Consider the following 60,053-nt stretch of genomic DNA (forward strand, 5'->3'; position numbering starts at 1 on the left):
AGAGGCTCCAATGTCTGTGTCTCAATCTCACGGCCCACGTCACCTCTACATGTGGCCGCATACTGACATGAAGAAATATTTTTAAAAATTACTGTTCAAAAAATGACTTAATAAGAAGGCAACAGGCAGAGTGTTACAGGCATCGCCCTGAAGAATGTAGCCTCGTGGGCAGTGTAGTCCAGCTGTAAGTAAGCTATTAAGACTCGACTGTACGCTGTGTTCCTGTTTCCTCTGAAACAATAAGCTCCGTTGGAGTCTTTCAACGCCTCTCTCTGTCTCTCGCTAGCAAAGTCGACCCAGACAACAAAGTAAAGCTAGTTTTCAGCTACGAGCCCGACACGAACCCGACGTATTAGCCAGAGGTCCCTTTACTACGGTTCAGAGCCGCGGACCTGTTTTATATGGTGAGTGACAGGAGAACGGCGGCTAAGCTGTCATCCCTGTTGGACAACATCTCCCACCCCATGCAGCAGACTGTGACAGCACTGAGCAGCTCCTTCAGTGGGAGACTGCGGCACCCACGGTGTGGGACGGAGAGATTTCGCAGGTCTTTCCTCCCCACTGCTGTCAGACTCCATAATAAAGACTTTAACTGATCAAGCACACACATCCATACATATGCAATAATACTAAGTGCAATAATCCTTTCTGTCATCGTTGTATTTTTACTCAGTTGTATATAGTATTTGTATTTGTATTCTATTTTTTATCTTATTGTATATTTATTTTATTTTATTCTACTGTATATAGTATATTATTTTATTCTATTCTGTACAGTTGTGTACTGTATTTATTCTTATTGTATTCTAATTTTTGCCTCATAACTTTTGCACTGTCCACTTCCTGCTGTGACAAAACAAATTTCCCACGTGTGGGACTAATAAAGGTTATCTTATCTTATCTTATCTTATACGCGCCGAATAGTTTTCTATACGAGATCGCTGCAAAAAGTGCAGCCTTACCTAATGTCCACCTACTGTTACTCATTATATTAAGATTTAAACATCTAGCTGGTATTGGTGTGGAGAGTAACCTTCAGTAATAGTAATAAATCACACAGCAATAGGACATTCATGTAGTTGTAAAAAACAAGGTAATATATTAAGTAATCCAAAGTATTCAGAATACGTTACTCTCATTGAGTAATGCAGGGGCGTTTTTAGCCCATTTTTTATGAATCAAAGTACCCCCAAAGATTTCTTACTTTTTTTGACAATATTTGCTGTTTGTGTGTCACACTACTAAAAGTATAAAAAGCATACAGTACTTGGTTGAGACGTAACACTTTAACAACAAAAGTATAGAGCCTCCCAAAATGGTTTGTTCCAGCTCTGCCCTGCTCTGGCTCTAGCATCCTTTCTGCCAGAGCGATGGCGGCTGAGACGCAGCGGAGCGGATGTGTGAGTGCCTGGCTTAAAACAGGACATGCTAGCTGCATTTAGCCTTCAGTTACTCTTATATCGTTAGGTAGGAGTCAGGCCATGTTTCTTTTTAGCTGAAAAACATTACACCCAGCTAACCTGCAGTATTGAAAACGTGTTTTCTGACAATGTTTGCTGACCTACAATCCGTCCTGCTCTGTAGTAAAATCAGAAACATTTGACCGTCCTGTTGCTCCCATTGAAATTTATACAGCCTTTTTAAAAGCTAAAACTTAACATTGTCAGTAGCCTGCTGTTGTTACTACTGTCCTGTTTGGAATGGAAGGAGAGAAGCTGCTTATTTTGTCCTATTTGCATGTGCCGGTATTAAGCCCAAGGTACTAACTAGCTAACTGACTGGATGCTAATTAGCCTTATAACTCCTGTTGTCTCTCTCTATAATTTATATTAATATTAATATTTTGTACATTTGTATATCATAAGGACTCCTCTATTTTTGGAGTGTATTTTTATGTGTCTGTATTATATTACACATACACATTAAAAGTGAATCCCTGTCCAAAAATGCACTCAGTTTACTTTTTACTCACTATGAGCATCATTCATTATTCTTCCCCACTTATTAAGGTTAGGATATGTATTTTTGTTTTTATTCCAATCCGTTCTTATTTTGCAGCATTTAAATAACCTTTATCAGATTTGATGGTTTTGTTACAAACTTTTCAAAAAGTGTTTTGCTTTTCTTTCACAAATGTGGGATTAAATAGTGTTAAAATGTACAAAACAGTGATGTCGTGTTTTGTGACGAGGACCCAGGCACAGAGAGACTTGATGAATTTAAGAATCTTTTGATTTAATAAAGACGTTTGAAGACTTGTACAGAGATGGTAAAATTATGACTGATAACGGAGACAAAGACAACAGGCGACGAGGACAGGGAGGAACAGGGCTTTAAATGCACCAAGGAGACAGTCAGAGAGAACTCGGGACAACTGGAGACATTTAAGGATGCAGGGACTGACAGAAGGAAGAAGTTTATCTTGACTGGCTGGGCAGCTGTCTGGGTGCTCAGCACCCCCAAAGCTCTGAGTGCATCAATGAAGGACAGGCCCCTGCACCGTATGTACCACCGGCAGATAGAGGAGGTGGCTGATATCCAGAAGTCCTACCAGTGGCTGGACAAAGCTGGACTGAAAGACAGCACAGAGGCACTAATCATGGCAGCACAGGAACAAGCTCTGAGTACAAGCAGTGGCGTGTCTAGAAAATTTTTGTTGGGGGGGCCAGGTAGGGGCACAGATTTGGAGAAGGGTGGCAGATGTAATTGGCAGATAATGTTTAAAAAAAAATTCTACCAACCATTAACCATAATTCAATAACCCTGTAAACCTAATAACCGAATGCGCTTTTAACTCTTATTAGAATGAGATTTTAACCACTACGGTGCAAAGTTTTTAGATACTGCGTTGATAAAGTACAAGAGATACAATCAGTCAGTGTTTACTCAGCATTCAAGGACATCAATATTTGCATAGTATTTTTACTGACATATAGTGCACATATGTTTTGGGCAAAAACATTTTTTAATATTAAAATACGAACATTTCAAATTCAAATTCAAATTTTATTTGTCACACACACACAACCATACACAGTATGACATGGGGGTGAAATGCTTGTAGCTGTACAATGCCCGACCATTAAATGACAGAAAAAAGTTTTACAATATTTACAGTTTACTACAGAATTTACAAATTAACTTAGGAATTTACAGTAAAGAATGTGCAAATAGCAGAAGAGATTATAAAGATAAGGATTATAAATTATAGGAATTATAGGATTATAGGAAATGTGTGGTGGTGCATGTGGTGACGTGTGTGAGAGTCCAGTCTTATAGTGACGTGTGTGGGAGAGTCCAGTCCTACACCTGGTTCAGGCCCGAATAGCCTGGGGGAAGAAGCTCCTCCTCATTCTCTCTGTTTTGGCCTTAAGGGAGCGGAAGCGCTTCCCAGACCTCAACAGTGAGAAGAGTCCATTGTTGGGATGGGAGAGGTCCATCATAATCTTCCTAGCTTTGGACTTGCACCGCTTGGTGTAGATGGACAGCAGGTCAGGGAGCTCTGATTGAATGATGCGTTCTGCCGAGCGCACCACCCTTTGCAGATCTCGTCTGTCCTGCTTGGTGCTGTTCCCAAACCAGGTGCAGATGTTTGACGTCAGGACGCTCTCGATGGTGCAGGAGTAGAAGTTCTTGAGCACCTTCAGTGGCAGATGGAAGTCTCTAAGTCTTCTGAGGAAGAAGAGACGCTGACGGGCTTTCTTAACCAGGGTGTTGATGTGACAGGACCATGACAGGTCCTGAGTGATGTGGACACCCAGGTATCGGAAACTGTCCACTCTCTCCACTGGCGTGCCACTGATGATGAGGGGTTTGTAATTCCTCGCCTGCTTTGTAGTGAAGTCCACGGTCAGCTCCTTAGTCTTGCTGATGTTTAGGAGGAAGTTATTCTCCTGGCACCAGGTCTCCAGGTTCCTAATCTCCTCCAGGTAGGCCGTCTCGATGTTGTCGGAGATCAGGCCCACAACAGCAGTGTCGTCAGCAAACTTGACAATGGAGGTGGTGTCGGATGTGGCTACACAGTCATAAGTGTACAGTGAGTACAGCAGGGGGCTTAAAACACAGCCCTGAGGCACTCCAGTGCTGAGTGAGATGGAGGGGGAGACTTGTTTTCCTACCCTCACTGATTGGGGTCTGTCTGTGAGGAAGTTGAGGATCCACTGACACAGTGATGAGCTGAGTCCTAGATCCGTCAACTTGGTGAAAAGCTTAAAGGGAATTATTGTGTTGAATGCTGAACTGTAGTCCACGAACAGCATCCTAACATAATTCCCTCTGCCAGTGTCCAGGTGACTCAGGGATGTGTGGAGCAGGTGAGATATGGCATCGTCTGTGGAACGATTAGTCCGGTAAGCAAACTGAAGTGAGTCGATGGTGGGAGGAAGTGAAGAAGTGATGTGATCTCTCATCAGTCTTTCAAAACACTTCATCACAATTGAAGTCAGTGCTACTGGACAGTAGTCATTGTGGCAAGCGGGCTGTTGTTTCTTTGGAACAGGGACAATAATGGACCGTTTGAAGCACGTGGGAACCACAGCTTGGGCCAGGGAGAGGTTGAAGATCTCCGTGAACACCGGTGCTAGTTGATCATTTGTAACAAACAATTGACAAATTAGCCAATGACAATGCAAAACTTTATCTGCCTGTTAAAAAAAGAAGATAATCTTCTCACAAACTGGTGTTTGATTTTGAAACAGGAAAAAAGTGGGGAAACAAATGAAAAGACTAACATTTGAATAAAACCTGAAAGCAAGTAAATACTTTCTCTGCTGCCTTATGGTAAACTTTGGTAATATTGATAAAGAACAACACTGGCTGATGATGAAGTACAGACAGCTGGCATGGTGACACTGCCAGTATTAACCTGCAGGGATGGACTGGGACAGAAAATCGGGCATTTTGACTACAGACCGACCCACCAGGTATTAGAGCCATAAAGACTTTGAATGAAAACAAACGCTGTTGTGACAGTGATGTACAGTCTTGTTGGTATATGTATGATTTCTATACATTTTACGTCAGATAAAAACTTTGGTTGTAAGATTTAGATAATTATTTAATAAAAACTAGGTATTTTAAATGAGAATAAGAAAGAAAAGTATTTCTTTGTGCCCCCCTCTCCCTGTTAAAGCCCTACCTGCCCCCCTGGCAACACTTTGCTAGACCCGCCCCTGCACAGTTACCAGCTGTCAGCTGCTTAGAAAAGGATCCTGGTGTTATTTGTCTCTCAGAAACAGTTCATAACTTCCCTTCAACTCATTCATGTCACCTAAAAGGTAAACCTGTTTCTCCATCACCTGTTCAGCTCTGATGGTTCAGTAAGGACATCTCCTGGTTTCATCTTCATGTTTCCCTCTCACCACATATCCAAACCGACATCATGACCAGCAGCTTTACAGCTGTGGCTCCAGCAAACATCAGCTGATACTAGAAATTAATATTAAATAAATTCTGACAACAGCTGATCAAGCTTAAACGTGCTGCTGTTGTTTAGCGCGACATCTGCTGGTTTCCTCTTTCTGGCGCAAAGTGGGCGATAAATAAACAAGAGAGACGATCAGCTGATCATTGATCAGTTTCATGATTGAAGTAGCAACAGGAGAGGGAGGGGGAGAGAACGAGAGAAGAAGAGGCAGCTGTGCAGCGTAACGACAGAATAACTCCAGCTTTGTGTCTTTTTCCATCCTAGCTGAAGTTCGGGACAAACTGCGTCTCAGCTCAATATGAAACGAGTAATATTTTCTCTGAATGAGGGACCATTCCATTTTTTTAAGGAGTCGTTGGCAACTCTACTAACCTTATGAATAAAATAAAGTTCACTATCAGTAACATCATAGCACCACCCAGCTGTATAAAAACTCCGTCAAGCTGGCTAGAACGCAGTACGAGTTATTGTAACTGACTGTAAAAAGTCAGCACAGCTAAAATAAACTCCACCTAAACTTGGTTTGTATCTGACCCAGATAGACTGCAGGTCATAACTTCTTACCTGAAGTTCAGTTCACCTGACACTCGGACTGGTGGCTGCTTCGGGGCTCTCCTCCTGCCTCCCCTTCCCTCATCCACCTGCTGGCCTCTGTGGAAGCCCCGCCATAGCCACCACCAAACAACTGAGTTATTTTTACACATCGACCTGCATCTGGCCAATCCACCACCTCTCATTGTTCATGCCGTTACAAAAATAAATAAAAAATAAGTCACCGGGCAGATGCCCGGTATGCCCGATGGCCAGTCCAGCTATGTTAACCTGCAACCAAATCTGCAGCTCCATACAGCAATGTTACGACTTAGATTATATCTTATAACTCATAACTCTTATGTTAGCTGGCCTCAGTAGCATACTGTCTGAAATATTCCACAGCTGCAATAATTCTTTAAGTGTTATTTTTTCCTTGGTATTCTAATTTCACCGAAGTTTACTAAACTCAACAAACTTAATATTACTTACTGGGACATTTATTCTGTCCTCATTTTCTTTCACTGAAAAATTGTTTCCTGCAGTGCGTCTTTCGTGCTTGGCTCTCCTACCTTTGCTAACGTGATGCACATAGCGCAGAAGCCGGTGCTGCATTCACTTACACTCGGATATCTGAGCTTCACCGTGAAAACATAATCGGACATTTGATATTTGATTGAATTTTATTGTTTTACCTTTGGGGTGGCACCTGGGGTGGCCAGTCTGGTTGGGGGGGGGGTGGCCTGTGCCCCCCCAGGCCACCCCGCTGGACACGCCATTGAGTACAAGATCCATAGAGGCTGGGGCCTATCACAGCAGGCAAGACCCCAGGTGCAGGCTGTGTAAAGAAGAAACAATCCAGCACATAACAGCAGGGTGCAAGATGCTAGCAGGCAAGGCATACATGGAACGCCATAACCAAGTGGCCGGCATAGTGTACAGGAACATCTGTGCCGAGTATAACCTGGAAGTCCCGAGGTCAAAATGGGAGATGCCCCCAAGGGTGGTGGAGAATGACTGAGCTAAGATCCTGTGGGACTTCCAGATACAGACGGACAAAATGGTGGTGGCCAACCAACCGGACATAGTGGTGGTAGACAAACAGAAGAAGACGGCCGTAGTGATCGATGTAGCGGTTCCCAATGACAGCAATATCAGGAAGAAGGAACACGAGAAGCTGGAGAAATACCAAGGGCTCAGAGAAGAGCTCGAGAGGATGTGGAGAGTGAAGGTAACGGTGGTCCCCGTGGTAATCGGAGCACTAGGTGCGGTGACTCCCAAGCTAGGCGAGTGGCTCCAGCAGATCCCGGGAACAACATTGGAAATCTCTGTCCAGAAGAGCGCAGTCCTGGGAACAGCTAAGATACTGCGCAGGACCCTCAAGCTCCCAGGCCTCTGGTAGAGGACCCGAGCTTGAAGGATAAACCGCCCACAGGGGCGAGAGGATAATTTATTCTCTCTCTCTCTCTCTCTCTCTCTCTCTCTCTCTCTCACTATTTTATATATATATATATACACACACACACATTTGATGACTATACTAAACTTTATTTTGCTATGCAATTGAATCTGGTAAAATTTCTTTACTTCTTTCTTCATACTGTACTTGTCCCAGTAGTAATTTTACACCCTGTTAGAATGTGCTTTATTGCCTTAAAAAACTACAGCCCCTGTGGGAGAAAACAGGAAGTGACATCATTTGTTTTTGGAGGGAATTCAACTGTGGAAAATGAGGTAAGATTCAACGGTCACTCTCACTTTCCTTTTTTTATTCAGGATATTTTTGGTTCACTTTTGCAAACAACTTGCTAACTGTGCTAAGCTAATGGTATGGACCTGTTCCTAAATGGTTTGTTCTAGTGATGGGCAGATGAAGCCCCATGAAGCACTGAAGCTTTTCATCCAATTGGTTCACCCCAACGCGAAGCTTCATGAAGCTTCATTTGCTCTAGCAGGACACCTACTGGACGTAAAAATAATAGCTGGCATGAATTTGAAGAGTGTGGCATTTTGCACACAGCCTGTAAATGTCAACAACAAAAGGAGTGTGTAAAACACCTATAGTGTAGTGATGGCAGTATACTGTGTATATTTATGCTGGCAGTATGGAAAATGATTATTTGCGGCAAAGTTCGAACCGCTTCATGAACCAGTCACGTGGTACAGCCGGGCAGCGAGGCTTCGGACGTCATCATTTTCAGCTCCTCCCATAAATGAAGCAAGCCTCGATACGCGCTTCGCGGAAACGCCCCCTCCATTACTCGACACACGCTCCGAAGCCTCGATACAGAACGTCCCATCACTAGTTTGTTCCACTTTTCAACTTGTGCTTTTATGAAAAGGTGGCGTATTCCTTGAATTATGTTACTGGTCCTTGTTCATGTTTGATGTTGTGTGCTCCATTCTGGTATTTTACAGCTGCTTGCATGTTTGTTTGTTTTTTGTTAATGATTTTTTGTTTCTTGTTTCTGACGTACTTTTTAATGAACAAACATATAAGAAGCAAAGATGAACCGTAGATGTTTACTGTCAGTTTTGGCTGGCGGTCATAGGTTCTGTCTGTTAGGATGCCTGGGTCGTTGACCCAGGGTTTTTGAGTTTAATATTTATTATTTCTAGTCTTTGGTTTCTTTGAGTTCTGTCTTATGGTTTATGTCTCTGTCTTCTCTAGTTGCTCTGTCTCCCCTGTCAGCTGTATCCCCTTGTCTAGTTCGCGTCTCTGTGTATCCTTAGTTGCTATATCCCCGTGTCCGGTCAGTGTCTGTCTGCCCTGGTCCCACGTCTCTGTTCCCTCTGTTGTAGTGCCTGCATGTGAGTCTGTGTCTTTTGTTCAGTCTGTGTTATGGGTTTCCTGTTTTACTTTGAAAGTCCATGTCTGATGTTAATGTGTCTTGTTTTGCTTCCTTTGTCTCGTTAGGCCTGATTTGCCCCAGCTGTGTTTCCCTCCTGTTACCCATTCCCTGATTGCTTCCTCTGTGTATTTGAGCCCTGTGTTTCTCTGTGTCGCGATCTACCGTTTACCTAGCTGTGTGTTCTGTCAGTCCTCCGGTGTAAGTTTATTTTGATTTTTTTCCAGTTATGTTATATTTGAGTTTAACATTAAAGCTGTTTTGAGTTCACATCTGGCTCCGGAGTCTGCACCTTGGGTCCTATTCCTGTCTGCACACAGCCTACACATTACACTGTCCAATAATATGATGCAAGACTGGAGTAAAATACATCCATGGATTGGCACTTTATTAAAGAAGGAGCATGATAAGAGCACAAACACTAACTACAACTAAACAAAATGCCTTCCTTTTATACTCTACCTTTTCAGGTGAGCATCCGGAATAGCCCAAGTATGGGGTTAACTAATCAACATGAAAACATAGCCCTCCACACAAACAAACATACAATAACATTAAAGCACATAACAAACATATACATATTTCCAACACGTACTATAAACAAACCAATAACATAAGCTTCATCCGTTACTTTATAAATTAAAACCCTCTTTAACCACACTCCCTAACCTGGCACACTGGTCTGCTCCAGGAGCTCTTAAACAGGTGATTGAGCCTAGTGATGGGCAGATGAAGCCCCATGAAGCACTGAAGCTTTTCATCCAATTGGTTCACCCCAACGCGAAGCTTCATGAAGCTTCATTTGCTCTAGCAGGACACCTACTGGACGTAAAAATAATAGCTGGCATGAATTTGAAGAGTGTGGCATTTTGCACACAGCCTGTAAATGTCAACAACAAAAGGAGTGTGTAAAACACCTATAGTGTAGTGATGGCAGTATACTGTGTATATTTATGCTGGCAGTATGGAAAATGATTATTTGCGGCAAAGTTCGAACCGCTTCATGAACCAGTCACGTGGTACAGCCGGGCAGCGAGGCTTCGGACGTCATCATTTTCAGCTCCTCCCATAAATGAAGCAAGCCTCGATACGCGCTTCGCGGAAACGCCCCCTCCATTACTCGACACACGCTCCGAAGCCTCGATACAGAACGTCCCATCACTAATTGAGCCGCTTTCACTCTTTTGCTCCACATCCTGCAAGAAGCAACCAGGACAGGTGAGTACCTTTACAAGTTCTAATTTCACATATATTTAGGTTATTGACATATGATTAACTGTAAACAGCTCTACCTTTGGCTCTTCTCTGACACAGGTAGGCCAGTCCCCCTGTCTCTTCACCTTCACAAGCTGTCAATTTAATCGTATGTCAAAATAAACCTAATAAAAGACTCCATAAGAACGAATGTGTTTTCTTTATTACCCTATTTTAAATTCCCAATCCACCCATTTATCATTAACAATGCCACCAAGGTAATGGAACCCCTGGTCTCCATTACATTTACTCAGATGTTAAAATTGAAAACACTGATGTTCCATCCTGTTTGGAAAAATGTTTTTTTGAAATGAAATGAAATGAAAAAGATTACTGAACAGTACCAATAAGCGTTGTGAAAATTTTTGTGCCAAGTTGAGAAGACAGGAACATTAAATGCACACATATGTATATGTTTTTAAAACTGCAAGTATTTTCCATGCCGTCAGAAAACATGGGTTAAAATAAACTGGTTTTTGTATAATACAGACCTGTGGTATATGTTATTAAATAACTTGTTACAGTTTCAAGAATAAAACATTATATTACCAAATGGGACATAATTTGTCTAAAGTCACTATTGATCAATATTTACATGTTTAACTATTTATGGTCTATATGTAAACGTCCCTAACAGGGTGGAACACAATCAGAGGCCATGTTTAAGAAAACTACCTGTAATTACTATCTTATCTATCCCTGAGCTTCACCATAATGGATTACATATAGTTAAACGTGTCAGTATTAAAACAAATAATAAAATATAACACAATATAAAACATATTAATGCATGCTCAATCATCCAGGTATGTCTGTGAAGGTTCTCAGTCATCCAGGTCATCGTAGTCTAAGGAGCTTGGAAAGAAAAGCGTCTGGACTTCTTGAGTTGCTTGAAGACGTTTCACCTCTCATCCGAGAAGCTTCTTCAGTTCTAAGGTCAAATGGTGGGGAGTCCCAGATTTAAAACTCCCACTGGGTTTAAATCTGGCTGCAATGGCTGCAATCACAGCATTGTAGATGGTGACAGATGTACCCTTAGGCCCCCTCCTCGATTCAGAGATGGTCTTTCCCTTTTCATGTAAATGAAAGGGAAAGACTCCGCCCTCAAACCAGCGTTCCTCCCTGTCCAGGATGTTACATCCTCATAATTGAAAGAGTGTCCACTGGCCTGTAGGTGTAAACAGACTGCAGAGTCCTGGCCTGATGAGGTGGCTCTTCTGTGTTGTAGCCAGAGGTTGTTTGGTTTCCCTGATTTATAAATCCTGCCAATCCTCCTGCACTTAACAGCGTGCACCATGATCCTTGGGGTCGACCAATTTTTGGTATTAGTTTAGTTTTTTAGTTTCAGTCATTATGCAAATGTACTGTTTATAAGGTTTGGGGAAAACTGCAGTCAGCTGAGACTGAAGAAGTCACCTGGATGATGATGAAATGTTTCTCCCACTGATGAACAGATGAACAGAATCAACCTTTGGGAATATAAAACATAAATATATATTTTTAAAAAAGGTATGAAGCTAAAATGTTGCCACAAAAAGAATCACCATTTATCAATGCTGCAGCTGGGCGAGCGATCAGCGGCTTTGTCAATAAACTTCATCACATTTCTGCATGAAATAGAGAGGACACGTAACGTATTGATCAGCTGATTTCACTCAGTTTGACCTTCAGACGTATGCACCAGTCAGAGCTCCAAGTGCAGTATGGGTGACAATGTTTTTGCAGAGCTTCATCCATACAAATTAAAGAGTCCTTGAACCGCACAGGAGGAGGGGGAGAAGGAGATAAGATAAACCTTTATTATTCAGAGGACGGGGTGGAGAGGACGATGTGGAGAAGACAATGTGGAGAAGACGGGCTGGAGGGAGAGTAGGGTTGAGGCAGCTCTCTTCCTGCAGAGTTCGGCTGTCTCTGATTTGTCAGGTTAAAGTGACCTGTTGTTGATCTCCTAAAATTATAATGTGATGATCGTCTTAGTGTGCAGGGCCTTATGTGATGTCATAAGATTGTGATGTAATATCCTGTACGACAATGTAAAAAAACATGAAGTTCAGTGAAAAACATTTGGTTGCAATCACATCGTCCCAGGTAATGTCATTATGGGACATTGTGCCTGGGGGCGGGGTCAGCAGAAAGTGGCGGTGATCAGACCGAAGGTCAGCAGGTAAAGGTGTGATGCCAGAGAGGAGGCGGAGTCCTCAGCGTTCTCCAGGCAGCCGTTCTTCTTCAGACACACCCTCTGCTCGCAGAATAAACCTGAAGGGGCACGTGGCATCATCAAGTTGTTCTGTGACATCATTGCATCTCCCAACCCACCTACACCACCTGAGCTGTGTTTACCTGTGAAGTTTTCAGGACAGATGCAGCGCAGGAAGTCGACGCAGGTTCCTCCATTCCGACAGACCAAACGCTCACTGTCGCACACGTTTGCTGATGGTGAAAGATCATCGATCACCAATTAGCTCATCGATAACATGAGGCGCATCATATTCAGCCCCTCTGTGTACCTGTGCAGCTGGCCCCGCCTCCTCTCCAGGTGTATCCAGGTAAACAGGAGTCACAGCGCCTCCCCGTGGCTCCATCTTTACACTGACAAAGACCCGAGTCCAAGCATCTAGGAGACACGCTGCCGTCTGCGTGGCACTCGCACTCTGAGGACACAACATCCCAAACACGTCTGTGTTACACCTTACATGTACAGTGTAAACAGGACTTATTCATGCAGTTTGCACAATGTCAGTCTGACTCTTACTGTTTCCGACTTCATTCTTACTTTTGTTTGTGTCGCTGTTGTAAATATAAAAATATATAAATTCCTGTGCTGTGTCATAGTAGAAGGCCCTCACCTGTGGCACTCCAACTGTGTTATTTGTTGTTTATTGTGGAGTGGACCATTTTTCCTCTTTGTCATGCTGCTGTAACACGACAATTTCCCCTGTGGGATCAATAGACTATCTATCTATTCACTAGCTGGGACCACATCCTCAGGTTGGACAGTGTTACGGCCCCGCCCATATTTTGGATCACGGTGTTTGGATTTTGTTCCGAGTGTCCTGTGCCAAGTGCCTGTTTTAAAAAGCCTTCTCCAGCAGCAGACCATCCTTGGCTTCCAAACCATCTTTGATAAACGTCCGTGTGTGACTTTAGAGAATCATTAAGTTTTGTATGTCGGTTGTAGACACTGTACTGAAGCTGCCTTATTATTTTCTGTACTTTTTGCTCTTGTTTATTAAATCAGGGAGTTGGTTTTTGTTTTTCCCAGGGTTTAGGTAGCACCTCCCTTTTTGGAATAGCTTGCTTTGTTTGTTATTTTGGCCTGTGTTCACCCCAGAGTTAAAGTTTTCAGTTTTTCGTAGCAATGAAAGCACCTTAACCTGTAAACTGGCTTCTGGATATGGCTCTGGGGAGCGAGGCGGGGTCACTTTCCTTTTAACCCTCATGTTGCGCACCTGTATTCCTAGACTGGGACGTAACAGATTGTGTTTTTAGTAGATAAGTGGATGACGTGAGCATGAATTGAGCTGTGGTTTGGGAACTGGCAGTGGCTCCTGGGCAGATCCCCACATACTGACAAAAATGCGTATGAATAGCTTGTAGTGCCACAGTGCGGCAGTGGGGTTGGTCATTTATAGACAGAGAACTGGACGGGGCGTGTACAGAGGTGTGGTCCTGCTCCTGAAAGATATATGATCTCCATTCTACCTTTTAGGTCTGGCTCAGATGGGTTACTCACTGTGAGATATTAACATAAACTAATGTGATAAGACAACCTCTGACCTGTGGAACATTGTGCTGCCGTTTGATGAGAATACACTTTGGTATCTTATAAAGTCAGAGCTGTGTGAAGACATCTGAGGAGATTTTTACATGTTCGACCTGGTTGTCATAGAAGAGCTCAAGACCAGAGCTACGGTTCAACCTTTAGATGTTTTACAGGTTTCTAACTTCACATTGAGCTCTATCTCTGCGTTTGTGTGCATGTTACAGACCAACACAGACGTTCTCGTCAGTCAGCGGCAGCGAGGCATTTCGGTAGTATCCAAGGCGACAGTACTGACAATTCTGCCCCCGCGTGTTGTGTTTACAGCTCACACATGTGACCACGTTGATGAAGTCGATGTAGCTGCAGCGGTTGGAGTGACCATTACACTCACAGTCTGAAGGAAACACACACACACACACACACACACACACCTGTGTTCAAAGAAGGACCACCCACAGCCCCACCCACACCCCCCGGACATCAAACATAGATTGATGACACAACATGAACTTTGATGGGGAGACATTGTTTTATTAGTGCTCATCATGGTACGTAGTGAAATAAAGGGGGAGGAGTTAGAGCAATGAGGGGCGGGACCAGTGCTGATAGGAAGGAGTCAGTGTCTACTTAAGTTTGTGAAAAAAAATTTCTGGACACGATCAGTGTATCTGGAGGTGGTTGGGGGGGGGGGGGAGTCTATTTCACTGCGAGGTCTGTTTGGTGGGTGGGGTCAGGTATAGGGTGGGACCAATGACTGTAGAAAACATGGACGACGTGACAGCGCCTCCTCGCATTGTGTGTCACTACCCGATCCGTACCGGAAACCCGATCGGTACCCCGCATGCGCAAATCTTACGTCACTTCCTCTCTTTGCGACATTCAATATATTTGAATGATGCGGTTAGCGCCCAGTTAGCTCCTAGCATTTCTCAACAGCTCTGCCTCCTTTTCGACTGCCCGGGACATTTAAACAATGGATAATCCGTATACAAAGAAATTCATGCTTTTCTCCTCAACAGAGAGCGTCCCCCGATTGAGCAACAGCGCCGTAAAATAAGAAGAATGGCGCCTAATTACAGAGTTAATAATGCAGACTTTGTAATATCTCACGTGTAGATTCATCAGCCAGATTAAGTGTTTACTGACAATTGACAGTGATGGCGCACATCATCATCACTATTCCAACAATCCTCTCCTCACAGACAAGCATAAACACACTCGACTATCGCTAAATCAGATTTAACACACGTTTGTAATGACGATAATTCAGTTTATAATAGGGTTTATTCGCTCGGTCAGCAGGTGGCGGTATCCTCGTACACTGGGGAGTAAACTGCCATTAAACGAACAGAAGAAGAAGAAAACATCTGCACATGCGCGTTACGGATCAGGTAGACCCGATTTGTACGGTCAGACTTTACACATGCGCAGTAAGGATCGGAGAGTCCTGATCCGTAACTTTCTTTTTATTTTTCGTTTTTGTCTACATTGTACTGAAACGCTTCATTATTGCAAACATTTTAAGATATACTTGTTATTCTTAACATCTTAACAGATACTCTGACCCATAACTATCGTAAAACGCTACGACCGGAAGTAGAAACCTTTCGCGCATGCGGGGTACCGATCGGGTTTCCGGTACGGATCGGGTAGTGACAGTGACATTGTAAACAATTTAATAATAAGTTCATCTCTAATACCTTTAAGCAAATAGTATTCTGCAACTACAATGTCAATGTCAGACATGACCTTGATAGCATATTGAAAGACAAGTCATTTTCTTTTTACTTAAAATACCCACTTGCGCCTAAAATGAAAGAAACACACTTCAGAATCATATCAGGCATTTATCCAGTTGGAGAATTCCTGCATAAAAGGTTTAATTTTGAGGCCGACTCTTGTGCTTTCTGTTCTTCCGATCCAGAAACACTAGAGCATCTATTTTTCACTTGTCAGTATGTTAATGCTTTCTGGTTTGAAATACACTGTTGGGTTTCACTCAGAATTTCCAATGTACCTGCCTTCACATCTAAGGATATTCTTTACTTTATGGACAATCTGGATTCTGAAATCTCAGATGTTGTCAATTTTGTAATAGTGCTATGTAAGTTTTTCATTCATTTATGTAAGTGGAAGAATGCCTCTCCTATGTTTACCGTCTTCTTGAATTACTTTTGTCAATACTTTAAGTCACTTAAGCTTATTTCAAATATGAACAAAAAAACTGCTGTACTATACTGTAAAATCAAAAAATACTTGCTCTTCTAATTTTCTTGCCTGTGTCAAAAGGTCTATGTTCCTTATTTCTTTACTCTAGAAACTTTTATTTTCTCCCTGTAAAGTTATGATGACTTGCTTCACCATCTTTATAATGTAAATTGTTACAATTCTGGTCTGTTTCCTTGACTTGTTTTGTATATGGAAATTTGTTTCAAAAAAAAAAAAAAGACTGACATTGTGCAAAAATGAAGCCAAAATATCCCACTTGTGGAGGCTGCCATCTTGCATTTTTGGAGCCAGAGTCTGCGCAGTGGTGACTTGAGGTGGAGCGACTGCGTCACGCTCCCGCCCACACACCCGCTGGACATGGCCGGAAACACGCCCCCTACACTTTTTACGTAGCCCGGCTGCTCCAGTTTTTAGCTGGTTTACCGCGACTGACGACTCGTTAAATTAAGGTAAATACAACCACGTCACTGTTATGAGAAAGAAACACAGCTTATCATCTTATAGTTCTACAACATCTAAAATCACTCTGTTGTTAATTAGTTTGCTAGATTAGCCGCTAGCATACGCACTGTGTTGGAGGCTTGTTGCTAGCTAGCTAGCGATGTTACACACCTGTTACTCTAATAGTCTGTTATTGAATGATTCAGGACTCCTTAGGTTTTGTTTCCATTTTTAGACAGTGATGAGATCAGCTGCACACTCCACAGAGGCCCAGAGTTACTGTTAATATCAAAAATATAACGCTGTCCTTTGAGATTTTAACATAAGACTGTGAGTGTAATGGATCTAAAACTGTTTAAATCTCTATAGCCTGGTAACATGGAAACTTTAAAAACATCAGCAGGAGGTTTCAGTAGTGTAGTCTAATTTGTTCTTTTCATTTAATAATAGAGTCCATATTATATCAACAGCTACATTCACCCTGGAGAGAAACTAGTGAGGCAGACCATCAGGACCAAGCTGGGTTTCTGGGTCCAAAGGTTTGGAGAAACTTCTTGCCTTTCTTTCATCACAGCTGTCCTGTGCCAGCTGTTCTGTTGACCCACTGAAAGAGGTTTCATTTAAGAAACACCAGGGGTCCGTTCTTCGTACCTCGCTTACTACATCCAAGATCGAATGACACATCCAAGATCAAATCATCGCGCTAACTTTGAGCTCGCTATCCCGGTTCTCCGAACAAACCTGTTGTTGACGATCAGTACAGCTGGATGAAGTAATGTGAGATCACTGGGTGGCTTAACAGGGGCTACGCATCGATAGTAGAAACATTGATCGGCAACCCTTTGATTGGTCGGCGAAAATGTCGAAGGAGCGCACTCGGTATTTTTCGGCAGCAGAGCAAGAACTCTTGATTGAGGGATTTCAGGAGTTTCAGAGTTTAATTAAAACGCAAGGGAACACTGCAAAGGCTGCAAAAGCAAGGAGAGAGGGCTGGCAGAAAGTTGCTGACAAATTAAACTCGTAAGTAATTTAATAATAATAATAATAATGGATTGGATTTATATAGCGCTTTTCAAGGCACCCAAAGTGCTTTACAATGCCACTATTCATTCACTCTCACATTCACACACTGGTGGAGGCAGCTACGGTTGTAGCCACAGCTGCCCTGGGGCAGACTGACAGAAGCCAGGCTGCCATATCGCACCATCGGCCCCTCTGGCCAACACCAGTAGGCGGTAGGGTAAATTTATTATATTATATTACATTATATCCTCTTTCACATTAGAGCCACGACAGGACCCACTAGAACATGGGAACAAGTAAAAGTGAAATATAAGAATATTTTACAGAATGGTAATATTTATCACTTATGTTGCTTGTTGTCTCTTGGAAAGAGACCCTGAAATAATCTGTTTGTTTGTTTATAACAGCAACCAAGAAAAGGGCAGAGCAAAAAAAGACAGGTGGTGGTCCTGCACCCCCTCGTCAACAAGTTGGTTAAGTAAATAATATCCTCACGGGAATATCGATATCTCTCTATGAGCACACTGTCGCGCTGAGCTAAAGGATCCTGTCTGTCCCGCAATATACGCTGGATTCTGAGGACTCTCCTTATCAATCTTGCACCTTCTGCAATGGGTGGCTCGCGTATACGGACAGGACATGGCTGCGACAGGCTTCCCAAATCCACCTTCGCTTTTATAGCCGTGGTCTCTCATCTTGATTACATGAAGTAATTTACTATTACTACTCTAAAATATGAATTACATCTGTAATAATCACATACATGTAATAGAATGATTAATAGTACATTTCCCTTTTTTTACGAAATGACCTGTATGTATCTGTGTGACATCAATAAAAGGATCAAGTGCTGCATTATCTTTAGTTACATTGATAATATTTATTTATGGTAAAACAGTGGTAAAATATCGCTGTTGCTTTCGTATAAATGAAGCGGACATACCTGAGTGGCCGCGATCTAATCCTGTTTACATAAAGTAAACCTGCTCCCGAGCAGGTTTACGCTTACGGATCTGTTGCTATGACAGCAAGTCCCGGATGAGCTTCGGAGAACCGAACGATCCAAGATCACGCGAAATCGTCAACAATCAAATCCAGCTAACTTACTTAGCGAGGTACGAAGAACAGGCCCCTGGAAGACTGAAGCTCATCGCATTGATCAAGCAGGACTCATGATCTTCACCAGCAGCTCCCTCACAGGGAAATCTTCAGCACTCCTCCGTAGGCCCGCCCCAGAAGATGGATAAACCCAGCATTTCATGAACACTGTAATGGAGACCTTTGGGTTGTGTAATGTTATAAATACTCGGATACTCCCCAGAGGCTCCAGGCTTTTACATAAAGATATTATATTCAGTCCTGTAGAAACTTGTATATTTAAAAATATATGATCCTCTCTGGTTACTCTGGTATGAATAACTCTGAATCACTTTATGGTAAATAACCCACCATCTGCAAAAAACTGAAAGAATTCCAGATGACAAATTTGTAGTTAAACATACAAGTGACGACCTTTGACCTTCATCAGGTTTTATTTAATTGTGTCAGAGAAACTCAAACGTGCTCTTCATGCAGCTGAGTACATCAAGTGTTTAAAACGGAAGCTGTGCAGGTCTGAGATCAGCAGCTAGGGATGGTTATCGTTTAGGTTTTATCCGATACCGGTGCCAAATCGGTACTTTTGAAACGGTGCCGGTGCTGAAACGGTGCTCGAACCGGTGCTTAAAGAATAATAATAATAATGGATTTATGGATTTAGCGCTTTTCTAGGCACCCAAAGCGCTTTACAATACCACTATTCATTCACTCTCACATTCACACACTGGTGGAGGCAGCTACAGTTGTAGCTACAGCTGCCCTGGGGCAGACTGACAGAAGCCAGGCTGCCATATCGCGCCATCGGCCCCTCTGGCCAACACCAGTAGGCAAGTAGGGTAAAGTGTCTTGCCCAAGGACACAACGACCAGGACAGAGAGCCGAGGGATCGAACCGGCGACCTTCCGGTTACAGATGCGATTCCCAACCCCCTGAGCCACGGTCGCCCTAGGAACAAAAAGAATGGAGAACACAAACTTGGTCCAAAAACCTCTCATGTTTAGCTGTTTTTTGTAAAAAGATAACAATGTTAGCCTTTTCTGCAGCTATGGGGCATATATGGTATCACTCTTGGCTGGAAGCAGTGCTTAAACAATGGAAAAAATAAACTTTGTCCAAAACCTCTCATGTTTAACTGTTTCCCACTTTTTCTTTGGTCATTTTAGCCTTTTTGGCCAGGGTGAAGGGAGCATCTGCCATCAAACAAGAGGACAGCCGCATGTAGCTATGATGATGTTTGCTAGTTCACCTTACATGCATTAATGTAATAACGTGGTTAGCCTACTCAACGTAAATTACACACGAACAACATGAAGCTACTCACGCAGAGAAGAACGGCTGCTGCTGCATCATCATCCTCATCATTTCTGCTACACTGGCAGGGCTAGGGGCCAGGACTCTCCTCTCTGAGTTTTTGGGGGATGTTGCATAACAGGCAACCCACCCGCAGTAGATGCGCTCGGTGTGAGGTCTCGCAGCAAGCTATCAAATACGGCGCATTTCTGGGCTTTTAAAAAAAACGCTATGCGTCGCCAGGTGTTTCATCGGATTCGAGGTGTTACCTCCTTTGACAGCATCACAGTATCAGCTTAAAGCACTAGTTGCAGGCTGCTGAGTTTGCATATTTTGCTGTGAAGTACAGCCCGACTTTGACCGCTTCGCCCTGGGCGTTTTTAATCTGTAGCTCTGCTCTAAAAGAACGTACGTACCTGGCCCCGCCTACTATCCTCGGAAACGTAAAATGATTGGCTAGAAGTTCAGGAAGAAAAAGCACCGAAATAAAGCACCAAAATGTGCGCTGCTTTTCGGTCTGGTTACTACCGTTTATGTCAGAACTGGTGCCATCATGGCACCGGACACCGGTACCCATCCCTATCAGCAGCTTTGTGAAACACCAAACTGAGGTCCTGTTAATGCTGATATACAGTGACACAGTTACATGAGTGATTAATCGTTTTGTTTTTTTGTCTTTAACTTTATCAATAAAACAGCTGCAGCTTTCACTACAGCACATGTGGCACTTTAACCTTTGTACTGTTTTCATCAGTTCATTTTGCAGTTAACATGTGAACATGTTGGATGATCTGTCTGCTGTCACTGGGTGGTGCTGAGGTCTGAATCTGAGGGCAGCTCCTGTAATCACAAACAGAACAGAACCATCACAAACTGAAATATAAAGTTTATCTCTTAAATCTAAAATAAAGCTGATCCTTCTGTCCTCACACACTCAGGATCTGAAGCTCTTCTCTTACATTTTTTCAGTTCTACAGTTTAATCCATAGTTACAGATTAATGAGGAGTTACTGAAGTACAAGCTTAAAAAAATGGTGTTACTGTCTTTACACATGTGGAGACTGAAAACATGCAGCTGTTTTAAGATATTTAATAATCAGCTCTGCACAGGAGCTGAAGCAGGATGCAGCCTGTTGCTTTTACAGTATAACACTTGTAATAAAAGTACAGTAACGGTAATTAGTGACTGAGCAGCGCAGAGCGTTTCTCTTGATTTCTTCAGTCAGGGTAAATTCATTCACCTGCACAGATTAGCTAAACGAACCCTGACAGCCGAGTGCTCATCTTAGCTAGCTAGGTCTCAGGAGCTAGCTAAGGACGGTAGTTACGGATTAGCTTACAAACACGTTTAACTTACCGAAAAAGTGCAGCGGGGCCTCGGGTCCTTCTGTCGGGTAGTCCAGTTTACTGAAGAATACCTCAGGCTGTCAGGTTAAAACACTCGGTCGTGTTTTCGTAACGTAAACGCCGGTCCTCCTCTCAGAGCCTACGCTCTATCTGCTATTCCCGAACAGAGATACGCAAGTTTCTCCGTGACTGCAGCTGCCAGTCAAAGCTGCTATGATGACGTTTCACCCCAATTTAACATCACCGCAGTAGGAATTAGAATCAAACTTATGGGAAAGGAGACCCCTTGGACATAAATCAGCAACTATTGATAACAAAAGAAAGAATCTATGGAAAAAGATTATCTGAGGAGAATTAATTAATTTTAGTCTGACCCCCGTCCCATCCGCTAACAAGGAGGAGGCGGGGTTTATGACCTATACTGCAGCCAGACACCAGGGGGCGATAGAGACGTTTTGGCTTCATTTTTGGGGACCTGACGCGTCGTCCATGTTTTCTACAGTCAATGGGTGGGACACAGAGGTCTTACCCTGGAAGCTCACATAGGCAATTTTGGACAGCTGACTGAACTTTGGTCCTCCTGGAATCAGGATCTTCTGGGTTGCTTTAGACACAAAACCAGGTGCGTAACCAGTAAGCATGGCAATATGAAGTCAGGGTCACCACTGCATGATCTACCAATCAGGGATCAGCACAACGTTTACTGGATCTATTCATCCTGTTAGGATTTTTACCATGAGGGTTACATTACTACTACCTGCCAGTAGGTGGCAGTATGGCAGTACAGTGACTGCATTCTGTACCTTTCTTCTCATAGCCTTTGTCCTCTTTCTCCTTCTCTCCTTCGGCTTTAGATTTTTCTTTAGTTTCCTCTTTGGCTTCAGGCACTGCTTGGTTCAAAAAGGAAATGAAATACTTAATTTGTATGAGGATTTTGATGTTTTCTGTTTACATTTCTTCTAAAAAACACTAAAAACCTGCCATTAATGCTTCAATAGAAAATGGTTTCAAATTTGCATAAACCTACAATCCGCCCAGTGTCAGTAATCTGACCAATCATGCCATGATGGAGAAATCTCCAAAGGTTCCACTTAACACTGAAACTTTCAGCCATGGAAACAGTACCCAACCCTTGGGCAAGATACTAACCCTAAGTTGCTCCATCAGAATATGAATTTGTGTGCATGTACTTAGAAAGCACTAAGTTTAGAGTCAGTGCTTGTGAGAATGGGTGTGATTGGGTGAATGTGACATGTTGTATAGAGCGCTTTGAGTACTCCGGGAAAGTAGAAAAGCGCTATATAAGAATCAGTCCATTTACCATGGATGGATGGGTTGATGGGTGGAGTAATCTATTAACAACAAGGATACTTTCTACACTAATATCTGTTGACTGTGAATCCTAATCTGTTGTTTTTGTACCTTTTTCCTTTGTTGCCTCTCTTGTCATTTCTTGTTTCGAGTCTTTCTTTTCCTCAAACTTCAACCCTCCTGATGGTTCAACAGATTCCTCTCCAGAAGACGTTCTTTCCTTTTTGTTTGCTGTAGAATCTACTGCAGGATTCTCACTGCCTGGATCCACTCCTGGATCCACATTAGGAATGTTTCTGTATGGCACAGAAGAATCTGGACCACTTGATTCAGATTTTTCATTTCCTGTCTCTCCTCTGCCTTGCTTTACTGGAAAAGATTCCTGTCCAGCATTGATAGAATTAGATCCAGGCGTTTCAATATTGTCACTTGAAACATTGCCAGGTTCAACCACAGGCATGGGCTGAGAATCAGATCCTGAATCTTGTCCAGGGCCAACTGACTTTGGGTTTTCTGGAACTGGGAAGGTAAAGTCAACAGGTGCTAAATCACCAGCAGGGTCAGACTGATCTATAGTAGCGGACTTTGTGTCTGATACAGGACCACCTCCATAGGGAGGCAACACGGAGTCCACAGGAATATCTGGAGCTGGAGGGGTAGCATCAGGAGGACGTATTTCTGGAGATGCCCCATCAGGAGAAGGTACATCAGGAGGAGGAAAATCTACTGAAGTATCTGGAGTCTTAATGGATGGCCCATCTGGAAGTACATCTGGAGAAGGCGGATCAGGAAAAGGTAGGTCAGGAGGAGGTGTATCGGGAGGAAATACATTACGAGAAGGCGGGTCGGGAAGAGGTACATCAGGAGCAGGTTTGTCAGGAGGTGGTCCTTCCAGAGGGAGATCAGGACGAGGAAGTTCTTGAGTAGGTACCTCAAGGAAAGATATATCAGTAGGAGCTCCATCAGGAGCTGGAACATTGAGGGAAGATAAAGCAGGAGGAGATGGTGCACCTGGAAACAGTACATTGGGGGTTGGAACAAAAGGAACTATTTCATCAGGAGTGAGTGTATCTGGAGATGATAGATCAAGAGGGGGCATTTCTGGTAGCTGTACATTATTAGTAAGTGTAACTGGAGATGATGCATCAGGAGAAAGTGTATCCGGAGATAGTATATCCAGTAAAACATCAGGAGAAATTACATCAGGAAGGGCTTCATTAAGAGCAGAAGGTATATCCACAGAGGGAGCTTCCAGTGGTAGATCTGGAGGAGGTACAGCCAGAGGAGGTATATCAGGACGAAGAGAAATTCCATCACGTTTTGTTGTAAAGAGAGTATCTCCAGCCTGACTGATACGGACAGATCCAGTGGGGAGAAAGTTTTCAGATTGAGACCCGTCACCTGGGGAAAACGTTTCTGGGATGGTTGTTAGAGGCAGAATTCCAGCTGATGGTGTTGGGACAGTAGGTGACACAGCACTGCTCACCACCTTCGATATATCAGTCCCAAGCACACCAACGTCTGAAGTGGAGTTATAGGGTGGACCCAGTGGGTCAGAGATAGACCCTCCAGTGTCAGTACTGCTGCCTTGGACAGTGGGGGTGGTACTGGTAGGACGGCTGGTGGTACTGTCTAGTACTCTGGGAGGTGGTTTTTCTCCAGTCTTCAGACGTGGATTGTTGGGTGGAGCTGTGTCTGTGGTAGGTCCAGCTGTACTGAATGAGTCTGTAAAGGCAACAGAACCTGTAGTACTAATAGTACCACGGACAGCAGTAAGAACTACTGTACCAGTTGTGAGTGTTGAGGTAGAGTCAATAGCAGTTAAAGGAAGGTCAGCTGAATCATTACTACTAGTAAAGTAAGTCACAGTACTAGAGTCAGTCATGTATGTACTGGTACTTGAATTGCCTCCAGTATTAGTAGAAATATCAGCTGAAACCATAAGAGGACCCTCTGTGCTGTTATCAGACATTAATGTGTACATGAATGTAGTCAAAGGAATGTCTTTAGGAGAAGTTGGGTCATTCAAAGTCTTATCAGTCATGCGGTTAGTAGTACTCAAAGCTGTATTAGTATCAGTTTTAGTAGTACTGTCAGTTACAGTATAAGTGGCTGTAGTACTGTCACTGGTAGTTGTAGTAGTAGTACTGTCAGCTGGGGTACCAAAGTCAGTTTTAGTAGGAACAGTAGCTGTAGTAGTTCTGTCAGTTGTGGCTGTAGTAATGCCAACAGCAGTATTTGTGTCGGTTGGCGTCCTGCTCTCAGGTACAGTAGTAATAGTAGCAGTAGTAGTACTGTCAGTCACTCCATCTGATGTGGCAGGTCTATCAGATGCTTCAGAGTTAGAGTCACCACCTGCTGTCAGAGAAGAAGAGTTACGTCTCTTTAGTAATCTTTTCTCTACAGTCTGCAGAACAGGGTACTGGGGCTTTCCAGTCTAATTCTCTGGCTGTAAAAATAAACTGGTGAGCTGGGTGTGTCCCACCATGAAGCCAGACCAGAAAAAGAATGAAAACAAGATCTTTTTACAGCTAAGAGACTCCAGGGAGGTTTTAATGAAAGGGAGTGCAATAAATGAACATTCTCATAACAGCCACGCAGATGGTCAGGCTGACAGACTCCAGAGTAAACCACCTGCTCTCAAAGGCCTCCCTGGAACCAAAACCTGGTCTTAGTGGAACTGCAATCAACCCCATCCCTCATGCAATCCCTAACCAACAACAGAAACCATTTGAGCCATTAATCTTCTAGTCTTGATGCTTATTTTCTTCAAGTCCTGTCTTTAAATCTGAGACCAAACCTCCTTCTCAGCACCCCAAATATCAACATGTTTATACCTGTCCCCTAACAGTCTGAACAGCAGCGCTATTTTAGAAATTATACAGATGTGTTCACACCATCAACAGGTCAACATTGTACAATGAACCACAGCGCAGAGGCTCCTTTTGCAACTGAACCTGGATCTCAAGGTTCGTACAGTTTGGGTTTCTTTTATGCATCTAGCTCATCCTCAGTCACCTGATCTCTGCCATGGCTCATCAGCCTCTGCTCTGCTTGGGTGGGGTTATTATCTCTGGTCCTTCCTGCATAGGGTGCTGAGGCCATAACATTGGGTTTAGTTTGGAGTCTGTTGCAGCCCATCCAGCCACATCTCATCTCCTGTGATTGTAAGAAACACCCGGTCTGTGTCCTGCAGAGGCTTTATGGACACTAACAATTTCTAATGCAGCTAAATCCACAGACTGCTGGACAAATCCTCTCTTTAGCCGAGACTGTTTCCACCCTGTGCTTTAGTCTCAGAAACTTTGAATCGCGTTTGTCCAGAAATTTGAGAATTCAGCTGCTGACTCCTCAGATCTAAAAAAGTCAGTCACTAGCTGATCTACTGATCTATATAGCTTATCTGTTGATCTCTATTCAGTCAGGGTTGCATCTCTTAGGATGAGTGTGTGTGTGTGACAACTAGCAACTTAAAACAACTTACACAGACTAAGAGCATGAGCGGCTCATCTGTTAACTACATAATTAACATCCAAATTTTCCTTGTAGACTGCTATCGTGTGACTGACGGGGATGATGTAACGTGAAGTGAATTCAGCTGCTAAAAGCTCACCTTAGACAAGCTGCACAGAAACGCACAGTTGCTTACAAGTGTAAAGTGCCATGATGCAACACAGACAGGTGAGCAGACAGACAGTTAAGACAGCTAATCAGCTGAGCTGTACTTACTGGCTGCAGGTTCTGTTGCTTCACCTGAGAAGGACATGAATGGAAACAGGTGTAGAGTTTATATTGCTGTTTGCAGGTGCGTGTCTGTGTGCATGTGTAGCTACATACAGGCATTGGCAGTGCCTTTGGGCAGGGGCAGGTATGATCCTGGTCTCCAGGTGCGAGATGTGAACTCTCGGCTGCAGCTCTGACAGTCCTGTCCAGCCGTATTGTGGTCGCATTCACACTGCAGTGTCGCATCGCGCAGCGCACACTGAGATGCATGTAGGTTGCACTTACACCTGAGAAACACACACAAAGAAGGGCTTAGCTTCACCTGAACTTTTACCAACTCATATGAAACTCCTGAAACTAGACCACTAAGATGGACGCTGCTCCTTAAACCTGCATTCTTTCTAATGTCCAGCAGGGAGTGACTCCTCTTGGCTGTGAAGGAGTCTGACTGGACAGAAGTGTACGAGCCTTCAGATCGCTCAGGCGATCTGAGCAGTGAGTACTTTCAGGTCTGACTGAATACAACAGTTTGTCCTGCTCGAAGCAGGCCAGGATTTAGGGCGGGGCTACAGTGGGACTGGTTGAGTTGCTTGTCATGTCAAGATGGTGACAGTGTTCAGCTTGACCATGGATCATCTATCCTCTGTGTATGTCAAAAGTTGCTGAAAACCCCCTGATGTCAGGTAAGCTTTAAAAGAAAATTCTTCTGAATGTAGTCCAATTTCTTTCCAAAATCTCAAATCCTAATCCTCTTAAACTGGCCTCCCTCTCTGTTCTGCCCCCCTACATGACTTTTTGTGATTAGCTGTAATGTTGGGGAACGCCTGATGATGATGGCTGGCTTTTGGCTCGTCTTGGTTGTGATATAGAGGTTGGTTAACTGGTTTTGGCATTGAAATGGTACATTAGTGTTTGTTTGTGGTTGTTTAGTTTGTTACCCAGTAGGGATGTTGGTCTTTTCAGGGCAAGGACTTGTTTGTCTCATTTGTGAATGTAGCCAGTTGTTGCTGAGTTATAGTTAGATTATGGTAGGTCTTTGTTGGTTACCTGGCAAAAACATCAATGTTGGAAATAGCATAGAAGTATTTCAGCAGGTTGTCTCTCTGGACGTAGGTTCCTCCCAGTGCCGGGCGGAGGAGCCTCAGTCGGAGGTTGGTGAAAGTGAAGAAATCTCTGAGTCCCTTTGTGGTCTCCATCCGAGTGTACAGAGCGTCCATGTTGATCAGCTTTGGACCAGCAAACACCCCGAACCGAGCTCTCACCTCAAACACCACAGATTTCTCTTCCTGTTGGTGAGGAGAAGTTTCAGATAACCACAAATAAATATAAGCTGTACAAATGTGTTCTGCATACTGTGCGGGACCAGCATCAGGGTCCAGTTACAGACCTTAGCGCCGACCCAGCGGGAGTACTGCTCGGTGCAGATGACCCGGGTAATGTTACTTGGTGCTAAATCAGAGACTCGTTTGGGCGACATGCCGAACGCCTCGAGACAGTCGTCGGCATAATACTGATACGGCTGCCAAGTGACACCTGAAACACAAACGCTGATTATTTGACAGTTCACGGTGTTTGTGACTTCCTGTTTCCTGGTTTCAGAATCATCTCCAGACAAAATCCATCTGTAAAAGCTTCATAAATGACTTTGTTTCACCCACATCCATGGATCAGAGGAGACAAGGGTTTCTGAATGATACCCCTCAGACTCTGCACTCAGCTAATTACTCTTCAGTGAAGTTGATCAGCTGAATGTTTCAGAAAATCTCTCAAACATTAGTCAGAACAGGTGTTTAACAGGTTTCCAGTCACCTTTGTCGATGGATTTCTCCAGTACCATGCTGGTTGGACGGCCATATTCGAAGGTAACAACAATGTCATCGACCACCTCCAGACTCTTGTTCCAGGTAAGGGTGATGTTGGCCAATAGGGGCTCAGGAAACCTGGACCATGTGATTGTCTGCCAGTAAGTGATGAGCCCACCCCTCTCCCTGTCTCCCATGAGCTGAGGAGGGTGAGACAGGTCTGGGCTAGAGGCGTCGCACTCATCGCTGCACAGGTACGGGTTCTCCTGAGGAAAGACCACATTGAGCACCAATATTTGATAAAGCACGAACACGGGCTGTAAGTTTATAAACAATCAAGAATGTCATTGTCACATTAACATCTGTAGCTCCCGTAACTCCTGAAAAATTGAAAGAATTCCAACGCCTCTTCAAAGCAGCGACTCTGCACATTTCAGAGACAGTCATTATAATCCCAGGCATGGTGTTGCAGGAGCCCCTCGAAGACAAAGGTTGATTGAGAGAAAAGAGGGTGAGTGTGATGGAAGTCCACAGAAAACAGATGTTTTATCAGGAATTTGTTCTTTTTACTTTTACCTCATACATTATACATGCTTCCCTTAGGCAGCATCATTAGAAGACATAGCATACATTTACACTGCTATGCTGATGACACCCAGCTCTATCTGTCCATGAAGCCAGATAACACACACCAATGAGTTAAACTGCAGGAATGTCTTAAAGACATAAAGACCTGGATGGCCGCTAACTTTCTGCTTCTTAATTCAGATCAAACTGAGGTTATTGTACTCGGCCCTGAAAAGCTTAGAAATATGGTATCTAACCAGATTCTTACTCTGGATGGCATTACCTTGGCCTCCAGTAACACTGTGAAAGTAATGGAGAGTAATGAGAGCAACTTTAGTGATAGTTTGCAGGATTTGTATGTTATGTAAATTGCCAAAGAAATAGTGTTAAGACTGGATTTATGTTACCCGTAGACGGTGTGTGGCCAAAAATAGAAATTAGAAGTGGGTTTAGAGCTTGATTTGTGGGCATGATTTGTTTTGTTACATTCTAGTTATTATTTTCACCTGCAAGTAAATTTAAAGGGATAAATAAGGAATTAGTTCATTTCTCAGGAGAGAAATGAAGAGGGGGACTTTTGAGGTTTAAATTCATAGGGGGTCATATGATTGTTGGGTTTTTCTCTGTATCTATGAAGCGCCTTGAGGCGACCTTTGTTGTGATTTAGCGCTATATAAATAAAATTTAATTTAATTTAAAAATGTGTTGTTCAAGGTAGTCAGAGTGGACTGAGATGAGGAAAGACCATAACTTCAGCGCAGAAGTGCTAGTATTAATGGTGAACATGGACCAGCACCAGTGTGGCTTTTCATGGCCAGTGTTTGTAGTTTTATTGTTGCGGGTGCTTCCTGATTTGGTCTGACATGCTGTTTGTAGGCGGTTAATACCGATGACGTTTGCAAACACAAACTGTGCGGTATTCTCACAGCTTCTGTTATCCTGTGTTTAATTAATGTTGACCTTTAACCTAGGCCTCCGTTATACTTACACATACTTTGTGTAGTCATTAAAGGTCAGTATGCTGTACCTTTACAGAGACTCTAACATGTGCAGAGAGGGATTAACACTGATGCTAATCTGATTAGGGTTTGAGGTTTATCCTTTAACTTCAGCTGCCGTGTGCAGGAGATGTGGCTTTAACTAACCAGCACTAACTAATCACACGAAGAGGGCCGAAAACCTGAAATACATGCTGAAGGAGACGTGTTAGACTCATTCCTGTCAGATGATCATGAAAGTGTTTAAATTTTCATGCAGTTTCCACCAAAATATCCAAACTCAGAGTCCAACATCAGATAACTAGGAAACATTCGGAAGGACCCTGGTCTTGTTAGAAGAGACGGCATCTATCCTGCTTTGGATGGAGCAGCTCCCGCCAAATTTATTAAACCCCCCAAAACGTGACCCGAGTTGGGACCAGGAAGCAGAGGTGCAGTCTTACAGGCCTCTCTGGAGTTTTAAGGAATTGGGTAAACTCATGAAATCTGTTCGATCTGTCGCTAACTTTCTTGGTCACCTGACTAGATGTAGTTTCGACATCAGCACCAGTGACAACGACAGAAGTAAACTCACTACTACGTCTCAGTAATATCACCTAATTTGTTCCAAATAAAAAGGTTTTTAAAAATGAATCCTTGTGTATTTAGTTGTCAGCGTGACCACAATGTAATATAAGCCAATTAGACTCCAAAGTTACCTGACAGTTATTCCAAATGTAATGAATAACTTTAACGAAGTTACAAACAATACTGAGTTCAACTAAGAATGTCAAAAACATCAAATCTACATTCAAATTGACCAGTTTATAGAAAACCCCGACAAAGCATGCCAGAGCTCCTCGGGCCGCTCACTCCAGAGCTGAGTGTGAAAAACAGCCAACACTCGATCACCTTTAGCATGAGGTGGGAACAGGAAACAGGTTTGTGTTGAGGATCTGAGGGTTCGCAGCGGTTGGTACAGGAAGAGCAGGTCGATACTCTGAAATGGGATTTAACTTTACTGAGTCAAATCTGAAGAGCAGCAAGCTGGAGTAACATGTTCAGGGTTCCTGGAAAGTTTGGATAGCAAAGCTTATTAATTCCCGTTAAAAGACTGTTACAGTAGTCTGACTCAAAGCATGTGTGGTGGTCTGAATGTAAACTCATTATTGATCCTGTGTGATAAGAAATGTCATTGAATGTTGGGGGGTGTAGATACCTGCACAGATAGCAGGTATCTACGCCCACTCTTCACTTTCAAAAACTGTAAACAGCTCCGTCGACACTTTGAACTGTGAGCATGTCAACTAAACGCTAACATGAGTTGTTCCCACACTTCATAGCTGATTTCAGATCAGTTAGTCACGCAAGTCTCAGGAGGAAGCTGGCGAAAAGCCGTGCAGGTACAGCTGGGATTCAAACCAGGAACCTTCTTGCTTGGAGGCATAACCACTGTTCCACCCAATGTGATTACAGCTGAGTCTGTTTTTCAGTGGAGCCAGTGGCTCCAGAGTCCATCTGCTGCACAGTCTGAACGTCCTTGTTCATGTTCTGATCACGTTACTGCGCCTGTCTAACCCACTGAACTTTAGCGTGTTTCACGTATGTTGTGAGACGCTTCCTGTCCGACTCTCGGGGTCTTTTCACTGACACAAATGAAATCAATTAGCATTTAGTCTTTGCTTCATTACAGCTGTTACATTTATCAATAATTCAGGCAGGACTTCAGCTTCCCAAAGGAACAATTAGAGAGCCAGCGGGATCACCGTGTCCTCTGTCTGTTTGCAGAGGGGTCCAAACTGTGGCTCGGGGCGCCTGCAGGAGGTCATACAATGACTGACAGGTGATCGTCTACTCTTCCTTGTTTTGGTGAAAGATAACGAGCTGCTCACGTTTAAAATGAGTGAAACACCAACAATTTAAATGTAGTCGGAAAACTTTAAAATAATTTCATCAGCAAACAGTTCAGATGCTGCAGCACCAATCACAAGCTCTCTGTGAAGTGAAACCCTCACCTGTGGACAGAGTTCATCTGACAAACTGAAGTTTGTGGAGTGAAAATGATGAAGAGAGCAGAGGTATAATGTCTTTCTGTGACACAGGCAACAGGAAGTCGGCTCAGAGGTCACCTGTGTGTTCAGGTTTGTGATCAGGTGTGTGTGTTCAGGTGCGTCAGACTGACCAGTGTACAGAATCTCTCAGGTGGGTTTCCGCAGGTGATCCCAGGGGGGTCAACTCTGATCTGCATCACCTCCTTCATGTTGGTTGGGGGCGGCTGACAGGCGTAAAACTCAGGCCCCGCCTTTGAGCCACGCAGAGATCGACAGACATCAAACTGACACCGTCCACGCGGCAGCAGGAGGGCAAGGAGGGCGAGGGCGTGTGAGAGGGACATGATGAACTGTCAGGCAAACAGGAAGTTCAGCTGAAGGTCATGCCATAGTTACAGCTTTGCCAGGCCTACTTCAAACAGGTGGCTACCATGGCAACCATCTGCTTTCTGTGTGGTTGTCATGGTGTGCTAAAGGTTTTGCTCGCCGCCCACAGGCCTGCAGTAGAAGAACAGAAACAGAGCATCAAACGTTGAGTATGCCGTGAACTTGAACCAAACATGTTCACAGACAGGAAACAATCTGCTCAAAATGACCTCACTTCCTGTTTGCAGCTGCCACCTTTGGGCACAGGCTTGTGTTGTCTCTGGAAGCTCGCCTGTGCATTCAAACCAATTATTCATGAATATTTTCTACATTGTTGCCTTCAGCCGAGAGCTTTCACGTGTTTTTGTTCAGCCTGGAAACGTAAGGAGCAACGCACCTTACAGGAGGCTACTCAGTCTGCACGAACCGGTCACTAAGCTGAGTTGGAACCAGGCGCCCCTTCATTATGGACAAACTGTGAAGAAGTCAGAGACCGGGCAGGCCATTTCTCCCAGTCACATCTCACTGTTACTGCTCATGTGACCGTTGAAGACTCCCAGCAGGACAACCGAACCCTACAGGACCTGAGTACTCTGAGCTGTGATTGGACAAGTCCGCACAAGCCCCAGTCGAGACCTGTTCTCCCACCCAAACACGCAGGGAAGCAAGGCTCACATCCACCAGAGAAACGCTGTGAACCTTGGGGATAGAAGAAGACCCGCCGCCCCTCGCCCACCACCTGTCACTGCGGACAGCTGCAAACTGGGGCAGTATCCAGCCCCGCCTTCCTGGGGTCCAGTTCCACAGCTGGAACCGAGCATCGTGCCATCTCTCAGCCTCAGGCAGGGAAGTACCACAACCCGACACCCCCCCCAAAGTGACAATCGCCAAGTTTTTCCTACCAGTATAAACACCCTAACCAGCGGCGACCCTGAAGCACTGACCAGCTACTGAAAGCATCCAGATGTTTGTGACCTGCCGGTTTACCTGAAGTCTTTTAATCAGCCGTCATCATGCAGGAGCAGGTGTGTAGATGTTGCTCAGCGTCCTGCAGCCTCTGGAGAAATAAAGCGAGACGGTCCGAGCTCGGCTCAGAGTCTGTGTTTGTTTGTGAGATGGCAGAGATGATTAAACTGAGACGCTCGGTCCTCCGACTCTTCCTCTTTATTAAAATCTTCCTGCTGATGAAACCGGAGCGGGATCAGTACCATGCCTGACACACACTCAGCGTCCACTTCATTAGGAACACCTCCTCACTAATGTCTCGTTTACTTTCAGAAAATCATAATTTTATCACCTGAAGCTTTCAGATCAGTTTTCACCTGAGACACCTTCGTACACACCTGCTCAGGTTATTTCATCCGTGTGTCTGTCTGTCTGCAAGCACACCTGTCTGTGTGACAGCCACTCACCTGTCTGTCTTCAAGTTGATTCTTGATGAGCTGATTAAACGGGCAATCAAACATTCCTCCTCCTCAGCTCCTCTCTTCTTACTGTATTTCCTTTTGTTCCCTTCCTCTTCTCGTTAATCCTCCTCTTCCTCAGCGAGCCTCCTTCTGTTTCTCCTCTAATCCCTCTCCTCATCCCCTTTTCTTTTCTCTCTCAAAGATCTGTCGCTCTGATGGCTCAGCCCTCCCTCTCGCTCTCTCTCTCTGGATCAGGTGGTAAAACGGTTCATCTGACGGTTGATAGCGAGGGGTGAAAAACCCCGCTAGTCACATGACTGGCATCTGATCCTGACAGGAAACAAACTTTTTTCCTCTGAGATTTAATATTGATATTCTGCACCTGCTCAGGTAAACAAAGGTGTCAGTCACAAATAAACGAAATGGCCAGGAATGGGTTGATGGGCGGAGACCACGTCCCCCGGTCTGACAGGAGGTGGAGTCTTTGAGCTATGAGCTGATGATGTGGTGGTTCTAGTTCAGGTCCACCTGCAGCTCTGTGAGAGCCTTTTAGCCAAACGTTACATCGCTGCTCAGTAAAAAGATCCCTGATGATTAAATTATAAAATATATGCAACAAATTTATGAAATCATTGGAGCATTACAGCAAAAACGACCATCAGGGTCAGTGTTGGGTTTAGATTTTATTATTGTCATTTGTATTAGGAAATATTTAACCATATATTCTTAGAGGTGTATAATCAATTGTGTAGTGATAGGTTGTGTGATCTTTAACAGGCTGCAAAGGCTTGGTGTGTATTCCACACTAGAATGCACACCCACATCCTGGGAGCACGGGAGAGGTCGTACCTTGTCTTCATTGTTTTATGGTAGGATTAACGTAGCTACGTCTGTTCTAGTCTAAGTGCTTTTCTGTTTAGATGAACTGCTGGACTTCCTCACCGGGGGGGTCTACCCTCTTCCTGACCAAGGATGTTTGCCTTCATGTTATATGACCCTTTGATCAGCAGTACCACACACACACACACACACACACACAGTATTCTTTGTTTACATGTATACCTATGTAAGATGCTATATGTTAATGACCCTATGCATATTCATGTAGCCACAATAAAAGGAGTGCTGTGGGGAAACCTGGCTGAGAGTCTGACAGAGGTCAAGTGGTGGAACGACGCTTGGCTCCAGCCAGGTCTCCCTCATGCATGAGTAAACCAGAGAACTTTGGTGCCTTGAGTCTTGCTTTTTGCTGCGTAGCAGATTGTCCTCAACGTTCCAGCGAATAGGTTCGAGCTACAAACCTATCAGTCAGATCCTGATGGAAACTTCCTATAATCTCAGGAATCTTTCTGCTTTTACTGGCTAGTTTGAAGAGAATTTTTAGAGCTACGCTTCTTTTGCATCACTGCTGTGCTGTCGGCTCCTTAGGACTGCCACATGTTTTAGTTTATGGCAAATATCTGAGACCTCTGAGGCTTCGCCCCAGCAGGAACGCATCCCAAGCCCATCCTGTGCTTCCAGGACACCTGGATCAAGGCCACTGTCCTGCAGCGAGGCTCCACATATGAGCGCACGGCCTCCTGCAGCACCTCGGCTCCATCCAGTCCATCCTGACTCTAAACCCACCCTGCTCCTCACACAGCTGTTGAGTCCCAGAGTCCCAGATTGTAGTCAATGTGGGAACACCTGGGAGTCCAGTTCCTGCTCTCAGCCACGGGTTGTTTCACTCACCTGCTGAGCTTGCACACGTGGTTGGCATCACTGGGCAGCAACTGATGGCACCTTTCTTGGTTGCTAACCCAAAGCACATTGTGCACTGTCAGCCCTGCGTGCTGCACAATAACATTTACTGTTATTTACACTTAGCTAGATTATTGCAATGGTGTTGTGTTTATTATGTTGCTCTCTTTTTTGCTTGTTTTCTCTTCTTTTTTTCACCTGTTGAGGTCATGTCTGTCCCGTCTCTAACTACTGAAAATAAAATAAAATAAATAACAAAGGTTAATCCAATGGACCGATATGGCAAGGCCGTGATGATGCACTTGGTAAAGTAAATCTGTTGGGCATCTTGGCCTTCAGACAATAATTCTAATGGCTAAAGAACCAAATCAAATAGGCAAAAGAAAACAAACAAACTAAAAACTGATGGCAGAAGATTGGTTTGGCCTACCCCTGACCAACTGCCACTCCCTCAGCCTGGGCCTGTTGGAGGTGACTTCCTGTTAAAAGGGGGTTCCCCGGACCTTCAGTGCTCATTAAGAATCTCAGAGGTCAGGTGATTTTTGTCTCCGGGGAAGCAGAATGAACAAAGGTCACGGTTACATGTAAACATAGCTGGACTGGCCATCGGGCATACCGGGCAAACGCCCGGTATGCCTCGTTTTTATGGGCTGATGGGGTTTTTTTTCCCGTTTTTAACCGTAACGGTATAAACAATGAAAGGTGGTGGATTGGCCAGATGCTGGGAGATGTGTAAAGATAACTCAGTTGTTTGGTGGTGGCTATCGCGGAGCTGCCACAGATTCAGTAACATTAGCAAGTGGTGGAGGCCAGCAGGTGGATGACGGAAAGGCAGGAGGAGCAGAGACCCGAAGCAGCCGCCGGTCCGAGTGTCAGGAGAACTGAACTTCAGGTTCAGCAGCACGTTTAAGCTTGATCAGCTGTTGCTAAAATTTATTTAATATTAATTTCTAGTATCAGCTGATGTTTGCTGGAGCCACAGCTGTAAAGCTGCTGGTCATGATGTCGGTTTGGATATGTGGTGAGAGGGAAACATGCAGATGAAACCAGGAGATGTCCTTACTGAACCATCAGAGCTGAACAGGTGATGGAGAAACAGGTTTACCTTTTAGGTGACATGGATGAGTTGAAGTTATGAACTGTTTCTGAGAGACAAATAACACCAGGATCCTTTTCTAAGCAGCTGACAGCTGGTAACTGTGCAGGGGCGGATCTAGCAAAGTGTTGCCAGGGGGGCAGGTAGGGCTTTAACAGGGAGAGGGGGGCACAAGGAAATACTTTTCTCTCTTATTCTCATTTAAAATGTCTCGCTTTTAACAAATAATTATCTGAATCTTACAACAAACGTTTTGATCTGCTGTAAAATGCATAGAAATCCATTATTGTACATAGTAATTTTTTTCAAATTCAAATTCAAATTTTATTTGTCACACACACACACAACCATACACAGTATGACATGGGGATGAAATGCTTGTAGCTGTACAATGCCCAACCATTAAATGACAGAAAAAAGTTTTACAGTATCTACAATTTACAGGTTACTACAAAATTTAAAAATTAACTTAGAAATTTACAGTAAAAAATGTGCAAAAAATGTGCAAATAGCAGAAAGGGTCCAATCATAATTTCTTCAGAAGTAAGTACTGTATATGATGCCAGTATTTTCCCACATTTTCTAGATTCTGTACCAGTACTGTGTAAAATTCTTTCTCACCTGTCTTTCTGTCTCCTTTCACTTTGTAAAGGTTGCCATGTTAGAAAACATATTTTGCCCTGCCATGCTGTTTATTGATGTGGCAAATGAATAGTTTATGAAAATATATCTAAATCTGTCATCAGTAATCAGTAATGATCATGTCTCACCTCTAGTCTCCTCTGTCTTAATTTCAGGTTTTCACCATGTGCTGTAGATAGTTCAGGAGGTTAACTCGACCAAGCAGTCTGCTTCCAGGTACTGTTTAAATTCAAATTCAAATTTTATTTGTCACGTACACAGTCATACACAGTACGATATGTAGTGAAATGCTTTGACAACTGCTCGTGACCTAAAGAAAACAAAAAAGGGAAAAGGCTATGAATAAGATAGGAAATAAATATGAAAAATTAAAAAGGGTAAATTTAACTAGGAAGGAATAAAATATAAATTAAGATTAAAAATGAAATAACTGTACAACACAAATTAGAATGAAGGGTAAATTTAACTGGGAAGAATAAGATAAAATATATAAATTAAAGTTGAAAATAAAATAACTGTACAACAAAATACACAATATAGAACTATATAAGAATGTATGAAGAAATATAAATAAATATATACACAATAACAGCAGCTGTACAAGTATTAACTGGAAATGAAGAATATAGTGACCAGTGTTGTGCAATCCACATTATGTCTTGTAGAATACCAGAATATGCAGGATGGTGTAGGTTTAAGTTTATTAGACTGATACATATATACCAACAACACAGTGTACATCACTGTGACAACAGCGTTTGTTTCCATTCAAAGGCTTTATGGTTTTTCCTATAATACCTGGTGGGCCGGTCTCTAGTCAAAATGCCCGGGCCGATTTTTTGTTCCAGTCCAGCCCTGCATGTAAACACCTGTGACCTTTAACCTTCTATCTTTACATTTATTTACATCATCATCCAATGACTGTAAGATTGCCTTTCCAGTCAGGGTCACGTTTTTTTGTTTTTTTTAACGACTTCCTAAACGTCATCAACGCGCGCCAGCAGCCGGGGGGGGAAAGCAGAGAAGATGGCGGACGTGGTGAATGTCGGAGTGAACCTGGATGCGTTTTCTCACGCCATCAGCGGCATCCAGGCGCTGCGCTCCAGCGTGAGCCGCGTGTTCGAGTTCCTGAAGGACGGCATGAAGAATCGCGAGACGCTGGAGGGTCGAGAGAAGCAGTTTATATCCGAATTCCAGCAAAACCTAGAGGCGGTCAACAGAGACCTCAAGTGAGTCCAAACACTGTCCGTCAGGATCCAGCCTACAGAAAAACACACTAACCCCCAGACCAGGGTCCATTCATATTTCTGCCGATTTAAGAGTTAATACACAAAGACATGCTGACAGACCAGGGTCCATTCATATTTCTGCTGATTTAAGAGTTAATACACAAAGACATGCTGACGGACCAGGGTCCGTTCATATTTCTGCTGATTTAAGAGTTAATACACAAAGACATGCTGACAGACTCATAACAGACCAGGGTCCATTCATATTTCTGCTGATTTAAGAGTTAATACACAAAGACATGCTGACAGAAGAGGGTCCATTCAGATACATAATTTTCTTAGGGATTGATAAAGCATTCTGATTCCTGATTCTAACAGCTGCCAAGCACCTACTGTCGCTGTGTCGTTGGTGTGGAAACTTGAAATACTGTCCAAAGGGAATTCTGGATCCTCAGAGCAGATATGCATCTTCCTCACGGGAATTATTAAAATATAAAGTTCATTTTCTGAATACATCCTAAACTGAAGGCGACTTTCCGTGCCACAGAGCAACACTTGGAGTGTATTTTGAGACAAGACAGCAGCTGATGGTCAGGATGATTTTAGGTCCATGTTTACTGAGAGTCTAAGTGTAATCAGCCATGCTCGAGCAGGCTGAAGTGAGCCTGACCTCTGACTGTTATTTTATGACTTTTTAATCCTAAACACGTTTTTACGGTTTGACTTTCTCTGGCGACTGAAAATCCGTCTCTCTGTCTGTCTGTCAGTGAGCTGGAGCGTCTCAGCGGATTGGTTGGTCGCCCCTCAGAGTCCCACCCCCTCCATAACAGCGGTCTGCTGAGTCTGGACCCGGTGCAGGATAAAACTCCTCTGTACTCTCAGCTGCTGCAGGCATACAAGTGGTCCAACAAGGTAACCGCTAACGTGCACTTCCTGTTCACTGATGATCAACGTTCCCTCTAATGTTTCATGAACACACAAACTCCCTGAGCGTCCCTTGGACCACTGTGAGCAACATCAGACGTGTGCAGTGTGGTCACACCAGCATCCAAGTCACATAGGTTTATTAAAGTAATCAAATTACAGCATTTATGTTAGACTACTTTAAATTAACTGCTTCAGCCTACTTACAATGACAATTAAAAACAATCTTGTTCATGACCTGTAGCATGTTAACACTATTGGAAGGAAAAATAACTTGAACTCCAAGTTTGAAAACAAAGCTTTCTTTCTTTATTCTTTCATAAAGCTCTGACTTGTATTCTGAGTCTGTGGTCTGGGAGAGAGTCTGTAACTCTGTCTGCAAATACAGTAAACAATGACCAATGTTGGGCAGTTAATTATATAGTTACTTCTTCAAAAAAGTAACTGAGTTATGCAAACAAAGCTTTTTGCAGCTGTTTACCTAAAAATGCAGCCAAAGCGTTTTTAAATAAACATTTCAAACTATTTACAGAACAATCAGCTGTTCTGCATCAAATCTGATGCCACACAGATTATTTGTGCCGCTCCAAAAAATAATTTCTGTCCACTATGAGACGAAGGAGAACAGCAGCCTGATACCTGCAGGCCTGACAGCAGCAGATGTGTCACTGCTGTAACACCTGTAACACTCAGCAGTCGCCTCATTGTTCTGACACACAACAACAAAACTACACTACACACTGACTACACACTAACTACACACTAACTACACACTAACTACACACTGACTACACACTGACTACACACTGACTACACACTAACTACACACTGACACGGTCGTTGTGTCCTTGGGCAAGACACTTCACCCGTTGCCTACTGGTGGTGGTCAGAGGGCCCGGTGGCGCCAGTGTCCGGCAGCCTCGCCTCTGTCAGTGCCCCAGGGTGGCTGTGGCTACAATGTAGCTGCCATCACCAGTGTGTGGATGTGTGTGTGACTGGGTGGATGACTGGATATGTAAAGCGCTTTGGGGTCCTTAGGGACTAGAAAAGCGCTATATAAATACAGGCCATTTACCATTTACACACTAACTACACACTGACTACACACTAACTACACACTAACTACACACTGACTACACACTAACTACACACTGACTACACACTAACTACACACTGACGACACACTGACGACACACTGACTACACACTAACTACACACTGACTACACACTGACTACACACTAACTACACACTGACTACACACTAACTACACACTGACTACACACTAACTACACACTAACTACACACTGACTACACACTGACGACACACTGACGACACACTGACTACACACTGACTACACACTAACGACACACTGACGACACACTGACTACACACTGACTACACACTGACGACACACTGACGACACACTGACTACACACTGACGACACACTGACGACACACTGACTACACACTGACGACACACTGACGACACACTGACGACACAAGATTAGTGCTAAACATTGCAAATCTCTCACATCTCAAACACGCCATCACTCCTAAAACTTCCCCCTCCCTAAACAATAAATGCCATGTTGCCATATCATTTTGTGATTGGTCCACATGGTACATTTTTCCACCAATAGGAGAGGCTGGGGGAGGGGTGTTGTTTTTGCTCAGGGGGTTTTCCTTATAAAATGCAGTTTTTACCGTTTCTTCCTGCAGTAAATATAAACAACGACAGTATTCAGGAAGAAAAACAAACATTGCAGATATTTTATCATAACTCTGGTTTTACGTGGCCGATCAACACAATTTAAAAACTGGTATAAAGTCCACACTTTGTCCGTCAGTTGTTCGTCTGTGCTGCTCACATCTCCAATGGTTGTACACGTTGTCATTAACGTGGCTTCACTCCACATCAGCCGCTTTGCTAGCTAAACACCGGTGTCGGCACATAAGGACGCTGTCAGAGCCTGTCAGCGACGTTGATTAGCTGCGTATCTATACGAATGTGAATCGCATCATTGGCTGGACTGTGGGATAAGGTGGCATCGTTCTGATCCCATACGGGAGCAGCCAGTCACTGACTAACACTGCAGAACAGGATTGTTAAAGTTTTCATTTTAATTTCAATTCAGGTTAGATTTTTTTTTCTGTGCGCAGAGACGTGCCAGCAGTGCGCAATTGCGCACGCGCGCAGCTTAGAGGGACCATTGCTGATGAGGACCTCAGAGCAACCGCCCTGTTCACAGCGAGATCAAAGTGGACCTGAACCTGGACATTTCCCCACGGAGCCCTGCTGTGACACACCGTCACAGATTTAACAATTCAAGAAAGGCATGTTTAGCACCATCATAGCTAACTGAGCGGAGGAGACGACAGCTGAGCGTCAGTGTAGCGGGGTCGCTGTCTCCTGCCGTTCATGAGCGGTCCGTGCCTTTAGCAGAGAGTAGCTCTGTTGGCTGGCTGGTCTGAAGCAGGACGTGCCTCTTGTTCGCTGTAATGTTCGGGTTTGCAGACACGTCATGATGAGGACTGTTTGAGTCAGGTGACCCGGTGCCATCAGCACTGTGCATCTCATATTTCATGACTTTGGGCGTATTCATCAAATACTGGCTTTTGGGGCGTGTTGGATCAAAAGAAATAAATATAACCACTTTTACCTCGAACCGGAGAAGCCACAGAAATTAAAGTAGCTACGACACACTGGATCGCCTAGCAACACAATTGTTTTTACACATGTTGGCGTGAAGGCTGCTGTAATGTGAGCCAGCTGGGTGAGTGATAGATAAATGTGTAGGGACTGTAACTGGAATTAAAGACTTGTGGTTACTGCGGGGTCGAAGATGGATGTTGAGCTGGAGTGAGGGCTGGGCCATGTATCGAATATACTTAACGAGTTTGTCCACATACGATGGTTAAAATGGCGTTATCGTAACCATCGAGTATGGGTTGCCATGGAAATATTACGGTGTCTGCACGTTTTTTTTTTTCTCCCACACACTGCGAATGCATCATTAATCCCCCCGCCAAACCTCAAAACCTTCTACCTAACACACCGTGCTGAGCGTGCGTGTTTCAGTCATACCAGATAGGGAAATATGGCGACGGTGGGAGTTTCCACACGCCATGGGACACAAACCTGCTGTGTCGGTTTTATCATCGCTGTTTGGACTTCAGCTTCTGTCGTGTGAGGTTTTTTATTTGACTGTTTCACATGTTATAAGCACAAAGGACGACCTTTGTAACCTCAGTTGTTTGTTTTGTTTCGGTTTGTTAAAGTCGAGTGTTGACCGCAGACAGACGTGGTTGTGACAAGCCTCTGTGTGCAGCTGATGGTTCGTAGCGTTTTCAGACCAACAGAATCAGCCCCCGCCTCTGATACCCACTGTGTCAGCTGTGTCTCATTAATCAGCGAGTTCTTGATCGCGACTCTTCAGCTGCTCTGAGCGTGTCAGGTGCTTTGATGTTGGTCCACAGCTGGAGCTCATGGAGCTGCCACCACAGACCAAGCCAGCGGCGGCCCTCGTTTACGAAGGCTGAAGATGAGTCCTTCCACCGTCGCCGTCGTGTTTGCAAAAACATGGACGTGATAAAACCACTCCCTGTAAACTGGTCAGGGACCACCCACCCGGACGCTGCCTCCATGTTTTTACTGCCTGACAGTCAGACAGACAGAGGACACTGGGATTGTCCTCGTGTGGACACTTGTGAGGTCGGATGCAGGCTGAGCGTCTTTGAGTGTGAGGAAAACGTTTAATCCATGTTTAGAGGCCCCGTCAAATCCTCACGCTGTGTTTGTGTGTATGTGTAGTTGCAGTATCACGCTAGCTTGGCCTCCAGTTTGTTGAACCAGCAGTCGCTGAAGCGATCAGCCAATCAGATGGGAGCATCAGCCAAGAGACGGCCCAAAGTCCAACCCAGTACTCTGGTACTGCCTCCACAGTGAGTACTATTGCACAAAATACTACAACAGTGCTACAGTAAACTATTTCACACCTTTATGCTGCGGTTCCCCTGGTTTATCCTTTCACACTAACACACGGGCACCTGTCACACCTGTCACAGGTACGTGGATGATGTCATCTCTCGCATCGGCAGGCTGTTTCCTGATATGACCATTGAGCTGTTTAGACCCAACGGGACGTCGGCTGTGCTGCTGGTAGTAGAATACACATTTAAACACACTTTGTGCCCACAGGTGTTTTCAGATCAGGTAACATGTGTCTGTCTCACCTGTCTCCGTCCCAGGTGACTCTGGGGAAGGTGCTGAAGGCCATCGTTGTGATGCGGTCGCTGTTTATCGACAGAACCATCGTTCGAGGATTCAACGAAAACGTTTACAACGAGGAAGGAAAGGTGAGTGTTCGCCTGACAGGTAACAGCTGATTATGTGTCCCAGGTAACCACGGTAACCTGTTCTTTTGTCCTCGTCAGCTGGATATCTGGACCAAGTCCCAGTACCAGGTGTTTCAGAAGGTAAGAGATCTCAGATGCATAGAAGTTGATATGTGGGCCTAGCATTCGGAGCCCTGATTAGCCAGGTGCTTGCAGGTAACAGACCACGCCACCACCGCCCTGCTGCACTACCAGCTGCCTCAGATGCCAGACGTCGTTGTGCGGTCTTTCATGGTGAGAGTAATCGGGCACCAGAGTAATCTGATTACCCTCTGTCGTTGCCTGTCTGTGTCTGACCCCTCTGTGTCGCCCTCTCAGACCTGGCTGCGGAGCTACATAAAGCTCTTCCAGTCGTCATGTCAGCGTTGTGGCCGTTTCCTGCAGGACGGACTTCCTCCCACTTGGAGGGACTTTAGGACCCTGGAGGCGTTTCATGACACCTGTCGCATGTAACAGGACACTTCCTGTTTATCTGTAAAGTTTTTCTTTATGTAAAGGTGTTTCAATAAAGTTTGTTTTGTACAGATGTGTGAGTGAAGCTGTTATTGATGTCTGCTGAGCCGTGAGCCTGTTCATGGCTTAAATTTATTTATTTATATATTTTTACAAAGTTTGCTTTCTGTATGCAAAAACCCCCAAAGTTGAGTCAAATTGATTTCTGTGCACAAACTTGGCCAAATAAAGGTGATTCTGATAATATTGCCCAGGGAAACGTGACTGCCAGTATGGGCAAGACTCCAGGTGCAGGCTGTGTAAAGATGCCCCTGAGACAATCCAGCACGTAGCAGCAGGGTGCAAGATGCTGGCAGGCGGGGCATACGTGGAACGCCATAACCGAGTGCATAGTGGCATAGTGTACAGCAGAGGTGTCAAACTCAATTGCATAGGGGGCCAAAACTCAAGGCACACTTTAGGTCGTGGGCCAAACAAGATAAACATTTTTTAAACACACTAAATCGATGTTTTTTAAACATAAATATGAATAAAAACAGGCAGAAATATTATTCCAGAATAAATAACTTAAAAAAATTAACTTTAACTTTAAATATTTTGCTCTCCATAAAAATATATCCTGTCACAATTATGCAAGTTAGAAATATGAACATGCAGCAAAAACCCCAGAAAAAATAAATGAAAGCAAACACAAGGTTCCAGCCGCATGTAGACGGAGCAAAGTGCGCCGACTTGGCTCAACATTACTTGGCAACAGGGAAAGTGAGGCAGGTTGCACTGGTGCATTTGTGACAGCTTCACTTGAAACGCTTTCACCACATCATACATGTCCATGAACTGACAGGTTTCCTTGCTGAGCTCAAAAACTACTGAGAACTTTTCCCCAACTCAGCCAGCGGACCTCTGTGTGATGAGGAATGTCGGCAAACTCTGAATCTATTTCCCACATAAAAGACTGAAACTGACGGTGATTTAATCCTTTAGCTCAGATAAAATGTACGGTCTGCGTCACGGTGAGCATTACATGCTCCATTTTAAGGACTTTACTACACAGCGTTTCCTGGTGTGTGATGCAGTGATATGCTGTTAACTCACCAGTACAGTTCTCCTGCATCCTTACTAGATCTTACATCCTGCACAACACCAGCGCTCCATCTGTTATCCCAGCGCAGTTTCATGTCAGTTACACTTTGAAATACTTTTAAAAAATGTCTTTTCCTGTCGTTGTCCCGTGCATCGATTCAATTTCCAATATTCACTCCCCTTACGGATGAAGATGGTCAGCTGTGCAATGTCCATCATGTCTGTACTTTCATCCACAGCAAGAGAGTATGCAGTGAAGTTTTTGCTTCTTTCACACAACTGTGTTCTTAAATCAGTGGCCATCTCACAAACCCGATCAGCAATCGTATTTCTGCTCAGGCTCACATTTGCCAAAATCTGCATTTTGTCTGGACCCAAGACGTCGCACACCTTCATCATGCAGCTCTTCAGAGTGGTACCGGGCTGATTTGGCTCCTCTGCTACAATAAAACTTGCTTTCACAACAGCTTCACTTTGTGATTTTGCACTGGTGAAAGTCATCTGCTGAAATGCAGAGGTGGGTAGTAACGAGTTACATTTACTCCGTTACATTTACTTGAGTAAGTTTTTGAAAAAAAATGTACTTTTAAAGTACCTTTTTTGCAAGATACTTTTTACTTTTACTTGAGTACATTTATGAAGAAGAAACGTATGGGCTCAAAATGTGGTCATTACAAAGCTTTCTTTGTTATGAATTAGCATACATGTTTTTATTGAAGATTTGAAGAACTAGCAAAAAAACCAGAAACTCTTGTAGAGGAGTGCAGGTGCATCTACTACAGGTAGAGCTGCTGCAAAAACCCACAGAGCTCAGCAGCCAGCGCAACAAATTCTGGATCCTTGGCTTTTAGTTAGCAGTTAGCATTAGCAGCACATGCTGCGTCCGATGTGAAAGGACCTTTATGCTGCGCACTGTGACTCACAGCAATGGTCCCGGGTCAGCCCTGACTTTGTGTTAAACTAATCCTAAAGTAATGATGGTGTTTCTAACCACTGATATACCACAACTTTATCCTTTCAACAGCTGCTGAAAGTTAGGGGACCTAGCTGCTATCGGATATTTATATAGAGATCCTCCAGCTTCAAACTGTATTACCCTTCAAGGACCTGCAGTTCAAAAAAAGCGCCCCTCCGACAGCCAAACCCATCTGTTCTCTGATTGGATTGTTTAATTTGTGATTGACATGACATTGACCAATCAGATGAAAGGAAGAAAAATAGGGTCAAAATTCGTACTTGTAACTTGCAGGGATTTTTTGGCTAAGTCCACAACACTAATCTTTTTTACACACACACAAATTCTTTTTACACATACAAATCCTGATTTACAAGTACAAAACTGATTTACAAGTACAAAACTGATTTACAAGTACAAAACTGATTTACAAGTACAAAACTGATTTACAAGTACAAAATATTTATGACCACATTTTGAGCCCATAGGAAACTGTACTTTTACTCCGCTACATTTGCAAAATTCGACTCGTTATTTTTTCGTTCTTTTTTTTAAAATTAGTTTAACACATTAGATAACATGCCGCCAGTGGAGTTTCCGGTAACTTTTTTACCAATGAGATGTGGCCATGCAGTCACATGACCAGTTTGAAACTGTGGCGGGCAGAGCGGCCCAAGCGTTTCAAAGTAGCGGACACACAGAAAGAAGAAACCCATGAAAACATGGCAGAGTCTACGCTAGAGCTGAAGAGGATGAACACCCTTGGCCTCACATACAAAGAATGTTTCGCTTAAAAGCAGCACAAATGAACAGCTCTGTCTTCAGTGAGAGCCAAAACAACAACTTTTCAGCGTGAAACAACTCAACTCGTGTAACCTGAGGAAACGGTAAGTTTTCTCTAAATATCTTTTTAGCTGTGGTTAGCTGGATGTCAGTCTTATGTTACAGCAGCTGTGTCGAGCTCGAGCTGCGAGTCATATTTTCGGCGCTACGTTGTAGTGAGATAAGTTTGTGGGTGTTTTGTGCAGTTTCAGCTGTCCTTTTAACTGCTCGCTGGTTAGCTAGCGTGAGCTATAAGCTAACAGCTAGCCTGGTTAATGACGCTAGAGTTCAACGCACATGCAAACAGCTCGTCTCTACTCCTTTAAGGTTCTTCTGTATTGGCTTCATGATAGCATTTATTTATAAAATAAATCTGACATTTCAAACAGTTACTGGCTACTTGAGTAGTCTTTTTGCCAAGTACTTTTTTTACTCTTAGTTGAGTAACTTTTTTGACGACTACTTTTACTTGAGTAATAATATTTTAAAGTAATGCTACTCTTACTTGAGTACAATTTTTGGATACTCGACCCACCTCTGCTGAAATGTCAGATTCTTCTTTAGCTCTTCTACTTTCTGTAGTTTCTGCTCTGCATTTCGGTTTTTCAGCTTGTCCTGATGTTTTGACTCGTAGTGCTGTCTTAAATTAACAGCAGCTATCTTTTTCTCATTAAAAGTAATCAAAAGTACTTTGGGGACCTTCAGCCCTCAGAACTAATACTTAGTAAAGCAACATCCACCTAATTTAAATGTATAATTGAGCACAGGGAGAGGAGCTACAGTCCATGCAACTCTGGCTGGGAACCACCACAATTCAATTCAATTCAATTCAATTTTATTTATATAGCGCCAAATCACAACATAAGTCGCCTCAAGGCGCTTCATAGATACAGAGAAAAACCCAACAATCATATGACCCCCTATGAGCAAGCACTTTGGCAACAGTGGGAAGGAAAAACTCCCTTTTAACAGGAAGAAACCTCCGGCAGAACCAGGCTCAGGGAGGGGCGGGGCCATCTGCTGCGACCGGTTGGGGTGAGAGAAGGAAGACAGGATAAAGACATGCTGTGGAAGAGAGACAGAGATTAATAACAGATATGATTCAATGCAGAGAGGTCTGTTAATACATAGTGAGTGAGAAAGGTGACTGGAAAGGAAAAACTCAATGCATCATGGGAATCCCCCGGCAGCCTACGTCTATTGCAGCATAACTAAGGGAGGATTCAGGGTCACCTGGTCCAGCCCTAACTATATGCTTTACCAAAAAGGAAAGTTTGAAGCCTAATCTTGAAAGTAGAGATAGTGTCTGTCTCCTGAATCCAAACTGGAAGCTAGTTCCACAGAAGAGGGGCCTGAAAACTGAAGGCTCTCCCTCCCATTCTATTTTTAAATACTCTAGGAACAACAAGTAGGCCTGCAGAGCGAGAGCGAAGTGCTCTAATAGGGTGATATGGTACTACAAGGTCATTAAGATAAGATGGGGTCTGATTATTTAAGACCTTGTATGTGAGCAGCAGGATTTTGAATTCTGGATTTAACAGGAAGCCAAAACAGGAGAAATCTGCTCTCTCTTTCTAGTCCCTGTCAGGACTCTTGCTGCAGCATTTTGGATTAGCTGAAGGCTTTTCAGTGAGTTTTTTGGACATCCTGATAATAATGAATTACAGTCGTCCAGCCTGGAAGTAATAAATGCATGAACTAGTTTTTCAGCGTCACTCTGAGACAGGATATTTCTAATTTTAGAGATGTTGCGCAAATGGAAGAACGCAGTCTTACATATTTGTTTAATATGTGCATTGAAGGACATGTCCTGGTCAAAAATGACTCCAAGGTTCCTCACAGTGTTACTGGAGGCCAAGGTAATGCCATCCAGAGGAAGAATCTGGTTAGATACCATATTTCTAGGCTTTTCAGGGCCGAGTACAATAACCTCAGTTTTATCTGAATTAAGAAGCAGAAAGTTAGCGGCCATCCAGGTCTTTATGTCTTTAAGACATTCCTGCAGTTTAACTCATTGGTGTGTGTTATCTGGCTTCATGGACAGATAGAGCTGGGTGTCATCTGCATAGCAGTGAAAATGTATGCTATGTCTTCTAATGATGCTGCCTAAGGGAAGCATGTATAATGTAAACAGAATTGGTCCTAGCACTGAACCCTGTGGAACTCCATAATTAACCTCAGTGTATTGTATTGTATTGTATTGTATCTTTATTTGTTTCAGACATATAAAACAAAAAACAATATATACACACTACATATATTTTCATTTACAGATACGAATATATATGTAGATACACACACACACACGTATGTGTTCAGATAAACAAAAAATATATAATGAAATAAAACAAAATCGTCTGTGTGAAGAGCACTCTCCATTTACATGCACAAACTGGAGTCTATTAGATAGATATGATACAAACCACTGCAGCACAGTACCTGTAATACCTACAGCATGTTCTAATCGCTCTAATAGGATATTATGGTCGACAGTATCGAACGCTGCACTGAGGTCTAGCAGGACAAGCACAGAGATGAGTCCACTGTCAGAGGCCATAAGAAGATCGTTTGTAACCTTCACTAAAGCTGTTTCTGTGCTGTGATGAGCTCTGAAACCTGACTGAAACTCTTCAAATAAACCTCTGCAGATGATCTGTTAGCTGTTTGACAACTACTCTTTCAAGGATGTTTGATATAAAGGAAGGTTGGAGATTGGCCTATAATTAGCTAAGACTGCTGGGTCTAGAGATGGCTTTTTGAGTAAAGGTTTAACTACAGCCAGCTTGAAGGCCTGTGGTACATAGCCGATCATTAGAAAGGTGGCTATATTGGTCGCTGATTTGTTTTTGTTTTGTTTTTGAATGTCAGAAATGTATATTTGTGAATGTGGAGATGTTATATTGGTTTCACTGGTAAAAATAAATAATTGAAATGGGTATATATTTGTTTTTTGTTAAGTTGCCTAATAATTATGCACAGTAATAGTCACCTGCACACACAGATATCCCCCTAAAATAGCTAAAACTAAAAACAAACTAAAAACTACTTCCAAAAACATTCAGCTTTAATATTAATGAGTTTTTTGGGTTCATTGAGAACATGGTTGTTGTTCAATAATAACATTATTCCTCAAAAATACAACTTGCCTAATAATTCTGCATTCCCTGTATTTAATACATTCTGATCTTTGCCCTTTAACAGGTGACCTGCTGATATGTGATTGAACAGCTGAGCATTTTCAATACAGCTTTCATATTTTCCCATGTTTAATTCCTACAGACTGGAAATCAGCAGATCAATACTCGATATTCTATGGATTCTCCTCATTGATCTAAGGCTTGTTTCCATTTACTTCATATTAATCGCAGCTGTATTACCGATCACCCAATCAATCGATCAATAATCAGATCCAGTTTATTTATACAGCACATTTAAAAACAAAGTACAAAAACAAAACAAGATTGTAAACAAAAGACAAAACCACTCATGTTAAAACAAAGCACATCAACTCACACCGATCAAACGCTACTGGAAAAAAAGTGTTCTCAAAAGAGACTTGAAAACAGTGAAGATGCCTGTCTATTACTCAAAGGCAACGCATTCCAAAGTTTGGGAGCCACAGCTGAAAAAGCTCATCCTCCTCTAAGTTTCAGACAATTTTTGGGACAAAGCAGCTGGTCAGCTGATCTAAGGGCCGCGAGGGAGCATGAGGCTGAAGTAGATCAGAAAGGGACGGAGGAGAAAGACTGTTCATGAGCCAAAGTTAGGACTGCTGTGATAAACAGGAAGTCGAGGAAGAGAGGACAGGATCGGTGAGATATGTTCATGCCTGTGTGTGAGAGACGAGCAGCAACATTTTGAACAAGCTGAAAACGTGAGAGGGACGCTTGGTGCACGCTTCGTGGTCCCATATATCCCACAATTCATAGCGCGGCGGTAGGTGTGGATAATTTTGCCGCAAAATACGGCAGAAGGGAGCGGCCAAGAGTGAACTGTCAAAAGTAAGTACTGAATATGACGTCACTTATTTATGTGCGAATGTTTAATAACGAAGAACATTAAAACATTGCTGTTGGCCACATGTCGGCACAGTTATGTGACATTAGTGATGTTTGTGCTTTCAGCGTTAACTTGGTTTTAAAGCCTCTACATATATATATCTCATAATAATCGGACAATACATATAATATTGTCCATATTATATTTACATTACCACAGTGGGATGATTTTAGTCTCATGACCGACATCAGCTAATTGTTATTTACTAGCTAATCTTGAAATGACTGTTGAGGAATGAAGCCCAACAATCATGTTTTACAGTCCCGTGGTCTCAGCCTCAGATACTCATCAAAGTGACGTCATGACAAAAATGAATGACCAACAAAACATTTTTCTCCTTCATTTCTGTCACACAAAGCTGTATGTAACATTTCTTGCGGTTAGTATCATGGTTGCTAGGCAACCTGAACAAAAATGACATCACTTCCGGTTTAGGGCAGGTCATGGTGGACCTGTGATAGTTCGTGCTGACATCTATTCCAGTGTAGGAAGTGTTTTGAACAGGTGATCGGCAAAAAAAAAAAAAAAAAAAAGAACAGCTGATCGGCAAAGCCTGTTTCTGGAATATTATCAGAATCAGAATCAGAATACTTTATTGATCCCTGGGGGAAATTATTTTTTGTTATGTTATGTTATGTTTTTGTTGCTGCAAGCGCTTTTTATGCAGTTTTTGTAAAGCTATATGTGGAAGGCAACTGTGACCTAGGACAAGCTGATGCCATAAGATGTAAGTACAACTTCTCCGGTTTCATATGCAAAAAAAATTATTGCGCTAGCTCACGTGGTTGCAGTGCTAACAGGATTTAAAAGTAGTTGCACAAAACGGAGCGTGCCCGCTCTGATCGGTTTTACAGGGTTAATCATACGCCCAAACAGGTGAGTCACCCGAGGGTGTTTTTTGTTATCCAGCTTCACTGAACCAGCCAGCATGCTCAGGTCATAGGACAGCGGTCATCAGCTCTGTAAGTCAGTAAGTTCAGGTAAGCATCAGTCCAGAATTTACCTGCTGCTTACCTGGATATTAAACATGAAGGACACAGGTTGATGACATAATCTGGGTGGTGTTTATGTGAGTCTAAAACTAAAAGGTCCTGAAGAAGGACTCCAAACAGATCACCTGATGTAAGTCATCAGGCTGTGATTTGAACAAAGAGGAACAAAAACCTGTGAAGGTGATGTGTTTGTTTCTGCTGCACAGGTGTCCCACAGTAACTCCTCCCTCATTCAGGTGGACTAATTCGTGGTTATCCTAAACACAGTGGCGGACTTGATGTAATTTGATCACTCTGACCACCGTCCCAGAGGAAATCCTCAACACTTTCATGCTGTTTGCATCACATCATTAATTAATTAATGTCATTTAATGGTCGGGCATTGCATTGCACAGCTACAAGCATTTCACCTCATGTCATACTGTGTATGGTTTTGTGTGTGACAAATAAAATTTGAATTTGAATTTGATCAACAATCCAAACTGTTTTATGGGTCTCTTCTCCCCTCTGGTGGATTATATGTGCACTGCAGGCAGCTCAAAAAATGAGTGACATCTTTCAGTTAAAAACTTTAAATATAACAACAAATCCAAAGGTTTTCTGCTGAAACTGTGTGAAAATCAGTTTTATTCCATGAATCCCTGTCGTGGTCAGTAATACGATTTAAAAAGATTTAAATCCTAGGAATTAAAATAATAATAAAGAAACATGAAATCTGCTCTCGTGGCAATCATTGTGCTACAGGTTTAAATAAAGTTTCTAAAATGTTTGAAACTCAGCAACATTTTAAAATCTATGATTTGAGTTTTATGCTTCAGAAAATGTTTGATTGTTATAACCAGACAGTGTTGAAAAAAAGTAATCAGTAACTAATTACTGATTACTTCCCCCCAAAATTAATCCCGTTACTTTACTGATTACTTATTTTCAAAGGTAATTAGATACTTAGTTACCTTTTCAAAACATGATTTACAACCTGAATAGGTAAAAAGCGATAGATCTTTCAGGCCAATTCGACCTTTTCTACATATTCCAGCATATAAAATGTGTTTACACTCAGTCTTTCACATAGATGCAAGTAAAACACAGCAGAAAATAAATAAACTCAGACACAGCAGTCCTGTTGCTCTATTTTCACCTGTTTAGCAGGAGTGGGGCAGGCGGAGGTTTGCCCTGGTGCAGGTATGACACAGCCGTCATGTCAGTGGAAGGATCTGGGAGTTTCTCTGGGAATGTCACATTCCTGTGGTTTTCTTCCCACGGAGTGAACAGCAGACACTAATGTTTTTGTCACTTTTTACAGAATCAATGTAAGGTCTGTACTTCCACGTTTTAAATGCTGCACTGTCATACTCTCGCTGCACTCGATATATTATCCATTGCTGATCTGCACACAGCTGTTGCCACGAACGTCGTACTCACTTACGTCACTGTCATGAGACACTCTCACAAACGAGATCATGGTTTAGTAACGCAGTAATGCAGCATGCTTACGGGAAAGTAACAGTAACCTAATTACCTTTTTTGCAATAATAAACTTACTTTACTTGTTACTTGAAAAAAGTAATCGAATTACAGTAACGTGTTGCTGCCCATCTCTGCCAGCGAAGTAGGCCAGGTGTGCAGCAGGTGATGTGTTTGGCGGAGTTTGTTTTATGATTACATTTTTAAAAATGTAATTACAATTTTTTTTTTTTTTTTTTGTAAAGAGAAAGTCCAAATGAAGTTTGTTAAACCTAGTTTGGACGTTCTGACCAACATCTGCTTCACAGGCGATGGAGGCTGGAATGGGGCAGGGCCAAGCCTGTCTCCTCCTAATTCTAAACCTGATCTTGATCCCTGTTCTGGTCCTCAATCAGAGCCATATGATGGGCTCTGTGCTCCTGTGCCCGGACGGTCTGATGAGGCTCTGGTCACCATTGACTCAGATGCTCTGATGGCCTCGCCTAAAGGAGAGGCTGCAGGTCGGAAAGGTCCAGACCCACAGCTGAGGGACAGCAGCTATCTTGAAAGACACCGCAGGTACTGACAATTATTGTGAAGGCCACTTCCTGTGTTGTGATGTCACTTCTACTTCCTTTCAAGGTTCAAGGTTCCTTATTTGTCACATGCATAGTTATACAAGTATAACACACAGTGAAATGTAGCCTGACACGCTCCTCGACATGTGCAAAAAAATTGGGGGGGGGGGGTGTAGAGGAAGAACATTATATATATATATATATATATATATATACATACTATATATATATATATATATATATATATATATATATATATACATACTATATATATATATATATATATATATATATATATATATATATATATATATATATATATATATATATACTATATATATATATATATAGTATATATATATATATATAATATATATATATATATATATATATATATATATATACACACTATATATATCAGGCTGTGAGGCTCCTGAACTCTCTGCCCCCCTCTCACGGACAATAACCATATCCAACTTCTTAATAGCAATGAACTGGTCTGCATTGGTGCATCATATCTTTATTCTCTTCCCCCTCCTGCCCCCCCCCCCCTCTTTCTTAAATAGATAACTATCATATCTGATATCATATCTCACAGTACAATAATATTGAATGGGTTGCATTGTTGTATTTTGTCATGTTTCTCAGGTCTTTGTCTGAATTTCTACGAACATTATTGCTAAGGATTGTCTATTGCATTGGAGTCACACTGGGTTAAATATGTACACTTGGGTTTTAAGGGGTATTTATTATTTTCTTCTTTTTTTGGGTTGTATGGAAGCCCCAAACGCAATTTCATTGTTCTTGACAATGACAATAAATAAATAAATACTAAATACTAAATAAATATATATATATACATTGGGTGAATGTGCAGTAGTAGCAGCAAGCAGGTGAATTCTGTACATTAATATGAATAGACATCTGACTATTTTACAGGATAGACAATATAAACATATTTAAAATTAAAGGAATTGAAATGTACATTGTGCCTAACCCTTTGAAAGGTAATGCGAATAAAGGTTTTTGAATCATGGTTAGAGGACAAAAGTTAAGGGGTAGAGCTTCTGTCCTCAGGTGACAAATGTGGATGATGTCATGTCTCTGACAGGAAACGCATCACATAGAGCTGCAGCATGCTGTGTTGCCTGCTACCCATAATCCAAGGCAGCCATGTTGACATGGTAACAGTGCTAGAGATGACGGTGACGCTCTTAGAGACAGTTCATGAAGTAGTCCCAGCCGAGGACCCAAACGTACAGGTAAAGCAGAGGGGCTGATCGCGCGATATGGCAGTCTCGCTTCTGTTAGTCTGCCCCAGGGCAGCTGTGGCTACAACTGTGGTTTGCCTGCACCAGTGTGTGAATGTGAGAGGGAATGAATAGTGGAATTGTAAAGCGCTTTGGGTGCCTAGAAAAGCGCTATATAAATGCAATTCATTATTATAAACACCAGGAAATAGACCCAGCCCAAGATGCACAGAACGAAAACGAGCTGTGATGGTTGGGATGTCATCAGATGATTCAGTCTGAAGGATGATGACTATAATGATGAAGGTGCTGTGATGTGATTGTCAGCTGTGTCCTCCTGCCGCCCTTCATGCTCATTGGCTGTCGCAGAGTCAGAAGATCCGGGATGCCGGACACAAGATGGCGGCTGACCAGTAGCAGAGGAAGGTGAACAGGTGAGACGGAGGTCAGGTGATGTCCTTATGGTACTGGTCACTGTTATCAGTACAAAATGAACACATAACTACAGGGTATCGAACACATCTGGCAGGCAAGGAGGTGCCTCACTGATGGAGACGAAGAAGAGGAGCAGGAGACGGACAGATGGACACTGAAAGTAGAGTGATGACATCATCCTACTGTCGCCGTGGCAGCTGTCCACTTGGTTTAGTTCAAGACTTTTACTTTGAAAGGAGTAATTTCCTGTATCCTTGCTTAGAGGATGATGATGATGAAGAAGATTGGTTTTTGGTTTGAAATTAGGTTGTGCTTCCTGTTTGCGAGCTGCATGAATTCAAAATAAAAGTTTCGTGAGGTTTTCACATAGGGTCAGAGGCAATGCCTAAGCTTTGGTCTGAACACCTGAAAGATGTCCTCAGACTCGCTTTACGTTCATGAAATGATCGTCAGGTCCTCTACATAAGCAGCATTACCTCTGGAGCAGCAAATTCCATACCATAATTCACACACTGTCCATAGCAACATCAGCGTGACTGGGGAAAAGCTTCAGATCAGATGTTCATGAGGAGTGTGACGGGTTTAAACTTGAGGTGAGAACTCTAAATCACACCCTGATCTTTATGAACCGAGATCAGGCTCTATGCTGCTGCTTCATGATGGTTGTGGAGGAGGAGAATGTCAGCTGTGTGCTCCTTCTGAAAACCTTTTAAAGTGAAAGGACCAATCAGTTCCTTTATAATGAACTGATGGGTTTTTTCACTGAGGAAGGACAAAGCGGAAGGACTATTCAACTACAGACACAAACAGTCATGGGCACTCTGACCCCGCCCCCCCCCTGTCTGTGGTCAACTGCAGTGGTTTATCTGGGTGTTACTTTGTGTTTGTGTGTGTGCTAATTGAGCTTTCTACAGGAACTGGTACACGCTAACCATGTTCACATGTTTAGTTTCTTTAGATCTGTCAGATGATCGCAGCTCACTAACCTCCTTATCTTCATGTCTGTACGGCCCAGCCACCACGTCCAGCTTATCCACAGGACACCAAAGCGTTCCGAGGCCAGCCAGTGTAATCTCTCCGGCTTGTCCTGGGTCTACCCCAGGAGCCTCATTTCCTTGGGACATGCTTGAAACACCTCAGTCAGGAGGGACCCTGAAAACATCCTTGCCAGCAGAGATGGGTAATCTGATTACTTTTTTCAAGTAATAAGTAATTGATTACAATTGCAAAAAAGTAATTAGATTACTGTTGTTTTCCCATAAGAAAACTGCGGGGGGGTTTTTCTCTTTTTCTTTTTATTGTGTCCTGTCTGGCACTGTAGCAATCAGAATTATTGTCTAAGGCCAAGAAAAATGCCCAACAGAATTAGTTTCCCAAGTGGGCCTTTTGCTATACTGGTCCAGTTGATTGTCATAGTTTATTTGATCTTTATTAGTTATTTTTATTCTAAGTTATTGTAATCAGGCCAGACTGGATGGAAAAGAAAAACAAGAATAAAAGTTCAGAAGAAAGTTAACCGAAGGAAAGGGAAAGAAAAAGGAGAAAAGAGACGGAGAGAAACGATAATGAAAATCTGCTTCATCACCTTTGTCTTTGTGTCTTTTTTGTTTTTCCTCTTTTTCTTTTCCTGGATCACCTTTTGAGAAAGAAAAAAGAAAACAAGCAGAAGAGAACAAGAGTAATAGAATAAACAACATCACAATGATATATGGGAATATGACAGTAAATACTAAATATTAAACATTATTGTGCAGCACATAAGATCGACAGCACACAGTGTGCTTTGAGGTAGGAGCCAAAAAGGGTGTAGTTTGTGGGTGTGATCACCCGTGTGTACACCTGTGAGCATGGATGCGCTTGTTTTTAAAAGGTTCCTTCATGTAATGATCTGCTAGAGGGTGTGGGGGGGCCACAGCCCCGTCCTCCAGGGCATGAAGCAGGTATGGAGGAGATCAAAACTCCAGACATCCAGAGGCCCCCAGAACACAAGAGACCAAGGAAGACTAACAGAGGGGCAGCCGTGTTACTAAACGGTGATGTTGTTTGTGAGTGTCTCATGATGATGACGTCCAAACGTGCGACGTCCATGGTAACAGACGCGTGCAGATCAACAATGGATAATATGGAGTGATGGAGAGAGTATGACCATGCAGCGTTTAAAGTGTGGAAGTAATCACATTACTTTGAGTTTGATTGTATAAAAAGTGACACAAACATTAGCGTCCGCTGTTCACTCTGCGTGGGAAGAAAACTTCTTTGTACAGCGAAAAAAAAATTAAACTTCAAAACTGAGCGAGCAGCGAGCACGCTGCCAGGGGAATGTGACACTCACAGAGAAACTGTCACAACGGGACTGAACGGACTCACGCGCAGGCTCTAGGTCGTGAAAGCACAAGAGTCTTTATTATGATACACCAGGTGATTATTTACAAAAGTGAGGGGAAAGCCGGGCTCCGGGGGTCCACACACGAACGGGAAAGACGGCGATAGTCACACACACACACACACTCCGTCCACTCCTCACGCTCCTCTTCACACTCCAATCACTCGGGTAACACAGGGGTTGATCCAGGGAATCTGTACACAGAGACACGAAGGGATTGTAAGGCAAATCGCTGTGAAAACACTCTAGAAGTAATTGAGCTGGGGTTACACTGACGAGGGTCGGCAACGGTCCAGCAACGAGAAACACAGAGCTGCCATCTTATAAAGGAGCTGGAACACTCGTGATGAGCCACAGGTGCGTGGGCCAAGGGCAGGAGCCCACAGGTGAGCTCCGCCCAGGCAGAGGGAGGAGGGAAAGAGGGGAAGGGAGAGAGCAGGAACAAAAAAAGAATACAAAAACATATGTAGCCATATGTCTGTGAAGGTTCTCAGTCATCCAGGTCATCGTAGTCGAAGGAGCTTGCAAAGAAAAGCGTCTGGACTTCTTTAAGTTGCTTGAAGACGTTTCACCTCTCATCCGAGAAGCTTCTTCAGTTCTAAGGTCAAATGGTGGAGAGTCCCAGATATAAACCTAGTGGGAGTGACCACCCACAGAGGGACAAAAGGACCCCCTGATGATCCTCTAATCGCCTGAGCCAAGGTGTGAAACTGGGTGCGGGTCCCAATCAGCCAGAGTTTCGGGTGAGCTCATTGTGAAACCTGGCCCCACCTTATCATGCGAATTCCTGAGGTCAGATGGCCCAGGATGTGAGTGGGCGTTAAGGCGTCTGGGAAGGGATCTCAAAACTGGATTATAGATGGCAGAGAGTTGGTGTCGTAAACCCCCGCCTCTGTTCAAAGATGGTCGCTCACAGTGGACATAGATGCTTCTTTCACTCCTCTTTCAAACCATCTGTCCTCTCTGTCCAAAATGTGAACATTGGCATCCTCGAAAGAGTGTCCTTTATCCTTAAGATGCAGATGGACTGCTGAGTCTTGTCCTGTGGAGGTGGCTCTTCTGTGTTGTGCCATGCGCTTGTGAAGTGGCTGTTTGGTCTCTCCAATGTAGAGGTCTGGGCATTCCTCGCTGTACTGTACAGCATACACCTGCATCATCAGCAGTTTTGGCTTGCGTAAAAATTACCGTATCATCCGCATACATAATCGTGTCCACATTTTTGCACACATTAGGCAAGTCATTTACATAAAGTGAAAATAACAGGGGGCCTAGAATTGAACCCTGGGGGACACCTTGCGTACAGTAAAGGGTGACTTGCTATTCTTTATTTGCACGCATTGTTTTCTATCTGATAGATAAGACTGTATCCATTTAACAATGTGATTACTAAAGTTAAATGTCGACAGTCTAGACAAGAGCTTAAGATGATTCACAGTGTCGTACGCACGCTTGAAATCAAGAAAAACAGCCGCAACATAACTGCTCTTGTCTAAGTAAGACTTCACTCTCCGCAATCCGAATTGCATAGGGTGCAAACCCGGATTGGAGTCATTAAGATGTTTGATGATAGAGTTAGGAACCCACTTTTCTGCTATCTTTGAAAAGATAGGGAGTATGCTAATAGGTCAATAATTAGCAGGGTCTGTTTTATCACCCGATTTATAAATTGGTGTAACTTTTGCCACCTTCCAACTCAGAGGAACGACTGCCTGCGTGATTGATAAATTAATAAGATGGGTCACAGGCACCAAAAAACAAGATTTATAATGCTTCAAGAAATTGGTATCAAATCCAAACTCATCCCTTGCGTTAGAACTTCTTTTGGAGTTTGTACGTGCTGCTTTGTCTGTAGGGGCCACCGTAAATATACTTTTATTTATTCACTCCACATAAAATGTAATAAATAAATCATATAATACAAAAAACAACTAATCACAGTTCAACTTTTAACTATTTAAATTTTCAGCTTTTTCCTTTTAAGCAAATTTAAAGTGAAACAACACAATTAAATATAAATTAAAATATGAAAACAAAAAGAAGATGCACATTCTCTGTCATATGGACCTGCATGAATAACTACTGCCCCGCCCCCCTCTACCCAGCACAAAGCACAAGGCTT

At 43.2% G+C, this 60,053-nt stretch overlaps 2 protein-coding genes across 6 annotated transcripts; one reads left to right on the forward strand and one right to left on the reverse strand.

Moving 5' to 3' along the window:
* Positions 1–9,192: 9,192 nt before the first annotated feature.
* On the reverse strand, positions 9,193–33,608 carry LOC146563373 (uncharacterized). 5 transcript variants are annotated; one of them, XR_014894736.1, is made up of 15 exons: positions 33,460–33,608; positions 31,813–32,179; positions 28,094–28,352; positions 27,672–27,817; positions 27,332–27,570; positions 26,399–26,571; positions 26,291–26,314; positions 22,673–24,919; positions 22,054–22,137; positions 21,780–21,854; positions 14,049–14,216; positions 12,567–12,710; positions 12,400–12,489; positions 9,977–12,315; positions 9,193–9,520 (listed from the first exon to the last, which is right to left on the reverse strand). XR_014894736.1 is itself a non-coding variant. In XM_085295793.1 (14 exons), the coding sequence occupies exons 2-14, from the start codon at positions 32,023–32,025 to the stop codon at positions 12,185–12,187; spliced, it is 3,996 nt and encodes a 1,331-aa protein (XP_085151919.1). In that variant the 5' UTR covers positions 32,026–32,179; positions 33,460–33,608; the 3' UTR covers positions 9,193–12,184. The 5 variants fall into 5 exon arrangements, 1 of the variants encoding a protein (XP_085151919.1); XR_014894735.1 differs by having other exon boundaries at positions 9,193–10,001; positions 10,098–12,315; positions 22,054–22,140; XR_014894734.1 differs by having other exon boundaries at positions 22,054–22,140.
* Positions 33,609–37,922: 4,314 nt separating this feature from the next.
* Positions 37,923–44,007, forward strand: med27 (mediator complex subunit 27). Its single transcript, XM_085295794.1, has 8 exons — positions 37,923–38,160; positions 38,928–39,072; positions 42,898–43,028; positions 43,152–43,245; positions 43,335–43,442; positions 43,521–43,562; positions 43,638–43,715; positions 43,800–44,007. The coding sequence occupies exons 1-8, from the start codon at positions 37,958–37,960 to the stop codon at positions 43,932–43,934; spliced, it is 936 nt and encodes a 311-aa protein (XP_085151920.1). The 5' UTR covers positions 37,923–37,957; the 3' UTR covers positions 43,935–44,007.
* The last annotated feature ends 16,046 nt before the right edge of the window (positions 44,008–60,053 follow it).

Source organism: Mchenga conophoros, linkage group LG12 (assembly GCF_057382185.1).
Source record: "Mchenga conophoros isolate Kocher_MC1m ecotype Shallow Benthic linkage group LG12, M_conophoros_male_GT1.1, whole genome shotgun sequence".
Taxonomy (NCBI): Eukaryota; Metazoa; Chordata; class Actinopteri; order Cichliformes; family Cichlidae; genus Mchenga; species Mchenga conophoros.

Bases quoted from the DNA above. Each gene is read 5' to 3' on its own strand.
- med27 (XM_085295794.1), top strand. From the start codon at position 37,958: ATGGCGGACGTGGTGAATGTCGGAGTGAACCTGGATGCGTTTTCTCAC. The intron at 43,246-43,334 runs GTAGTAGAATAC...TCTCCGTCCCAG, and splicing joins GGACGTCGGCTGTGCTGCTG to GTGACTCTGGGGAAGGTGCT. The intron at 43,443-43,520 runs GTGAGTGTTCGC...TGTCCTCGTCAG, and splicing joins TTTACAACGAGGAAGGAAAG to CTGGATATCTGGACCAAGTC.
- LOC146563373 (XM_085295793.1), bottom strand. From the start codon at position 32,025: ATGTCCCTCTCACACGCCCTCGCCCTCCTTGCCCTCCTGCTGCCGCGT. The intron at 28,353-31,812 runs GTCAGTCTGACG...GTCTTTCCTCAG, and splicing joins CTGAGAGATTCTGTACACTG to GAGAACCCGTACCTGTGCAG. The intron at 12,316-12,399 runs GTAAACACAGCT...GTGCCCCTTCAG, and splicing joins CTGTCCTGAAAACTTCACAG to GTTTATTCTGCGAGCAGAGG.